General features: G+C 43.4%; 1 protein-coding gene and 1 long non-coding RNA gene across 2 annotated transcripts; one reads left to right on the top strand and one right to left on the bottom strand.

The window, feature by feature from the left end:
* The first annotated feature begins 46,187 nt into the window (after window positions 1-46,187).
* On the top strand, window positions 46,188-57,473 carry LOC124294486. The gene is made up of 3 exons (XR_006904363.1): window positions 46,188-46,253; window positions 52,718-52,722; window positions 57,462-57,473. It is a non-coding gene; the product is annotated as an uncharacterized LOC124294486 (long non-coding RNA).
* Window positions 57,474-58,020: 547 nt separating this feature from the next.
* Window positions 58,021-59,700, bottom strand: LOC124294768 (tigger transposable element-derived protein 6-like). The gene is made up of 2 exons (XM_046741739.1): window positions 58,648-59,700; window positions 58,021-58,509 (listed from the first exon to the last, which is right to left on the bottom strand). The coding sequence occupies exons 1-2, from the start codon at window positions 59,698-59,700 to the stop codon at window positions 58,021-58,023; spliced, it is 1,542 nt and encodes a 513-aa protein (XP_046597695.1).
* Window positions 59,701-72,089: the final 12,389 nt, after the last annotated feature.

Here is a 72,089-nt window from a genome sequence, read left to right as displayed (position 1 = left end):
AAACAGACTCCTTGCAGATCAGCATGACACCTCCCCCGTGTCTATTGCGATCTTTTCTATGGATTTTGTAGCCCACCATGTTTAGTTTAATTTTATCGCTCAGCTTTGTTTCGCAAATAGCCATGATGTCTATTGCGTGATCCGTCATGAAGTTTTTTAATTCATCCCATTTTCCTGGGATGCTATTTGCGTTCCAATGGGCAATTTTTAATTTATCCATTATTCTGTTGAGATGAATGCCATGAACGTTAAGCGTGCTTTTCAAATTTTGAGCCGCCGTTTTGCAGCGGCAATAACAACTGCAGGCAAGGATCCGCACGGGCTCAACACGGAAACGTGGCAGGCTAGCGCAGCTTTTGCTGAGCGTATGAATAAAGTCATCGATTCATGCAATGCCTATGAGCTTTTGTGCCGAAATCCTGATAAGCGTCCGCTTGCCGACAAGAATCCCGAGATCGAGGAAACGCTGACAGAGTTCGTGAAGTTTTCTTCGGAATGGACGATTGCTGACCCAAGGAGAAAGGGGACGGCTGAAAATACTTCGCAACCACCGGTAATGAAAAAGGTGCCTTGTCTGAGAGGTCTGCCTCTGACAGTAAGAGCTATTCTACTTACGTATACGACGATAAAAGAGAAGTATCCCGGATTCGAGTTGGCAGCCGGACTGTGCAACCAAGATTCCGTCGAACACCTCTTCTCGAAATTTCGCCAGCGAGGTGGTCACAACCCAAATCCCACGGCTCGGATGGTTCGCTTGTCTCTGAGACACATCCTTTCTACCGGACACATCGGCAGCGGCAGCAGAGGAAATGTACAATGTCCTGACGCCGTTGCTTTGATAGAACCCTGCACGATGGTAGCTCGAGCTTTCGATACGCCAGAGAGTATGCCTGCGGATCCCACCAAACACGAATTCGACGAGGATACGGCAGAAGTTGAAAATGCTGTGGAAGCTCTGAGGCAAGAGCAGGAAACAGAAATGGCGAACACGGAGACGTCGAAAGAAACGAAGTTACCGAGCTACGAACTTTGTGCAATCAATTATTTTGCTGGTTGCGTAGCTCAGCGCAACCTGCGCAAATTTCCGTGCGATCGATGTCGTTTTGAAACCGTTAAAATTCCGATGGAAGCGTCATCGACGAATGAGGTGTATACTGAACTTCGGGAATATGAACATGCTGACGCTGATGCGCCATTGGTGTCATATCTGAGCCGGCCCACAGACAAGTTCGAAAGCATCGTCAGATCGCAACTCGAAGCTTTTTATCGATTGTGGAAGACGCACTGGGCTTGCGAAGGTCTTTTGATCAATCTTATAGATGATATTATATTACAGATACTGCCAGATTGTATCCTGACTGGTTTCACGAAGGTGATGAATGCCTTCAGCATCGCATAGAGCTTCTACGCTTTATGGTCAAAGTGAAGGTTTTCGCTCAGACTACATTCAACAATCGGGCAGTACGACAGTCCGTATCAGCTCGTACTATACACAAGCCGAACAGTGAGTTACAAAAAATTAAAGGTATTTAAATTGAATCGAAAGCTCTCAATGCGAAGATGTACCCTGACGTCAACCGGAGGCTCCATAGCTGCGCTCCATGACACTTTCTGTTGTGAAGACGTACCCGGGGAGGCTCAGTGAGTTGCGCTTAAGTATTCTCTTATTGAAGTCGCACCTGGCGATTGCCAGAGGCTCTATGAGCTGCGCTTCATGTATTTCCTTTTTTTTTTGGTTTGAAGTCGTACCTGGCGATTGCCAGAGGCTCGATGAGCTGCACTTCATGTATTTCTTTTCTTTGGTTTGAAGGCATACCTGGCGATTGCCAGTTGCTCTATGAGCTGCGCTTCATGTATTTCCTTTTTTGAAGTCGTACCTGGCAATTGCCAGAGGCTCTATGAGCTGCGCTTCATGTATTTCCTTTTTTTTGGTTTGAAGTCGTTCCTGGCAATTATCAGAGGCTCGATGAGCTGCACTTCATGTATTTCCTTTTTTTGAAGTCGTACCTGGCGATTGCCAGAGGCTCTATGAGCTGCGCTTCATGTATTTCCTTTTTTTTTGGTTTGAAGTCGTACCTGCCGATTGCCAGAGGCTCTATGAGCTGCGCTTCATGTATTTCCTTTTTTTTTGGTTTGAAGTCGTACCTGGCAATTAACAGAGGCTCTGCGAGCTGCGCTTCAACCCGTATATAAATTTTTTGGATGAATATCGGAAAATGGCATATAGCCCTAATGGCTAGCTAGTTTACATGCTATAATGATTTAACTGGCGAATCACTGGCTCTATACATAATGTTTCTATATTTAACCCAAAAATTTAAATACGGGAACGGGGGGTGGTGTTGATTGCCTTCTCGTGGTGCCCCCCGAAAACGAGTGCATTAATTTTTCTTGCTGAATACCAAGTTAAATGTTCATGCTTATTATCCTGTTTCAAGAATAGTTTGGAATATTATTAATTTCATTCCAATTATAGTGCACTCGGCTAAACAATCAACAAAAGTATGATTCACAGAATTCTTTCAACACTTTTCTTATTGACGTTCTGTGAAATCCAGACGTTATTCAGTCACAAAAATTTTAATAGTATATGTTCATGAGTGCTTCAATAGTTGGAAAAAACAAACTCTTACGGACATTCATCTGACAATTCTACATGCCTTTACCTTCACTTTGTTTCCTCCCCAAATCCCATTACGCCTTCATTAATGAGATCATGCTGACCACGCGTGTATTGAACAACTGTAGTATATTTTGATCTTTGCGGATTGATGTGATAATCCCCTCAAAATGTGTAGATTAAAAAATTAATATAAATGATGAATTAGTTTATTGTAATTAGTTGTTGCATGAAAAAAAATATGGTTATGAGTATAAATTTGACTAGTTTACTTGTTAATTTAGCAACGTCAATTTGCCAGCTATCAAGTGCATAACCTCGCCTCGAGACCGGAAGTCATGAGTCGTCACGGTAATTAATTCATGATTTTGTCCTCGAAGTTGCGGCTAGCTAACATTTTTATAATACTCATAACAAGAATAATGTTCATCGGATGCGTAGGTAATTTCACTTTTTTCCCAGCATTTACGCCCTCTTCAATTGGTTTCGAAAGTCACTGTCCATTTGCTGCCATGAAAAAGTCTAATTTTGAATAATTATTTTCTTGTTTAAATGTTCGGGAACCCGCCTGATCTTTTTGTACAGTCATTTTTGAATATTTCTCCAAAAATCAGATTTTTCTACAGGTTTCGAAGTACTGTGCATGATCTCATTAAACAATGATTGGATTCAAGATTTTCGGTGGGGAAACGGCTGAATGGGGGTAATATTATTAAACAGCTGAAAGAGAGTTTTTATACAATCGACCCGGTCTCCATTTTTTTTCTTCAGATTTTTTCTCATCCGGGTTACCAAATAACGAAACGGAAAAAAAAATGGAAAAAAATCTACACACTCTCGGAATTGTTTTTTTTATTTTTTTTTCTTTTCTCAGTTATCAAAAACACAAAAAAGGAAGCGGGATTAAGCAAGAATATGAAATAAAAAAAATGTAAGGAAAAAAAAAGTCGGTCCACTCTCACTTTCATTTATTGACTCTCTTCTGACTTACCCGTAATAAAAAAGGGGCGAGGATTAAGTAAAAAAAAGAGGCACCAAAAACGGGGAACAAATCGATTCACTCTCGTTATTTTATTGTTTCAATTATTTGTTCTCTTCTAAAAGAAAAAAATAAGTAAATAAAAAATAAAATAAAAAAATAAAAAGCGACCCAGGATCGAACCCGTGTTCCGCAATACCCCACCCTAATGTGGTATCCACTCAGCTGCGCTACAGCTACGTCCGTGTACGTCTGTTTGCTTGATATGTTTACGGAGCTTGCTCGGAATTCGTTGATGATTCTTTGGAAGATTCAGTTCGAGAAAAAAATAATTTCCCCCAACCACTTGCCCATTGCACATTTTGCATAAATGTTATCGAGCTGGCTTCGTATAGTTTTACATAGACTGCGTGTACAAATATTGGAGAACACCAGGCGTCACATATTTTCACATCAATAAAAAAATAATATTTATTAAAAAAAAAAAATAAGTATTCGGGCTGGGAATGGTTAATTATTTTGGTTCAGCGTCCGCTAATTGAATCCAAAATTTATCAAATCTGTAGATACTTTTATTTACTGACATTCATAATTGAAACAAGAAAAATCCCAATTCTTGCATTCCTGGAAACATCTGTGCGAGCGGGGACAAGGATGCGATTGGCAACCACTTGCTCGAGCGACCGAGTATATCTATATATACACGATTGTGGGCCACCTTCGGTGCATGGCCGCCTAGGTGTCAGGTCGGAAATGGGCCACCTTCGGTGCGTGGCCGCCTAGGTGTCACGTCGACGCTCCAATCTAGCTGGTATCACGAAAAGCCGAGCGTTGGAGATCTCCCTACTCATCTCTGTTTGAAGAGTATCCCGGGGAAGGCGATTGTGATATGTTTTTATATTTTGACCTATTCTCTTTTCGTTGTAATTTTCTGAGTCTACCGCTTATGGAATTGTTATTGTCCTAGATATCCGCCGTGCCCATTTTGTTTATACAATTTATTTGTCATTTTCTTTTATATGTATACGCTTCTTTTAATCGGTTTTAAGTTTATAGATGCATGTCATTAGGTCATACCGAACATCCGAAATTCCGGTTTGAATAAAAAAAAAAAAAACAATAAAAAGTAAATTGATCGCGGATGATTTTGTTAATTGCGAGAGGCTCCTCAGTTGGAGTTGAATCCTGGCCGGAGCAAACCGCGATAACGAATAAGACCGTTGCAACATCAACTCGTACGATTTATCAGCTTTTTCAGTTTACTGTCCAGGTTGCCTATCATTGGGGGCTCTTTTGACAGAGGCATACGCAGGGTGCCTCTCGGTCAAAGTTACCGAGTGGAGAGTGACGCCTCATTGTTCACTTCCACCGGCTTTGTGTATAGGCAGTGGCCGGCTGCCTATAGTATCAAGGTGATCATGCAGTCACACGATGGCTTACCGCAACTCAAAACCGTGGACCATGACTCATATGATTAGTCCTTGCTGATAGGAAGGCTGCGTCGATCTTCAGAACGATGGCTTTAACAATCTGGACGAGTGGTTTGGAGAAGTCGGTAAGTCGGAAGATGGCAGGCTACGGTCTGCCCTGTATGCCATCCTTACGTCATCCGATAAAGCGGGCAGCTGGTTTCTCCTTGAGAAGTGGTGCCCTCGACTGTCGGCAGGACTTCACATCTCTGTACGCCGGTAGTCTAGGCGATACGAGAGGTTCGGATGGATGCTACCCCAAGTGTTTAGAAGTGCACCAAGGTAGCCTATGTAGTCTTATTGGACCGTCGGTAGGCGAATTCATCGAGAGCTGGAAACGGTAGTTATCGATAGCTGTTGATCCCGCGGTGTTCGGGATCGTTGTCGCTCAAGTACCTTGTTAGAGTGCGTCGGAGCGCGAAATACAGAATTTACAAAGAAAGAATCAGTTAAAAGTAGTAATTGCCTATTTTGTATCGAGTTCGGTTGGAGTACCCCGCTAGGGACGCGTTTCCTAGAGATTTCCTTCAGTTGTGTGCCCTTGTGACGGGTGGCTCTAAAACACCACGTCACAATATGGATCTTTGTGCGTGATGAGCGTGTGATGAGTATATTGCGTAATATAACATTGACGTAAGATCTGGCCTATACATACATGTACCGATTTCATCATCGTAAAATATTACAACTGATACACGAATGCTATCGAAGTAGCGTTTGAAAATTAAAGTCTGATGTTATGGGACGGGTTGCACCTGACTATTAATTGTACGAAAACTACAACTCATTCCATAGATTTATTAGAAAGAAAGCGATGTTTTAGACGGTTACTTGAGTTGAACGCTGAATATAAATAGAATGTCACTTACCTTACGATGGTTTTGGTGATTCGGGCTGTGGGCGGCTCTGTGTGCTCAGCGGGAAGTTGAAGGTGTCTTTTGTTTCTTAATTTATAAGATTGATTAAATGAATTTTAGTAAAGCCAGATTTATGGTAGCACAAAAAATGAAGAATATAATGTTTATATGAACGATAGCAAAAGGTCAAATTAAAGAATTTAGTTAATTTTAATTTTAAGATATACCAATAAGGGTTTAAATATGGACGAGAGATTTTATATAATTAAAATAGTCGAGCAAAACTGAACGAATTGAAAATGTGGTATGTACGCACAGAACTTGAAGTGTTTTCTTCAAACTCAAAAGCTGAAGTAGGAAAGTGTTGAACGTAAGACCCGAAGTTCTGAAGAGAAGTGAAGAAAAACTGTTGAACAGGGTTTTCTCCCAGAATTTGAAAATTAACCGGAAGAAACACCAATCAAAAGAATGAAATATATTTTGTAATTTCTGATTGACGAGAATATATAAACCGGAACAGCCCCTTGATTGGTTCTCAATCGGTTTCCAGAAGGTGGGACCACCAGCGAAAAGAAAAAATATTTCGTGCATTCTGATTTGTTAATATTTTGCGCGCCCCGGGGCCCAGGAGAGTGGGACAGCTTCGCCCACCATCGCTCCGCCCACGGGTGCAGGTAAAAACCCCTCATCCCTTGTCATGCTTACTAAATAATCTATGTCATATTGCAGTTTTTTATATACTTGCCACTTTTATAGATGGTTTATTGCTCTGCATGTGCGCCTCAGATGTCTAACCCTCGAAAATACCTTCCGGCATTTTCGGGCATTAATTTTAGCATTTAGAAAGTAATCAAAGGGATCCACATAGCATTCACATACAGGCGGCTTACTTACAATTAGTTTTAAGAAAAGGAAACTTAAAAATGAACCGTGCAAGCAGTTAATGAAAAATGGAATAAAATCATATGATGATTAATGTTTAGGGGCAGAGGGCATCGAGGATGAGACAGTCAACTTTTTCCAAATTGCCAAAGACATAAAGACGTGAGTTTACGTGGTAATTTATAAATCATTTCATCATGTATTGGGTTATTTGAACAATTACATCAGAATATATGAGTACTTGCATATCCAGCTGTTCTTCAACTTTTGAACTAATTCAATTTCCGGTATTCGAATATTTTATTTATTTATTTATTTTTACTGCCAGTTCCCGCCATACCCGTTAAAGTATGTCCCCAGAGGTCTGCGTAGATCTGTGTGGGGCTAGGGAAGAGATGGATTAGTGACCATCATTATGCGGCTGCGGCCCTCTTAAGATGTTCAGTAGAAACACCCGCCATCGCACAAGGGACAAGGGAAACTGCAGTAAACCTTGCCCAGATCTAGCCGGACCGAGTTCAAACCTCAACCCACCAATTCAGCGACTGAACGACGTGACCCGTCTTACAATTTTTACGATCTGCCGCTCAGGTCCTCATTGTTAGTCTGGGAATTTGAAGCCAGGTCCTCCCGTTCCGTAGTCTCGCATGCTACGCACTACGCTACTACGGTCGGAATAGGTATAATAAATCTTAAAAATAATTGAACATGGTAAGACTAGTTGTGTAAAGTTTCTTATAAACAATGGTATACTATTTTCTCAATAATATTCGTCTTAAGTTGCCTTAAAGATAAATATTATGTTAATCTTCATCAATTTTTATCATCACTTTTTGCAATTATTATTTCGATTCAGCTATTTGAGTGCGAGGATTCTTAAAATTAGTACCCTTTGGATATCTGATGCAAGAAGTCTTCAATAAGACAAATTTCTGAATTCCCGAAGATGTCTCAAACATGTTATCTTTCTGACATCACTTTGAAGAAGTCTTCAATTACGTCGTTTCATGACGCATTTGAGTTATTTCTAAGCTCTTTATTTGTTTTTTCATACATTACTTTGAGAAGTCGAACTCCCAACCGAGAATACGTTAAGATCTCTGCATGATACCTCACTGCCGTCTGGGAGAGAACAGGTCGTAAGACCTTCGGGAAATTCCAAGAGTATTCTACTTCCAACTATCCATTCATCTTTTCTGAGACAAGATTCTGACGTTAGCATATCATCAGCAATAGGTTGAAAATCGTTTGTTTCAATTTTTTGATTATTTTGCAGACCTTCGCCCATATTGGAGAATGATGTGGGAAACCGTCCGTCTCGAAAATCACAGCCTTTCTCTAGAAATTACTCGTTGATAAACTAATGTGGTTCGAAATTATGAGGAACTGCGAAACTTGCTTCGAAAAACCAAGTCCCCAGAAGATTTAAAATAAATGGGTACGATCTTGGGATCAAATGAAGCTATCAGACGAAGCAGAATATTTGAAAGAATGAAAGAAAAATGTACACCATCTAGTTCATTGAGATTTTAGTAAAAAGTACTGCGCGTGCAAAATACTTAACTCCTTCGGAGGATATGTTCATATTGAAAGAATAGCGAAAATCGATCCAGAAATAATCGAATAGGGCTGGTATATACCATAAAACAGTTACTTTATGTACACTCGGCCGCGCTCCCCGATCCGATACACGCGACCATCACTCGAGATGCGCCGCATAGAGAAGTGGGTAGGTTTCCATAGGATTCACTCACAAACAGTCTGGCCGCTGCCATGCAGTATTTTACTATTGTCGCCTTGAGGCTAGCTTTTTTGAGGCGTTTAGCAAATCACAGGCCCAGCCATGAGCGGCTACCTCACCCCACTCACTACACGTGGTCCGGCAAACGCACCGGCCTGCAGCCCGCTGCTTGCAGATTTATTACACAATTACGTAATACAATGTAACTGTATCGGGCTATTCTTCAGCTTCAAACTGAGAATTACGATTGACTGCATGAATTTTTAATTGCACTAATATGATTAACATTTTAAAAAAATTCCTTATTTTAGTTTTTGAATTAAAAAATTGAAAGTAATTGTAATTATGGGAATATGTTTACGACCAACTCGTGAATCCCGACTAACTTTGGCCCTGGCTCACGCGTGGGCCCGCAAACTCATGCGTCCGCCCCTGAGCTTAATTTCCAGCCACGCGCCGCCGCGAGCGTCAACCACTACGTCACGCGCGCCGCTAACGCCACCCAAGCAGCCAAGCGCGCGTCCAGCAATCGGCTCACCGAGTTTCCCGCTATCAAGTTTGAGCCGTGGCTGGGATATGAAACCAACGAAATCGTGCATCGGCATAACAGTTTCGGTCTCATTGAATCTTGAGATACCTACTACAGCCCATGTCTCACCGATTCTTGGACTATCTACTACAATCCAGTTCTGCAGCCACACAGTCACTTCAGTATGCCCTACTTCACCAGAAGCAAGTAGTTTTTGAACACTGCATGACTGGCACCTCCACTCAGATACCAGCCTTACTCAATCGAAGCGACCTGCTTCCACAACTCACCAGCTCCCTGGGTTACTCCATCCGGTGGAGATCTCGCCACGGCCCCTGACAAGGCCACCCCAGTGTTTTGCTATCACTGTGGGACGTAAGACGAGCAAGATTCCCCTTACCGAGATACAGCCGCGACATTCTACCTTTGCTGTCTCCATTGAAGGAGTCACCAGCCATATACAACACGGTGGCCACCCAAACAACCACACAGTCAGACAGCGAGTGAGCGTCCTCGCAGCCCATGAATCAACCAGAAAATTTTCGTCCTCCTACACTACCAAGTTCACCTGAGAGCCGCTACACGCCACCACCTGTCACTACACCGATTTGCAGCTACACGTCTTTGCTGCAGCCTCCACCACGCCCCCACAGGCGAACAACCATCGTTCCTTTCATTACTCGGAAGCCAAAACCTTAATTTTGTTGTATATATGTATATATAATGAATGAATAAACAAGCAAACGTCTAAATACAAAATTCTACAAGTCTCATCTTTGACTTCAGCAGCGACCAGCTCCCTTCATGCGGCTCGGTCGAAACGCTAGCCACATTCAGCACAGAATATGTTCATTAAAAAGGAAGAATTAATTCTAAATTAAATTTTTTTAATAACGCATCCAAATAAAGAACTGATTTTTTATTCAATGTTTGAAATCAACAGCTCACAATGAAAACAAGTTCCCATTAGAATTTTTCGAATTCAAAAATATAAAATAATTCCGAAAAATGGAAATAGTTCCTACTTCAATTTCTTGGTGTACAAAAAAAAAATCACTCATCAAATTTTTTGAATCAAGAAATAAAAAATAATTCAGAATTGATACTTTGCTTCTACATTCAGGAAGGCACTGGCTTGCCTATCAACACTAATCTGTAGTTCCTACACTTTGGAAAATTTGGTGTCAAAATCAACACCATTTTAACACCACGCGTAGTCCCGAAAAGTCCCCTTGGTGTGCATGCTTGGTGTTAACGAACGATGTTGAAAGTTTGGTGTTCCGAAGTAACTCCGATTGCAGTAATTCCCGAATCTTGACACCGTTAGAATAACACTAGAGTATTGACGCCCAGAAAATTATGACACCATGAAAATCAGCACCAACGAATTTGCACACTACGAAGTAACAACATCGAAATTGATACCACAAGAATTCACACCACTGAAGTAGCTCCTTGCGAATAAGCACCAGCGGATTAACACCCTGACAATAACACCAAAAAACTGACACCCAGTTGATAACACCAGAAAATTGAGATCCGCAATGTAACACCATAGAACTTACACCCTGAGAACAACTCCAGAAAGTTGACACCGAGGTAAGAACACCAGAAAATTGGCAAACCGATTATTTTTTCTTATATGAATATAATGAAGAGAGAAAAAAAATCTCATTGGTGTAGATGATCAATTATTTATTTGTGGTATGCTAACGTTTCAGTCCATGCAAAAGTCAATATTCATCAGAGCGTCTAAACAAAGAGACCTTTGCCTCGACCGAAACGTTCGCACATCACAAATAAATAATTGATCATCTACACCCATGAGGTTTTCTTTCTCCTTGCATTACATTCTATGATCAAAAAATATTACACATATGAATATAGGTAGATGCATACATAATATACACGAGGTAGGGTTTAAAAATAAATTACAGTGATTCATAAGATAATCCAAGTCCGTGTCAGGAATTCAGACGTTCCTTCCACCACTCGCCTTTCCCTTCACTATCTCACCTCCTCTCTTCGCCTCTTGTATACCTTGACAATTTTAACCTCGAACCCACGTATATACCCTGAGATCTTGACAGATTTAACCTCGAACCCACGTATTGTAACGGGTACGGTTTATCTTAGGCCAAAACCTATGAGATGAACCCGTTAATGTGTGTTCTTTGTCAAGTTTTAATCGATTTATAAGGAACCCCCTCTGATGGGTAAAAAGCAGGATCAGCTTATCAGACCCAAAAACCCTGAACAGTAGAAGTATACGGACTTAGGTATCACCAAAGCCGCCTTGATACGTGGACAGGCACCTCCGCCCGTTGCTCTCTTCAGTAATACAAGGGCTTGTAGGCCGTTGCTTCCAACTAGAGACAAGTGAGAGAGGCGTATGTCACCTCGTCGGAGATACGGGTTTCCCAGTACTCCCTTCTAATTGTGAACTCGGAATAAAAAGAGTCGCCTGCCTAATTTCTGTTATGGTTTACTGTCCCCAAACACCTTCAATCTTTCAGACCAGGAATTACCTTGGCTGGCTGTTGGTTTACTTCCCCTTTCCTCTTCAAGGTGAAATTTTGTGTTGAAGTAATATGTTTGACAGCGAGACAGACGAGAGCATGTTCTAGATAACATATGAGTTTTAATAGCGAAAATTCGAATACAATGATTATCGTCAGTAAACGATGGAATCGTTTTACAAAATTAACCGTAGAGAACAAAAATGAAATTGAAGAAATAATAATACAATCAGAATTCGTCGATTCTGCTCCTAAATTTCTCTACAGCTCAAACGTTGAATACGCGGCTCTTTTCAATATTTCCTCTAGAGGTCCCGGGCTATCGTGGACTCGAATTTTTATACTCTTTTCAAATCTCGGACTAAGCTCTATGCTAGAATTTCCTCTCCAAACCTAGTGAAGTTAAATTCTATAACGCTCTCTAGATGAGAAACGTTTCGTTACAATGTGATGCAGTTCGGCGCTTTGCTGGTCAACTGGTACCTGCTTTTCGTGGTCCTCCAATTTTATAATCTTCCAGGGCTGTGGTCAGGTTAGCTGGTCGACGTCATTTCCCTATTCGTGTGTCCTGTTATGGGTCATCGTCTCGGTATGCGTTGGTCAGCGTCCGTCGTCTTTGTTTATCATTTTGGATGCTAGCAAGTCACGGTCAATGTTGATGGTGATCTCGATCAGCTGTCCTGATCGAGCTGATCATTCGTTGCCATGATTTGTGTATGTCACGGGCATTGTTACCATTATGCGTTCTTGAACAGCTGTCCGTTATAGTAGATACCCTCAGATCTTCACAGATTTAGCCTTGAACCCGCGTATATGCCCTTATACCTTGACAGATTTAACCTCGAACTCATAGCCTTATATACCTAGTATACCTAGTATATATATGTAAGTTTGTGGCCTGTTTACCCAAACTTATCCATGAAAAACATCAAACACGCTGAACGGGTTACGGAAAGGATAACCAAGAGTGACCATCGCGAAGTCATCGCCTCGGGAGAGAGGGGAGTGATTGACAGGCGCTCGAGACATCCACTAGCGTCATAGTGAATGCTCTGTAAAACATATTGTAAATTATATTGTAAATTATTCTTTTCATCACTGTTAACTAAGCCTACAATCCCGATCGTCAAAACCGACATTGTTGTTGATTTAGGTGACTATAAGTGTTATAATTATTTTTGTTATTATTTATGTAATTATTTGTGATTGGTGTTAATATAATGTTTTAGTATCGTTTCTACATCAACCCAAGTCGTTGAGACTCAGGAATTATTATTTCCGCAACCCTTTTAAAAATCAACAACAAAATGGAGAAGATCAAGTTCAAATTCCAGTTCGCCGCAGAAGCCTGGGATGCCAAGACGACCGTCATCAAGGTTAAATCCATCCAAGTATTGGAACAGGAACAAATTTTTTCTTTCGAACAAAAAGATCAACCAATTTCGAACCATGCTGAGCTGGCCAAATTACCAGTGGTCAAAGGAATTATCAAAAGTCTGGATAAAAGAGGGAAGCAGAGAAAAGCTATCGTCTCACTGGACGCGCATCTGCAAAGGTTATACTTCGATGAGGAGGGTAATGTAGTGTTCAACGATTATTACCTGGAGGAAATAGAAACCCCCCAACCCACTCCAAACTCATCCAGCTTAACAGTTCCGGCACGTGAAACCCCGATCCAATTAATTTCAAAGGGCATTTTATTAGAAAAATTTTCAAACAGAAATCAGAACGCAAAATCATGGCTCACCTTATTTGTGCTTGAATGTGAAAGATTTAAAGTGGAAGAAAATCAATTCCCCGAGGTTCTGAAACTAGTTTTAGAAGGACCAGCCATAGACTGGTTTACATCAATTTTTAAAACTTATGGTATGACGAAACCTTGGAGCTTTTGGGAAAGTTCCTTTCTTGAAACATTCAGGGAAAAATCGTGGTCAGAGGTCGAATACGCTTACTCTTTTCGTTGGATAAGTGGACCATATTTATATTTTGCATTAAAAAAGAGAAACCTATTAATAGATGCAGATCCAGAATTAGGCGTCAGTTCACAAATAAATTTTATCGTTATTGCCCTGCCAAAATTTGTTCGATCACACCTTCATAAATGTGAATTGAAAACAATAGAAAATTTAATGTCTAGTCTGAGTCAACTTCAACCAATATCAAACAATAACAGCTCACGTATAGAAGTAAATAAGCAAAATCGAAAGTTCGATCCATGTCGTATTTGCGAGAAAGCCGGTTATAAGAATAGATTCCATCCAGAGGAAATTTGCAGAAATGCAAGATCAGCGATTATCAAATCTGCCGAATCAAAAAACTAGATAGCCTCCCACTCATAAGACTACATGTTACCGTAAATTGTAATGAAAAGGCAGTTGCTCTTTACGATTCAGCAGCCAATGTGTCCCTGATTAATTATACATTTTACAAAAAATTAAAAATGAATATCCCTATGAGTGGGGGCTCAACAATAAGAACAATGGGCGGCGTAGCAAGTACGAATGGAAGGGTATTTTTGAACTTAAAGATATTTGAAATAGAAAAAGTAGCGCCATTCCTAATAATGAAAAATGATTTATTTAAAGAAGATCTGTTGCTTGGCTTGGATTGTATAAAATCATTCCGATTGCGTCAAAACGAAAATCTTGAAATTTCTCAAAATATAAGTTCGAACCAAAGTTTTGATTGCGTTAAAATAAACTATGCTTCAAGCAATAACGATAATAACGAAGATAGTCTGAATGGTGTGTTAAATAAATTCGATTCAGTCTTCGCCAAGGAAAAGTTCGATATAGGTACAGTCAGAAACTTCGAAGCAAGAATAAAATTAACGGAAAATAAGTACATATCGAGAAAACCATATAAGTGCTCTATTCCCGATAAAATAGAAATAGAATTTCAAATAAAGAAATTATTGGAATTAGGATTGATCGAGGAGTCGTATAGTCCATATGCCTCACCAGTGACCTTAGTACACAAGAAAGATGAAGACAAAAAATCGCGACTATGTATTGATTATCGCAAACTAAATAAACTCATAGTACCAGAAGGTTACCCCTTTCCTAGAATTGATGATCTGACTGCTCGTGTTGGGAGGTGTGTTTACTTCTCGAAGTTAGATATCAACTCAGCCTTCTGGTCAATACCATTACGTGCGAAAGATAAATATAAAACGGCTTTCGTCACACACCACGGTCACTGGCAATGGGCGTGCCTTCCTTTTGGTTCACAATCGGCTCCAGGAATATTCCAACGAATACTTTCAACCATAATTAGAAACAACAATTGAGACACCTTTGCAATTAATTATATCGATGATATTCTGATATTTTCGAAAAATTACGATGAACACGTACAACATATTTAACAAACATTGGAAGTTTTACATGAGCAAGGCTTGAAATTAAACACGAATAAATGCAGTTTTGCTAAAAAAGAAGTTACGTATCTAGGACACACAATATCAAACAATAGTGTAAAACCGATTAATGACAATTTAATAGCGATCAAAAACTTTCCGATTCCGAAAACAAAAAAACAAGTTAGACAATTCCTGGGGAAAGTCAATTTTTATCTGAAATATATTCCTGGATCCTCAATTATCTTGGATCCATTGCACAATCTCTTGCGAAAAAATGTGCAGTTCGATTGGTCCGCTAGATGTCAAAACAATTTTGATAAGGTTAAGGGTTGTTTATGTGAAGCACCAATTCTTGCAATATTTGACCCCACTAAACCAATTTTCATATATACAGATGCTAGTATAGAAGGCGTGGGTGCAATACTAAAACAACCTCAAGAAGATAACACACTTAAACCGGTCTTCTATTTTTCGCGAAAGTTGTCAGAATCTCAAAAAATAAAAAGAGCTATATTTATTGAATGTTTAGCAATCAAAGAGGCGATTCTATATTGGCAATATCACTTAATAGGACAAAAATTTAAAATATTCACAGATCATGAACCTTCACGTAATTTCAACATAAAAAATTGCAAAGATACAGAACTTTTACAAATATTAAATTACATTTTACAATTTACATTTGATATCGAAAATAATCCCGGCATAAATAACTCAGAGGCTGATTGCTTATCAAGAAACCCGGTTCTATCAGAAAACAAAAATGATAAAGGTTCTAAAATACAAATCGTCAACTTCATAACTATGCAAAACATCTTACAGAACCAAAAAGAATTAAAGTGGGACAAACATTGTAGTAAAGAAAATGATATTATATACAAAACCTTGAACAAAAGGAAAAAGATCTGGTTAACTGAAGAATATGGTATTGCAGTCCTTGAAAACTTACATGGGTCACAAGGTCACATTGGAACTGAACAGATGACACTTACGATTACACCAATATTTTATTTTAAAAATATGCACAAACATATTAAAATGATCTGCAGATCATGCGAAACTTGTATCAAAAATAAAACAAGATTTGGAAACTTTAAGGCGCCATTGTCGCAGTTAGGTCCTGCGTCCAAGCCGTTAGAAATAGTTTCATTAGATACAGTAGGCGGTTTCACGGGAAATAAATCTCAAAAAAAGTACATGCACTTAATGGTAGAACAATTAACTCGATATGCATTTATGTCCACTTCAAAAACACAAATAGCAAAAGATTTTATAAACCTAGTCCAAATAATGTAAAAGAGAGGTAAAATTCAAACAGTTCTGACAGACCAATATCCTGGGATAAATTCCAAAGAATTCAAGAAATATTTGAAAGAAAAAAATATAACACTGATTTTCACAGCGGTAGATTGTCCGTTTTCCAATGGACAAAACGAGCGTACAAATCAAACATTAGTAAACAGAATTCGCTGTAAACTTTACGAAAACCAAAATAAATCATGGACAACAATTGCCGAACAATGCATAAGTGAATATAACAATACAGTACATAGCTCTACAGGTTTTTCACCAAACTATTTGCTCTCGGGAATGGACAGGTCAATAATTCCAAAGGAATTAAATGAAAACACAAAAGAAAATTTAGATGTCAATAGAGCAAAAGCACTAGAAAATTCCATAAATTTGCATAACAGGAATAAATTATACTACGACACTCACACAAATGCAATAGAATATAACGAAAATGACTTGGTGTATATACAAAATGGGAATAAATCAAATAAGAAAAAATTAGATCCCGTCCGAACTGGACCATTGAAAATTACAAAAAAAATATCTAAATCCATTTATGAAATTGATATCGGTACAAGAAATAAAGATGTAAATATTTTTCACAAAAGCAAAATGGTCCCATATTCACAACCCGTCCCAGATCCTAACCAATCCTCTCCGGGAAGGGGGGATGTAAGTTTGTGGCCTGTTTACCCAAACTTATCCATGAAAAACAACAAACACGCTGAACGGGTTACGGAAAGGATAACCAAGAGTGACCATCGCGGAGTCATCGCCTCGGGAGAGAGGGGAGTGATTGACAGGCGCTCGAGACATCCACTAGCGTCATAGTGAATGCTCTGTAAAATATTGTAACGTTTTAGGCGTTACGTTAATAAAATATGGATCCGCAAGTTTACTTAATAAGTCGAAGAAATCAAGAGCGTGAATAACAAGCCAAAATCAAAGGCGAAATTAAAATGTTGTGAAAAGCTTTTAATGCGTAATACGTGTTTCTCTTTTAAAGTCTGAAACAAGACTGTTTTTACAATAATATCGGTTGGCGCAGCAACCTTATTCTTTTTAAAGACATAAGAGGTTTATAAACGTCTTTTATCTATGCTGACTACTAGATCATTAAAGAGGGGGCAAAACGGGTGATTTCACCCTTTGTAACACTACTCCCCCCCAAGGAAAAGAGTCGTCCCGACTCGGGAAAGATAAAACAATTATAAAAGTATTCTAGTAGTCAGTGCTCAAAGGTGAGTTGGAGCTGTGGCTCTAAAAATTTAAGAACTCCCTTTTTTACTATCTGGCATTTGCCCACAGTCTCAAGGTAAACCACAGAAAACCTTGAGCAGATAGTTGAGCATTAAATAATCTCAAAAATTTATGTGCCATGTTTTATAAAGGTTAGTGTTATTAAGTGTTATGTGGTTTCATGAATTCAAAGTTATCCGCAACGGCCCAGATTGATGTCGGGAAGAAATTCAATCTTCTTCATGAAGGATCCCTTCGAAACAGGTTCGGATGAAAACATCGAACCGGGAACCGACAATTCCAGGACCAAATAAGACGAAAACAGACTTCTCTTCATATGAAATAAGGAAATCGTGGGGTGACTTCTTTAGGAATAGTTCACCCTAGAGTTTTGGAAGGACAAATGTGAGTGATGGTATAACAATTCAAATTCACTAAGTGAATTTGGGAGAATACTTGAATAAAAATAAATTGAATATGTATTCAAAAGAAAAGAAACGATCTTATCTGAATTATTTCTGCGTCCTTCTTCAAAATAAAACCACCAGTCATCCTCAGGAATCGGGGAAAAATTGGATGGGAAAAGGCTGTGTCAAGTAACCTGAAAAAGTACTCACAAAAACTGACACTTAAGATTAATAAAATGTGAAAATCAAGCAATCGCTCATCGACCTCGAAAAATAATCGTGGCTCTTTTCACTTTATTAAACCAAAGCCTATCCGACACAAAACTCGATTCTGAAGAAGAAATTTCTAGAAGGAAACAAAACCCTCAGGAAAACAAAAGATCTCTTGAAAACAAACAACCTCTCATTGAAAACATCGTTGTTGCTCTCCGGCCGGCACCGACGCCGACCGGGGCGTTTCCCCCACATTTCCTAAAATATTCCCTCCAAACTCCAATTTCCTAAAATATAAATTTGTCTGGCACTTGGTCGACAAAGTGCCAGCCAACTCCTGCACTCCTTCCCCCAGTACACTTCGTGCGAAGAGCGGCAGCCAACCGCAAGCCCGAAGAAGGTACTTGACCAGGACTCAACTCTAATCGACACGACAACGGTCCTTGGAGCTACGCTAAAATCCGGCTCGTTCTCAACGATAATAAATGTAAGCTCTTTGAAAAATTTATTAATCAAAAGAAATAATTCATTCTAATTTAAAAGATCCAAATGAAAAGAGCAAACCCATCTTAAAATCACTCTCTCCTATTTATAGAGCAACGCTTGAAGCAACATTGGATTCAACGTAGTAAAATCGAGCCGACCAAAACCCGATTTCGTCTAAGCGTCATCACGCCTTGAACCTACAAAATGGAGACCAGCCACGCAAAATATTGATTGCTAGAAAATGAATTTTAAAAACATAACCTTTCGCAATCTTCATATTTTTCAATAAAGAAAATCTATTTTATCATTTTTTATATCTTTTACTTAATTAAGTGTATCTCTTAATAAAGCAATTATAAGTTAACTATATACTATCCGCATGTTAAGGAAATACAAAAATCTTTAAAAACTTGATCGGCCGTAGCTTCTGCATTGATAACTAAAACAGGAGCCGATAAAGAAGAAAAGGTTTGCTTTACTAGCCAATCTTCATGAACCTCATGGATAGTTCTGAGTAGCTCTAAAGAAATACTCGATTCTTCCTCACGAGAACGGGAACTAACTCGAGCAAAAGAAGTTTCTGGGGAAACTCGCAAATAAACAATCAAATCTACCCTGAGCTCAGACGAGCGAATGAGAAGATCAAAATTTTTTGTCAATAAATGAGATTCGAAGTCGCGAAAATTACCTAACCTTCGACGAGCTTCTACAAAACAATTGCTACTGAATATCGATCTTTCCATCACCTTTACAGGCAATGAAGTCGTCTGCAGATGTCTACCTAACATAACCATTTGAGCGAAATGCTGAAAATAATAGCAATAACGATCTGGGTTCTGATACATTAAATCTAAAAGATTAATTCCAGCTACATTTCGATATTCTTCAAGAGGTTCTAAAAGTGTACAGACCTGGCGATCTGCTAAAAACCTCCTGGTGAAAGTTGTTTTTCCGCATCCGATATTTCCTTCTATAATAATCGTAAGCGGTCGAGTTTTACTCAAACGAATTCCGAAAGGTAAATTCTTCTCCCAATCGATGACCGACTGTAAAGAAGGCCAAATCGATCACAGTCGTCAAGGGTGTTCGTTTGAAGATCTAACCTCAAAGGATGTTCCTGGTCTTGGAGAGACTGTTCCGGGTTGATCCTCTTCAAAAGGAGCAAGACGATCCAAGTGAACCACTTTCTGACGCGAATGAAGAGATCTTCGGATTCTATAAACAACATCATTTATCCGGTTAACCACTAAGTAAGGGCCTTCCCAATTTTTTTGTAGTTTTGGACATCGTCCTTTCTGTCTTCGAGGTTGAAAAAGTCAAACAGAATCTCCAGGATTAAATTTTAAATCTCTGGCTCGAATATCATAACGAGTTTTTAATTTATCTGAAGCCATAGAAATTCTATTCCTAGCACAATGATGAATTTCTTCTAAACGTTGTTGTAATAAAAAGGCATAATCTGTTTGATGCTGTCTTTGCACAGGAACAGGGCCTTTCTCTAAATCTGACGGAAGTCGAAGATTTGTTCCAGTAAGCATGAGGGCTGGCGTCTGCTTCGTCGTCTCATGAATCGCAGATCTGTAAGATAAGAGGAAGAAAGGGATCCAGGAGTCCCAGTCTCTCTGATTCTGTTCTACGAAGGACGACAAATATTGTAGCAAAGTCCGATTCAGACGCTCTATCATGCCGTCAGATTGTGGATGCAAAGGAGTTGTACGAGTTTTTCTAACCCCTAAAATCTGAGTAACCTCTTTCATTAAGGTTGACTCAAAATTTCGGCCTTGATCAGTATGAAGTTCTAGAGGAACTCCGTGTCTACAAATAAATTCTTTAACGAATGCCTGTGCTACAGTAGAGGCTTCTTGATCAGCGAGAGGGACCACTTCAGGCCACTTAGTAAAATAATCAGCAATAACCAAAGCATATTTATTTCCAGAATGGGTTATCGGGAGAGGTCCAAAAATATCCATCGCTATTCTTTCAAATGGAGCTCCCACGTTTTAAATTTGAAGAGAGCTTTGTCCCTTCGCTCGAGGTCCTTTCTTTGCCGTGCAGATTCGACATCTTCGACACCAATCTTCAACGTCCATCCGGCAACGGGGCCAAAAGTAGAAGTTGCAAATTCTGCCCAGAGTTTTATTTGACGCGAAGTGTCCGCCTGCAGGAGAATCATGATAAAGAGCAAGAATCTCTGGAACTCGTGACCTGGAAACCAAAAGTTGCCACCTGATTTCTTTCAAGTCTGCAGATTCCCATTTTCGGTATAAAATTCCATCAATTAAAAGAATAGAGTCCCATTGAGCCCAATAAATTTTCAAATCTGGCTCGGCTAAAGATATATCCTGCCAGTCCGGGCGAGTTTCTGCTTCTTTCCAAGACTTCACTTGATTCAAAGTATCGTCCTCTTGTTGCGATTTTCTCCATTCCTCCTGGTTATTTTCGAAAGAAATCTTCCGTATTATAAGAGAGGGGTCACGATTTTTCTCTAATCGTGCACACTGTTCACACTCTGGCATTTCCTCGCAGGGTCTTCGAGAGAGAGCATCGGCGTTTCCATGATGAATTCCTGCTCGATGACGAATATCAAAATCGTACTGACCGAGCCTTTCTAACCATCTAGCTACCTGACCTTCGGGAGATTTAAACGAAAGTAGCCACCTGAGAGAAGCATGATCTGTACGTATCAAAAATCTCCTGCCGTACAAATAATGGTGAAAATGTACTACGGTCTTAACAACAGCTAAAAGCTCTCTACGAGTGACACAATAATTCCTCTTGGTTTTACTCAAAACTCTGCTGAAATAGCTTATCACTCTCTCTTGACCTCCCTGAATTTGTGACAGAACCCCGCCTATTCCTGAAATAGAGGCATCAGTATCTAAAATAAAAGGAATTTAGACCTCAGGATAAGCTAAAATCGGCGAAGAAATAAGATTTTCTTTTAATTTCTTGAAAGCCTCTTCGCATTCCGGGGTCCAGTCAAAAGGAATCTTGATTGCGGTCAAATGATGGAGAGGTTTAGCTATAATAGCGAAACCTTTTACAAATCTTCTGTAATACGTACAAAGGCCTAAAAAGCTTTGAACTTGTTCTTTATTCTTAGGTGTCGGCCAAGAAGAAACCTTCTCTATTTTGGATGGGTCGGTCTTCACACCTTGTGCTGAAACGATATGTCCAAGGAAGCCTACTTCTTTCTGGAACAGATGGCATTTTTTCGGGCTCATTTTCAGACCTGCTTGCTTCAGCCTAGCGAAAACTTGTCTGAGATTTTGAACTTCTTCTTCAAAGTTCTTGCCAAAAACGATTATATCGTCTAAATACACAAGGCATACTTTGCCAGTGAGCCCATGGAGAACAGCCTCCATCATCCGTTCAAAGGTAGCCGGGGCATTACTCAAACCAAGCGGCATAACCTTGAACTGCCATAATCCTCCTAAACCCGTAACAAAAGCTGTTTTTTCTTCATCTAGAGGATCCATTTCGACCTGCCAGTATCCGCTCTGAAGATCTATGGTGCTGAACCAAGTTGCACCAGCTATCAGGTCGAGTGTCTCGTCGATTCTGGGTAGAGGGTAAGAATCTTTCTTCGTTATATCGTTCAGCTTCCTGTAATCGATACAAAATCGTTTGGATCCGTCCTTTTTGTTAACAAGGACGATTGGTGAGGCCCAGGGACTAGACGATGGTTCAATAACATCTTTTTTTAGCATGTCTTCCACAAGCTTCTTAACCTCTTCTCGGGCGTTGAGAGCGAGTCTTCGAGGAGCTTGTTTAATTGGTGAACTCTCTCCGACGTCGATCTTGTGCTTGACAGAAGTACATCGGCCCTTATCACCACTATCTTTGGCAAAAGAATCTATAAATTCTAGCAAAAGAGATTTAAACGATTCTACCTGAGCTGAATTTAACGAAATCGAAGATTTCTCAACAAGGCTCTGTAAATGTGAAGGAAAATGTTGTTGCAAGTCTTCCTCCGAAAGTTCTATTTCTCGAATTCTAGGAGGGGTCCAATAAATTCCATTTCTATTTGTACAAAGAGTTATTTCGCGATTGTTTGAAACTAGTGAATTTCTCTTAGTCGAGATAACACAGTTATGAGCTGTAAGAAAGTCTATTCCCAAAATACCTTCATCCTCTGTATTTGCTATAAAAACCTTATGTGGAGAGTCAATACACCCAAAAAGGTTAATTTGGACAGTAACCTGTCTCAAAACCGGGGTCGTCTCTCCAGTGGCTGTTCGCAGAGAAAAAGAGGGAACAATCTGGTCATCGGATTTAAAGAGATCCGATCGAACTACGGTTACTTCCGCGCCCGTGTCTATTACCCACAGACAATCGACGCCATTAACAGTACCACGCGCGTAAAGACCAGACTGTCGTAGACTTCTGATTAAAAACTGTTCTCTAAGAGGGCTTTCACTACCAACAATCTGCGATGATTTTCGCCCTGACAAATCATCTGAAATTAGTTTTTTGGGTGAGTTCCTGTTGAAGAACTCAATTGAGGATTTGCTTCCCCTATTTCTATATTTCTCTTACGCCAATTATAAGAGTTTGGATTCGAGCCTTGCATCGGTTCTCTACTATTCTTTTTAAGTAAAAAGCAATGATCAGCATCATGTCCTATTTTATGACAAAATAAACAGGTCAAGCCGGTTTGACTCGTCATGACCGCGTTCTTATTTACACGCTTGTTTTGTTGGTTTTGAAAAGAACCTCGATTTCTTGGTTTAAAATTATTATTGTTATTTTTATTTCTATAATTCTGAGGTTTTGACTCCTCCGAGTGTTCAAAACTTCGTCTTTTTGAGGTGTTTTCGGATACCTCAATCCGACGAAGCTTGTTCGGCCCAAAATATTGTCTCCTCATTGCCTCCACCTCGAGAGCTTTGGCCGTTGCCTCCCGCAGAGAAGTGAGGCCCGACGTTCCAACGGCCATTTTAATCTCTGGATCATTAATCGCATTCAAGAAAGCTTGTGTTGCTAATAAATTACGAGACGGCTCGTGATCTGGCAAAGCTATACGAGAAAGCCGCTCTATATCTTGACTAAGAGACGCGAGGTCTTCGTCTCGTCCCTGTCTTCTTGTCTGTAATTGTGCCGTATACAGTTTCGTCAAGTGGTCATTTCCATATCTCAATTTGAGTGCAGAACTAAGTTTCTCATAATCGGAAATTTCTTCCTCAGACAATGCCGTTAAAACATTCAAAGCCGGCGTTCGAAAACAAGAGGCAAGACTGTGGGCCCTCATGGCGGAGTCCCACTGATTATGTTTAGCAATCGTATTAAACTGACGTTATAATCCGCCCATGGAATCTTTCCGTCAAAAATTGGCGGTTTTAAGGGATAAAGAGGTTTCTCATTAATCTGAGAAGCAACCTCAGGAAATCTCGAATTATTTAATTGATTAAAATGAGAACATTGAGGCCGAACCTGAGTCAACGACTCGGAAAAACCAGCCTCATTATTTACTCTCGTTCTACTAATTGGAGATTCATCTACTCTCCTAATAAAAGGCACAGACCTTGATTCAGGAACATCCTGGGTTCGACCTGGATATTGGACCTCCTGAACAGTAGGAACGGGAACAGGCAAGGGAACAGGAGAGGGAACAGGAGTAGCGACTCTAGAACCTTGTGGTGTAACAGCCGGTCCTCCAGCGCCACTCATTTGATGAACAGATTGAAGGGCCGCCACAGTCGTCCGAAGAAGGTCTTGGAGATTAGTTTCTGAACGCTCTCGAGCCTCCCCTTGCTCTTGAAGCAGCTGGATTAGTTGTTGCTGTTGTTGTCTTGCCGCTTCTTGTTGTTGTCTTGCCACTTCTTGCTGTTGTGTTAAGATCTTTAATAGATCAAGTTGCGAAACCGTCGAAGGAGTTAAAAGAAGGTCCATTGAAGGTGATGCAATTTCTTCTGGAACCCTCGGATTTTCTATGAGAGAAGATTCTTCTCCACTTTCTCTTCGACGTGAGCGCGTCATACGTCCGCTACTCATTGTTTATTACACGCACTGAATCGACTTAATTAACAAGAACTCAAGATCCCGCTTCTGACACCAAATGTAACGTTTTAGGCGTTACGTTAATAAAATATGGATCCGCGAGTTTACTTAATAAGTCGAAGAAATCAAGAGCGTGAATAACAAGCCAAAATCAAAGGCGAAATTGAAATGTTGTGAAAAGCTTTTAATGCGCAATACGTGTTTCTCTTTTAAAGTCTGAAACAAGACTGTTTTTACAATAATATCGGTTGGCGCAGCAACCTTATTCTTTTTAAAGACATAAGAGGTTTATAAACGTCTTTTATCTATGCTGACTACTAGATCATTAAAGAGGGGGCAAAACGGGTGATTTCACCCTTTGTAACAATATATTGTAAATTATATTGTAAATTATTCTTTTCATCACTGTTAACTAAGCCTACAATCCCGATCGTCAAAACCGACATTGTTGTTGATTTAGGTGACTATAAGTGTTATAATTATTTTTGTTATTATTTATGTAATTATTTGTGATTGGTGTTAATATAATGTTTTAGTATCGTTTCTACATCAACCCAAGTCGTTGAGACTCAGGAATTATTATTCCCGCAACCCTTTTAAGTTATAAGAGTCACGCTTATAACTTAAATATATTGCAACACTTGTGACTGTTAGAATAATAGGAGTAGTATAACAAGGCCCGTTCTGAATAGCAACACCTTCTTTACCGACCAAGCCGACCAATTCGTCTATCCGTGCATCCCAGACGCAAACCCTTAAAGGTTACCCCCACTCTCGTAAGATATAATGTGCTCTGCCGACCGCTCGTCGGTGAGAAAATATCCCAAATGACCATGACCGTTGGTGAAAAATCTTCCAAATGACCGTGATTGTAGGTGAACAATCCTCCAAATGACCATGATTGTCGGTAAGAAATGCCTGAAATTGCCGCGGTATTACCCCTTGTGGGATAAATTGTGCTCTTTGTTAGTAAAGAAAATCATGCCATCGAGCGGGATCGATAACTTCATTACCGAGCGCACTCCGTGAATCCTCAGGCGTTCAAGCGGACCCCGTGGATCCTCGAACGTTTGACCGAGAATCCTGGCATGTGTCAGGTTTTGAGAGCTTCCAGAAGGTTCTAGAAGATTCTCACGGCCTTGAACGAATCTAGACTGACAAACAATTCGTCCGACGTGTTTCGATTCGACGGTGAGCGGCATGCGGTCAAAGGATTTCGGTGCGACGTTAAATTCTGGAAGGTTCTGAAATTTGTATGCGGATGCTTCGACCCTGAACGAATGTAGGCTGACAAACAATGCGTTCGACAAGTCTCGACTTGACGGCGAGCGGTCCGGGACCATGAGAAAGAGCTTCTTGGACCCTGGAAGATTCTCGGAATCGTCCGACGAGTTTCGACTTGACGGCGAGCGGCCTGCGGATGGCGGATTGCGGTGCGACATTGAGTTCGTGAACTCTGTGAAGAAGCCGCCTCGATGTGTGAGTCACGACGTTGTTTACCCATAAAAGGGACTGTGTCAGCGAGAGCGGTCATTCTGGAGCAAGCCTTGCAACTTTATCTTTGTCAAGTGCGTGATAGAATGAAGAAGAAACATGGATTCCGCAAAGTATTTGAAATTAATAAAAATCATGGAAACGGCGTTTCAGATTTTATCTGAAAAATCGTCACCGGCAGAGATTGCAAAATGGATTCGATTCGGAACCCGAAATACCAGGCTTTTGAATAAAATCTTACGCAACAACGCCTCAACGATCGGGGAGAAGACATGAATTTTGACTACAATTGGAATTCTGAGATCGTTGACAGTCAAATTTCAACAATTTCAAAAAGTGGGTGACGGATTACGAAGCCGACGAAGAAGCTATCGAGTACGGTGGGAAGATTTGGAGACAGCTTTCGAGGGCCGAATTTGAACGGGAGCCATTATCAATCTGCGGCATAAAGATTTGAACAGGTTTTTAGAACATGCGAAACACCTCGTCGTTGCAAGACTGACGGAAATGCTACGAAAAGTGGGAAGTTTAAAAGCGAACTCTGTCTTGTGTTGTGAATTCAATATAACGAAAAACGCTGAACTTGTTGAAAAAATGAAATATTTTAACGCCAGAAACCAGATCATCCTACAACCAGCTGACATACACGGATGGTTCGAAGAGAACGTAAAGCAAAAAGTGTTGACCAAGATGGAAGATCTTCAAGAGAAAGACTCTGGTTGATCGCTGACTAAAATAATCAATTTGACTGTGAATATCAACAAACACGTGCCACTGCGAGGCGGTGTGTTCACATACACACTACTACCCAAAGATATTCAAGATGAGAAGGCTGTCGTCAACATCCGTAACAGCGACTCATATTGCTTTCTATGGTCGGTCACTGCAGCCCTCTTTCCAGCCAACAACAATCCCAGCGAAATCACTTCATATCCACATTTCAGCTCAGTGCTACAATACGGAGGTTTGCATTTTCCAATGTCTTTAGACCAGATTCCAAAATTTAAGAAACTTAACAAACTTTCAATTGACGTTTATGGTATAGATAGTACGGAAAAACAAAAGCGCAGTGAAATTTTACCCATTTATTTAAGACGAAACAAGTCCGATAAACCTACAATCCATTTTTTAGTAATAGAGACTGAGAACGACGATGACGATGATGATAATGGTATGGAAAATATTGAAAAGAATGTAACACATCATTTTGCATGGATTCGAAATTTATCGCGGTTGACAAGTTTTCAAATTTCTAAACATACACGTCGTACTAGGTTCTGCGATGGATGTTTGACTCACTTTCAATCTCAAAGGTATTTGTTCAAGCACAATGTAGATTGCATGAATTTGAACAAAACCAAAGTTATCTTACCAGCAGAAGAGGACAAGATTCTCAAATTTACAAATTTCCAACACAAAGAAACCGTTCCGTTCTGCGTTGACGCAGATCTAGAATGTTTACTGCAGTCCACTCATGAAAGTTTTGAGGAAAATAGAACAATTTATCAGAAGCATCTTCCGTATAGTATAGCTTACTATCTGCATTGTACGTTTGACGATTCGCTTTCGAAACGAATCGCGGGGAAACTTGCATCCAATGGTTTGTGAACGAGTTAAAGGAATTGGCACATTCGTTAGAGGGATACTACAGGTATTTTTTACTTTCGGTTCTCGAGGCACAATATTTTCCACCGATCGGACTTGCTCGTGATAAAAGTTATGCTCTTGGCTTGGTAGAATTGTTAAACTTTGATTCGATTCCCAACGTTGATGTTGGTCACAATAAAATTTTCGTAGCTGATAAAGTGATCACCATACCTACCGGCAGCTACGAGATCAAGGACATAGAGAAGTATCTTCAAAACGTGCTAAGGAATACAGATATCAGGCTCGCCATCAAACCCAACAATAATACATTACGCAGCGAAATCACATGCAACCACACGATTAACTTTGAGCCGAATGATTCCATTGCTCAACTTTTGGGATTCACAACACGTGTATTGGAGGTTGATAAAACTCACGAATCGGACGTGCCTGGAACTATACTCAAGGTCAACGCGTTGCGAGTCGAGTGTAGCATTACAACAGGCGCCTACGTCAATGGACACAAAGTACACACTATTCGCGAGTTTTTCCCGACCGTCCCACCAGGATATAAGATCGTGGAAGTACCGTCGCACGTCATTTACCTTCCGATCACCGTCAAGACCATAGATCACGTTCAGCTCCGGTTAGTGGATCAAGACGGAGACCTGGTTAATTTTCGTGGAGAAGTTATTACTATGAGACTACACATCAAATCGCAATAAACGATGGGAATTGTATATAACAGACTGTCAAAGAGTAGGTATATCAGTAAGTCGACATGCCCCGATCAAGTCAGTCGTCGATCGATTCCCGAACCGCTAACACCTCGAAACGTGGAGTTCCTGATAGCTCTGGGTCTGAAACTGACACCTTTTGGAAGAGGAATTTCCGACAAATAAAAATCCGATTTTGCTTTTTTATCATCTGCTACGTGCCATGGAGGAGGAAATCTTGAGCATTCAAACACCAGTCGTCTTTGACGAATCCGCTGCGCATTACGAGATTCACGCTCACAAACCTTACGCCTCGTCAACTTTCAACAACAGCGATGAAATTCGAATCACCGTTCAGCATCAGGATTTATGCATATTACCCAGCAAAAGTTCGGTACATATCCACGGACGACTCCTCAAACCTGATGGTACAGCTACTGTGAACACACAGCTCGTAAACAACGCCATCTGTCATCTGTTTGAAGAAATTCGCTACGAAATTAACGCAGTTGAGGTTGATAGAAGCAAGAACGTTGGCTTGACAAGTCTCATGAAGGGTTACGCTTCCCTGCACCCTGGTCAGACTTGGCTGATGGAGAACGCTGGATAGCTCGATGTAGAAGAGAGGAAAAAATTAACCGATGCCGATGGTAACTTTAACGTACTGATACCGCTCAGCATGATATTGGGTTTCGCCGAAGACTACCGCAAGATCGTTGTCAACGCTAAACATGAGTTAATTTTGACGAGATCAAAAACTGACGTCAACGCAATCATGCAGACTCAGGAGGAGGAATTCAAAATCACGATCAATGCAGTGGAATGGCTAATACCGTATTTGAAACTCGCGGATCAGAAAAAAGTTGATCTACTAAATTTCATTCAGAGAGCTCCGCCTGTTTCGATGAGCTTCCGCAGTTGGGAATTGTACGAATATCCCTTACTTCCCACAACATCGAAACACGTTTGGACTGTGAAAACTTCCACTCAGCTTGAAAAACCTCGGTACGTCATTTTGAGTTTCCAAACAAGTAGAAAGAACAAGACCGGCAAGAACGCAAGTCATTTCGATCATTGCAATATCACGGACGTCATGCTATTTTTAAACTCTCAATCTTATCCGTACGGTAACCTGAACCTCAACATGAGTCGTAATCTCTACGCGCTCCTGTACGAGATGTACGCAAACTTCCAAGCTACCTACTACGACAAGAACCCCGAGCCGTTGCTGACAAAGAGTGAATTCCTTCGAGACGTCCCCTTATTCGTTATCGACTGTTCAAAACAAAACGAATCTTTGAAGTACGGACCTGTCGACATCCGTCTTGAATTTGAAGCTGAAGCCAACTTTCCCGCTGAAACATCGGCGTACTGATTGTTGATTGTTCACGATCGTATTGTCGAATACAACCCGCTCAGTGGTGGGGTGAAAAAGTTGGTATAAAAGCTGACTCGTTCCCACCATCTCGCACAGTTCAAAGATGGAGCTTATCGTTGACATACAAGGCTTCCGTAGACGTTTCAACAATACCTTCACATTGATAGAATTGACTTTAATTTCAGTGTACTCGGAAGCATCTCCATCAAGGTTTTTCTTCAAGCCACCTTACGAATGCGATTGTCTGGACGTCAAATACAAAAGCCAAAATTCTTGGTCAGAACACGATTTTCACGGTTAACCTTGGAGCTGTGGAACCATACCATTTGAGGAAATTGAGTGGACCATTGAAGACAGGTTGTGCAAAGCTGAAATCGTGTACGTGAAAGGAGAACTAAAACGAGAGTGGTTGCTCAAAATTGTCCCCAAAGTTCAAATCATCGATATGCTGGACTTTGACTGTCCGTCGCTTCAAACCTCGCAAAAAACTTTAGCTGTGTCTCTAAGATGTGACGTGCATACAATACCCAACGCAATCTGTGCAGCACAAAACGTTTTGATACTTCAAAATTGGCTACAAAATCATCATACTGTTCGAATGGCGAGGGTGTACGATTTGTGTTACTGCGCAGAAGCGTCTACAAGAACGGTCCCGCATTCTCGGCAAATATATCATCCTGGTTATGATACTATTGAATAAAATAATTGTACTATCGTTGTGAAGTAATTGTCAACTGTACCCTAAAAATTGTACTCAATAAAACTGTTTTCTCAAGGATATTCATGAATTAATTTTACACCTTTACCTTAGCTCTTAAGAGATAATTTTTTTCAATACAAAGCTTATGTAACATTCAACCTTGCTCTCCAGAGAATTCAACGTCGCACCGCAATCCGTTGTCCGCAGGCCGCTCACCGTCAAGTCGAAACTCGTCGGACGATTCCGAGTATCGTTTTCGTTAAACGATTCCGAGAATCTTTCAGGGTCAAAGAAGCTCTTTCTCACGGTCCCGGACCGCTCGCCGTCAAGTCGAAACTTATCGAACGCATTGTTTGTCAGCCTACATTCGTTCAGGGCCGTGAGAATCTTCTTGAACCTTCTGGAAGCTGTCAAAACCTGACACATGCCAGGATTCTCGGTCGAACGTTCGAGGATCGATGGGGTCCGCTTGAACGCCTGAGGATTCATGGAGTGCGCTCGGTAATGTAGTTATCGATCCCGCTCGATGGCATGATTTTCTTCACCGACAAAGAGCACAATTTATCCCACAAGGGGTGATATCACTGCATTTTCAGGCATTTTTCACCAACGATCATGGTCATTTGGAGGATTTCTTACCGACAATCATGGTGATTTGGAGGATTTTTCACCGACGATCATGGTCATTTTGGAGATTTTCTTACAGACGAGCGGTCGGCAGAGCACATTTTATCTCACAAGAGTGGGGGTAACCTACAAGGGTTTGCGTCGGGGATGCACGGATAGACGAATTGCTCGGCTTGGTCGGTAAAGAAGGTGTTTCTATCCAGAACCGGCCTTGTTATACTATGTGACGGATTTTGAGTCCGCACGAATAATATGGGTGGGGAAGACAATTAGAGACGGGGCGGATATGATCGGTAAAACTTAGGGTGTGTATTTTTTTTTCTTTTGCACCAGGGCTCGACTTAAATTAAGATTTACAAAAGGGTTGTAGACGTAAGCGGTGGCTGATCACGCCTCAGCCCTTAGCGTTGCTTAATACTAACTTACAGATACGCGCGCGGGGGGGGGGGGGGGGGAGTGGGTGAGGTGCCGGGGAATGTGAAGTCGGGAGGGTTGGTATTGCGAGGGGATGGGGTGGTGTAGCGTGACGTGGAGTGTGAGGTAGAGAGGGTCGGTATTGCGAGGGGAGGAGCAGATCGGCCGTAGGATGCAGGCTAACCTGGTGTCGTCGGCGTGTGTGTGTGGGTGTCTCGAGGTGTGGTGGAGTGTGGTTGGGTCTCGTCGGTTCCTGGAGTCGTCGGCGGGTGTGTAGCGGGGTGTGTCGGTGTGAGTGTGGTGGTTTCTCTCGTTCTTTCTTTCTCTCTCTCCTTCGCTCGTAGCCTAGGCTGTTTTTGGTCTCGATTCTGTCACGGCCGTGATCGTACTGAATCTGGCGCTCGGCTCTGCCGAGCGTCGGGGGGGCTTCGGTGATGTTCGGGTCTTTCCCGACGGGACAGGGCTCACCCGTTCGGCTCTTCCCCGCGGGTTTGGGGTTTGTTGTGACTTGCACTCTAGGTGCAACGTCACAACTCCCCCCTCCCCACGCGGGGCGAGGCCTATAGGGTGAGCCGGTTTCGGTGACGGATTTTGTGGTCCTTTCGTCTGTGTATTTTCCTTTTGTTATTTTTGTTGTTTCTGTGTTGTCTGCTCCGATCTGTCGGGGTTAAGGGATGGAGGTTGGGTTGTATTTGCGGGGTGTGTGTTTGGTGTGGGTTGTGGGTCGTCTTATATCTACTTATTCTACTTAGTCTCGTGTGTCTTAATCAGAATCATGTTTTTTTTTTTTTTTTTTTTTTTTTTTTCCTCTTATATAAACTTATTCTATTCTTATATTATTTTGTACTTGAATTTTTGGTTTTGCCATTGGTCATTGCCTTGGTCCGGAGGGTGTACTTGTGTGTGTGGTCATCGTTGTGTGTGTTTGTGAGTGTCTCTGTGTGGCTGTGGGTGCAGTGGTTGTTAAGTGTGTTGTCGTCGTGGTGGTCTGTATTACCTTTCTGTATGTGGGGGGTGTCGGTAGTAGGGTTCGTCGGGTCTCCGTCTGGTGTGTGCCGTCGCGTCCGTATTTGTGTGGGTGTGGGGCCTGTCCTGGTGTTTGTAATAGTGGTGTTTTTTTTGTTTGTGTCGTCGTTGTCGTCGGTCTCGTCAGTCGCAGGGTCATCAGGGCCGGTATTTTTGTTTGCTGATTTTCCATGTTGTGTTTCTGTGGAGTGAATACACATGTTAGTTTATTTTTGGGGTGTGTTGTTTGATTATGTATATAATTTTAGGTCTTCTATATGACATTTTCCTATATTTCTACCGCTCTCTGTTGTTAATTCGTATATTGTGGGTGAGACTTTTCTAGTGATTATGTATGGGCCTATGAATTTTTTATTTAACTTAGCTGTCGTTCGTTCTGGTCCGGATGAGAGTGTGTGGTTCTTTTTTAGTACTCTGTCTCCTTCCTTGAATTGAATGTCTCGTCTTCGTAGGTTGTAGTAGTGCGCTTGTTTTTCGTTTGCTTCTATCAAGTGCCTCTGTACTTCGTCTCTAAGTATTTGTAGTCGTCTCAAGTGGTCTGTCCATCTGTCTGTGTCTTGTAATTCTACTTCGTCGTGGTTCTCTAACTGATTTCTTAGACATTGTGTGGGATTTAATTCCCTTCCTAGGTTTAAAAAGGCTGGTGTGTGTTTAGTTGATGTGTGTGTACATGTATTGATTGCAAATTGTAAGTCTTGTAAGTGTATGTCCCATTCTGTGTGGTCGTTGTTTACGTAGGCTTGGATCATTGTTTTAGCGGTTCTGTTGACTCGCTCTACGGGGTTGGCTTGTGCGTGGTATGGGGGGATTGTTGCGTGTCTTATGTTGAATTTTTGTGTTAGTTCGCGTATGAGTTTGTTTATGTATGGTGTGCCGTTGTCTGTCAGTAGTATGCGTGGTGTACCCCATCGTGATACTACGTGTGAGTGGAATGTCTGTTCTACTGTTTTGGCGTTTGCTTTGCGTGTGGGTATGATTTCCACCCATTTAGTGTATAGGTCTTCGAACACTATGATGTATTGGTTTCCTTTTTTTGATCGTGGGAGTGGGCCCATGATGTCGGAGGCTACTACTGTCCATGGTTCTTCGATAATTCTCATGCCCATTAGTCCTGCCGGTCGCGCTTGTATTGTTTTTGTTCTTTGGCATGTGTCACATTTTTTTATGTAGTTTACTGTGTTTCTGTACATCCCTGGCCAATAATATGTTTTTGCTACTCGTTGGTATGTTTTTTCGATCCCTAAGTGTCCTGCTTGTGTTACGTCGTGGTTTTCGTGTAGTATGTGTGTTATTTTGTCTTTGGGTATGACTAGTTTCCATGGGTTTGTGTCTGGTAGGAGGTTTGAGTGTAGGGGGTTAGGGCGGTGGAAGTATAGTTGATTGTTTCTGATTCGCCACGACTCGTTTTTCTCTGGGCGTGTTTGTACTTGTGTTTTTTTGTATGTGTACCACTTGTCTGTCGTGTCTTCTATTGTGTCTATGTGTTCTTCGTCTTCGTGTCGTCTTGAAAGTGCGTCTGGCACGTCGTGCATTGTACCTTTTCTGTGTGTAATGTCAAAGTCGTATTCTAATAGTTCTAGTGCCCATCGTGCAAGTCGGCCTGTGGGGTTTTTTAATTGTCTAAGCCACTTCAGTGCGTGGTGATCTGTAATGACTTTGAAGTGGTAACCTTCCACGTAGGGTCTGAATTTTTTGATGGACCAGAGTACCGCCAAACACTCTCTCTCAGTTGTTGAGTATTTACGTTCTGCCTCGCTTAGCGCACGGCTAGCGTAGGCTATGACATGCTCTTCGTCATCGAGAGATTGTGTTAGTACGGCACCTATCCCTGTTCCGCTATCGTCTGTTTGTAGTGTGAATGTTTGTGTGTAGTCTGGGCATGCGAGTGTGGGTGGTGATGTGAGTGCGTGTTTGATTGTGTTCATTGCGTTTTCTTGTTCTTCCCCCCAGTGCCATTTCTGGTCTTTTTTCAGTAGTCGTGTTAGTGGTTCTGTAATGTGTGCGAAGTTAGGTATGAAGCGTCTGTACCATGATGCCATCCCAATTAGTCTCCGTAATTGTTTTATTGTTTTTGGGCTTGGGTAGTTTTCTATGGGTTGTGTTTTGTCGGGGTCTACGTGTAGTCCGTGTCTGTCTACTATGTATCCGAGATATTTTACTTGTGCGCATCCGAACTCGCACTTCTCTGGGTTTATTGTCAGTCCTGCGTCTGTAATTCTTTTTAGTATTTGCTCTAGTCTTTGTAAGTGTTCGTCGAATGTTTGTGTTACTATTATTATGTCGTCTAGGTATGCGAATGCATATGGTTCGCATTCTGGGCCTATGAGTCTGTCTAGTAGTCTTTGGAATGTCGCCGGTGCGCCTGTCAGTCCGTATGGCATTCTTTTAAATTGAAATAAGCCCATTCCCGGGACTGTAAAGGCTGTTATGTGTTTACTGTCTTCGTCGAGTGGTATTTGGAAGTATGCTTGGCTTAAGTCGATTTTTGATATGTACTGTGCTGTCCGTAGTTTGTCTAATATTGCTGTCATGTATGGTAGTGGGTATGCGTCTTTTTTTGATACTGCGTTAACCTTCCTAAAGTCTAGGCAGAAGCGATATGTGTTATTTGGTTTTTTTATCATAACAATTGGGCTCGACCATTCGCTTTCTGATGGTTCTATCACGTCTTCTCTTAGCATTTTGCCTATTTCTGTGTGGATGGCTTCTCTAATTTTTGGTGATACCATATAGTATCTTTGTTTTATGGGTGTGTGTCCTTGTGTGTCTATTTTGTGTTTAATTAGGTGTGTTAGCCCGAGTTGGCCTGGTAGTGTTGAGATTTTCTGCTGTATTGTCGTCTGTAGTTGTGTGTGTTGTGATTGTGTGAGTTCTTGTATTCCTGCGCATATCTGTGGTTCGGTTTCTTTGTCGGTTTGTGTGTCGTCTGTTGTTTGTGCGTTTGTGGGTATGATTTTTTGCTTTGTGATTTGTGTGTTCTGTGGGTTGTCTTTTTGGGGGGTGTTTTCCGGTGGTGTCTTTGTGCTGGGTAGTGTTGGTGTTAGTGGTTTTTGTTTCATGGTTGTTTTTTTTGTGTTTTCGTGTCTTTCTGTTGTTTTCGGGTTCGTTTGTTGTTTCGTTGCTTCTAATTTTTCTGCTGCTTTTGCTTGTTTTGTGTGTGTTTGTGTTGATTGGTGCCGTGTTTCTCGTGTTTGATGTGTTTGTATGTATTCTTTGAGTGGTGTTGGTAGTTTTTGTGGTCTAGCTTGCATGTGGTAGTGTGTCTGTGGGTCGTCTATCAGCGACCATGTGTTTTTTCCATAATTTATTAGTATTCCAAATCTTATTAAGTCGCTGTTCCCAATGATACCTTGTGAGCCTAAGTTTGGTATTAATCCGAAATTAATTTTCTTTGTTATGTTGCCGAGGCGTATTGGGAGTGTTACTGCTCCTTCTATCGTCACCTGTGTTCCGTTTCCCATTGTAGCTGTTCTGTCGGGTGTGTTGTTTATTTGTGTGTCTGTGTTGTGTAGTATTTGTATTACTTCTGCGCCTAGGTATGAGTGTGTTGCGCCTGTGTCTATTAGTGCGTTAAATTCGTGACCGTGTATTTCGATTCTGATGTGAAACCTACTTTCCGTTCTGTTGTTATCTGTTGTGGGTGCTACTGTCTCGGGTGTGTTTGTGTTGTTTTTGGGGTTGCCCTCCACCCTTGCTGGGTCAACCCTTACTCGTTTCCCTGGTTCTGTGTTTGTGTGCATTGCCATCTGAGGTGTCCGGGTTGGTTGCAGTTAAAGCATCTGCGTGGTGTTGTGCCTGTGTTTGGATTCGTTTGTGTTTGTTGCTGAGTGTAGTGTGGTGAGTTATACGTGATTGCGGGGTATCGAGTCTGTTGCGTGTTTTGGTTTGTTTGGTTTCGTCGTATGTTGTATGTGAGTGCCGGTGGTATATTTGGTGTTGGGAGTATTGCTGGGCGGGGTTGTGTTTGTGTGTACTTGTATGGGATGTATTGTGTGTGGTGTGTTTGGTGTGTGTAGGTTTCTCGCGGTTGTGTGTAGTTGTTTAATATTGTTTGTCTCGTGTTTTCCCATTCGATATTTGCTTCCCATTCTTTTGCGGCCATTTCCAGTTGGTCGAAGTTCGCGAAATCGTATGGTTTTATGTATGCCTTGTATTCTATTTTCATGTTTCTGTATGCCAGGTCTAATTGTGTTCGTGGGTGGTATGGTGGTTTTAGTTGTGATAGTAGTGTTCTAAATTGTATTAGGAATTGTGTGATTTTTTGTGTTGGTCCTTGTACGTAGTTTCTGATTTTTTGTTCCAGTCTGTCCCTATGTTGTATGTCTTGAAATGCATGTGTAATATCTCTCTCGAATTCTTCCAGTGTTCGCCATTTGCCTCTGTTTAATCTGTACCAGTTTTTTGCGTCACCTTCGAGTATCGGGCTGAGGTTGTTGATTAATTGTGTATCGTGTATTTCATAACCCGTTTGGTAGTCGCGGAGATTTTGTAAAAATTCGTCTATGTCTTCGTTTGTGTCTCCTGAGTATTTTATGTTCCATGTTTGTATTGTTTTCATTGCCATTGCTGGCTGATTCCAGTATGTACTGTTTGGGTTTGATGTGTGGTTTGTGTTTGTGGGATGTATTGACTGTGTGCTGTATATGTGTGGATCTTCGTATACGTTTCTGTCGCTTGGTGATGCTCCGAAGTCTATTAGGTTTTGTATAAGTCGTGTGTTACGTGTGTTGGTGGCTAAAAATGTGTCTGTTCCTGTGAAGTGTCGGTTCGTTTGATTGGTTGTTACCGTGTTAGTTTGCGTGTGTGTAGGTGTGGGGATTGTATTGTATGTTTGTGTGTGATTTGTTGGTTCTGGGCTTTCTTGGTGTTGAATTTGTGTACTGTGTAAATTGTGTGTATTCTCTATGATAGCTGCATCGATTCTATTTATTGTGTTTGGTGAATTTATCGTGCCTCGTCTATTTATTTCCTGCGGTTGGGTCGGCGTTTGTTGATCTCGTGTCGCGCGCGGCCCGCTCTGTGTCGAGTTGTTTTGGTTGCGTTCGGGTGTGTGTATGTCCATGTGTTCGCGCGCTAGGCCTTGCGGTTCCCTGTGTCCTTGGTCTGCCATTGTGTGTATCGTGTTTGGTAGTGTGTGTGTTCAACTGTCGTTATTTGAATTTTCGTGACTGTGTAGTTTTGTTTCGTGAGTCTATGTGTATTTTGTTAGCGTTTATTCCTGTGTTTTGTCTCTTAATTGTTTGGATTTGGGGTAAAAATGTGGGTAATTTACGTTGGGCGCCAATTTGTGACGGATTTTGAGTCCGCACGAATAATATGGGTGGGGAAGACAATTAGAGACGGGGCGGATATGATCGGTAAAACTTAGGGTGTGTATTTTTTTTTCTTTTGCACCAGGGCTCGACTTAAATTAAGATTTACAAAAGGGTTGTAGACGTAAGCGGTGGCTGATCACGCCTCAGCCCTTAGCGTTGCTTAATACTAACTTACAGATACGCGCGCGGGGGGGGGGGGGGGGAGTGGGTGAGGTGCCGGGGAATGTGAAGTCGGGAGGGTTGGTATTGCGAGGGGATGGGGTGGTGTAGCGTGACGTGGAGTGTGAGGTAGAGAGGGTCGGTATTGCGAGGGGAGGAGCAGATCGGCCGTAGGATGCAGGCTAACCTGGTGTCGTCGGCGTGTGTGTGTGGGTGTCTCGAGGTGTGGTGGAGTGTGGTTGGGTCTCGTCGGTTCCTGGAGTCGTCGGCGGGTGTGTAGCGGGGTGTGTCGGTGTGAGTGTGGTGGTTTCTCTCGTTCTTTCTTTCTCTCTCTCCTTCGCTCGTAGCCTAGGCTGTTTTTGGTCTCGATTCTGTCACGGCCGTGATCGTACTGAATCTGGCGCTCGGCTCTGCCGAGCGTCGGGGGGGCTTCGGTGATGTTCGGGTCTTTCCCGACGGGACAGGGCTCACCCGTTCGGCTCTTCCCCGCGGGTTTGGGGTTTGTTGTGACTTGCACTCTAGGTGCAACGTCACAACTACTAAACGGGTTCCAGAGTAGTGGAAACTCGTGAGGAAATCTTGGTAAAATAGTGTATTTAAGAGAAATACGTCGATTCAGATCTGTGACCAGCACAGCACTGTTTTTACAATAACAACGGTTGACGCAGCAACCAAGTAATTTATTCATTTATAATATTCTCTTGTTCGCTCCTAAAGGATGGAAAGGTTCCTTTGAAACACTACCCTCCTCCCTGAATTTGAGTCATCTCGACTCAAAAATAATAATTTTTTTTTTTTCACATGTTTTATAATTAGTGACATGAGAATAGCATAACATGTTTTGATAAGTCAAGTTTTTAATATTGGCGTTGGATACTCTTTTCCCTCGAGGAGATTGAGCTGTGGCTCGAAAATGATTAAATACCCCCGATTCTGTCCGACATTTGCCTTCCCTCTCAAGGAAAAGACCACAGAAAAACCTTGAAAAGACAGTACGAGTACCAATTTCCGTCTTCTCCTCGGGGAATGTAAAATATGCTTCACCAAATTCAGTGACCAATCCATCGTACAAAATCGAAGAAAATGATGCCATCTGTTTCTCAGCAACAGGTTCAACTTTGGCTAATTTTGAAACAAGATTTCCAACGGAGAAATTCCACAAAAAACGGCTCGGTAGAATGGGTATAGATGAAAAGACCAAAAGAGATCCAGACGAGGGAAACCACAGTTGGTAGAACCATGAAACTAATAATTTGGACCAAAACGAGAAGACCAAGAGATAGGGTTGGCAGAATTCGAAAAAAATCCATTAAGAACTGCACATCCGAAATTGGAAGGACAAGAATGAATTTCAAAATAATAAACAAAATAATTAATTCAAATAATAATAATAATGATAATAATAATAATAATAATAATAGTAATGGTAACGGTAACGGTAACGGTAACGGTAACGGTCCCCTACGTCGGCTGTCACCTTGTCGCGGTGTAGGGGCTTGATGGCCGCGATGAATCTTGAGGATCCGACGCCCCGGGGCTTCAAAACCCCGTGGCGGAAGTGATTCTAGATGAGTGTCCACTAAGAACAGTCGGCTCATCCTCTTGGGGCTGGGTGTATGAATGGTGGTTTGAATGGGCGATGTGTACATGGGATGCGGTTGGGGCCCCTGAGGCGATTTCTCAGAGACTAACCAAGGTAGGAGTAGTTGCCGACCGACCGGGGCTGCGGGTGAAGTCAGTACCTTTACCGGACCTCTATGGCGTACTACGGGTAAACGTTAGTCCACGGAACCTCGGTTCCCTGGCGAAGGTCACAGGAAACCAAATGTCCAACGTGGGAGAACCGCTCCCCGCAGCTGACTGGAGCCAATCTGGGAGTCAAACCTGGGATCCCGGGTGCATGTGTGGAGGATTACCCGGTCAGTATTTCCTCATACCCGACGTCCGGTAGGTCATATCCGGCAACGTCTTACTGCGTCGGGGCCTACCCTGTTTCGGGTTGACAGGGGAATCCCCGGCCTGACGACTTTAAAGATGTAGGGACGGGGGATTTGAGCGGATAGAGCAGACCATCCGACAAACCGACAGCGGCTTCCATGCGAGGGGGTAGGGATCTTACCGGCGGGGAGAGATGCCATACTGCGGTGTGGCTGCCATGATGACCGAACCGTCGATATACATTATTTGTTTTAGCATGGATTTCACAACACCATCCAAATCAAAACAAGGAGTTGAGGACAGGGAGACACGGGGACGTCCCATCGTAAGGGGAATCAGCAGGCCCCCCCTTAGGGCAAGGACGGGAACGGACCCAGCGGCAGAGGCACCTGTGACACGTCTCTTAAGCTGGAATAACCACTTCATCAAAATCGAAAATGACCTATATGGGTATTTAGTGCTCTTTAGTTGCTAATTTGTTCCCCAAATTTTGATTTTGTTGCTCCAGTGATTTCGCCGAAATTGAGGGCGATGTCAAGTTTAAAAAAAGTTGGCAAAGCCAGGCAAACGGATGACGGAATATTAACGAAAAAATTATGAGAATTGGTTGCTAATTAGTTGCTCAAACAATACACTCATTTCGAACTGAAAGAATCAACCCCTGCTCCGGAAACCACCCCCAAGTCGTCACGTACAAACAATACGCTTGAAATGTAATTGAATGTACTGTACATTTCGTTTCCAACTAATAAATCACGGAATCACGTGAATTTGTCGTATCACCGATTTTGTTGCTCAACCCCCAACGACCGAAACTCACCCCCATGCCAACGACGCTACACAGAAATGACAGAACGCGCGGATATAAAAATTCGTTGAAAATTGATTTCAGATCCGCGAATTAGTTGCTCTCGATGTACCGTATCACCGATTTTGTTGCTCAACCCCCAACACCCGAAACTCACCCCCATGCCAACGACGCTACACAGAAATGACAGAACGCGCGGATATAAAAATTCGTTGAAAATTGATTTCAGATCCGCAAATTAGTTGCTCTCGATGTACCGTATCACCGATTTTGTTGCTCAACCCCCAACACCCGAAACTCACCCTCATGCCAACGACGCTACACAGAAATGACAGAACGCGCGGATATAAAAATTCGTTGAAAATTGATTTCAGATCCGCAAATTAGTTGCTCTCGATGTACCGTATCACCGATTTTGTTGCTCAACCCCCAACACCCGAAACTCACCCCCATGCCAACGACGCTACACAGAAATGACAGAACGCGCGGATATAAAAATTCGTTGAAAATTGATTTCAGATCCGCGAATTAGTTGCTCTCGATGTACCGTATCACCGATTTTGTTGCTCAACCCCCAACACCCGAAACTCACCCTCATGCCAACGACGCTACACAGAAATGACAGAACGCGCGGATATAAAAATTCGTTGAAAATTGATTTCAGATCCGCAAATTAGTTGCTCTCGATGTACCGTATCACCGATTTTGTTGCTCAACCCCCAACACCCGAAACTCACCCCCATGCCAACGACGCTACACAGAAATGACAGAACGCGCGGATATAACAATTCGCTAAAAATTGATTTCAGATCCGCGAATTAGTTGCTCTCGATGTACCGTATCACCGATTTTGTTGCTCAACCCCCAACACCCGAAACTCACCCCCATGCCAACGACGCTACACAGAAATGACAGAACGCGCGGATATAAAAATTCGTTGAAAATTGATTTCAGATCCGCGAATTAGTTGCTCTCGATTTACCGTATCACCGATTTTTTTTGTAGAAGAATCTGTAATTCATTGCAAAATCACGACAAGTATGTGGTTCAAGTAGCATGCTGATCTATAAAATTAGAATTTCACGCTTGTATGTTCATAGTGCTCCTGTTAATTTTTAGAACTACTGTTACTTATTACACGGGCACGGTTGCTTACACTATCACATTCAATTGTTCATAGGGCTATTCCGCGTCAACCGGATCAGTCATCTCTCAGATATTTTTTTAATTTGGCATGTGGATTGTGTAAGGGGAGTTAGATTTTTGTGCCAAAGCGCGAATCTCATAATGCAAAATTCGATTTTTTATTAACAATAACAAATTAGACTCCCATTTTTTTCAAAAATTCATAACTTCGGCAACAAATTAGATACAATTTTTTTTTTTTTTTCAAATTACGCGGAAAGCTCCATAGAATTTAAAAAAAAATACGAAATGGTAAAAAAAAGTTGTTATCAATTGTTTATTTAACAATTAATTTTTCAAAGATTTTTAAAACAGTGACCGACACGATCAAAAAATTTTTTTAAAATTCTGACATGTTCCTTGAACTGTACTACAACCTGTGAATTAATTCCAGAGGGGTGTTTTTCTTCGTTTTCGAGTAAAAAATCATTAAAGGTGTCGATGCGCATGAAATTGCGGCGCGTCGAGTCTCTACGTAATGGCGGGCGGCCGGTTGCCGTCCACCGCTACCCCGCGGCGGCGTCGCGGCGTTATTTTAGAGTCATTTTCACGATGTAGGACATGATTGAAAAATCTGAAAAAAATACTGTACCTTCACAAGGCCTGCTCAAAGCGATAAGTGAAGTTTCAAGAATGTGTTTTTCACCGTTTTTTTATTACAGAGATTCAAAATAACAGTTACGCACCATGAGAGTGCACATAAATGATAATAATTACATAACTTGCTACTTATTTTAGTACTTATAATCACCCCCGAAGATATGTGGAAGCTGCGAAATGAACGCACTTACAATTATATATTTCATACAAATAAATCGCTTATTCTATGGATACAATCTATTAATCTTTGATCAAACTGGGCATTAAACTTAGAAATGTGAGCAAAGGTTTTCGTCATAACTTACATGGCTATCTTAGCGCATAGATTTACGGGTAAATGACTCATCAGAGGAAGAGTAAACCCTACATTCTACAGTTTTTATAGATAGAGGTAAAAATGAATGGAATCGTCGAGTGCCTTCAACCGTTATTGCTTGGTTCAATCGCGGCTTCAATAATTTTTCATGTTCTTCGTGTTCGCTGTTGCTGCAGAAGTCAAATGCGATATTTTTTAATGCACTCACACTCCATTCGAATAATTGCCTTGGAGTCAAAATAAGATTTTCATTGGGCCGCTGTAGGCTTGCACGTGCAGCAAATCTTTTCACAGTTCCACCAATGCCATCACATGGACTTTTTCCATGTGACGTTGCAAAGAAATGCCATTCAGCCTCGACATTGAAGTCGTCAAAATGATGAGTCAAATTAATGAAGTTGCTTTTATTTTTATATTGTGCACTAGCACCGTCAGTAAAATAAATCATTTTCTTGATAACTTCACTACCGAAGAACTCAAAAAGCTTACCGATTAGTTTCTTCTGAAACAGATGGACCGCGACTGTATTATGTTGTAGATTTTCTGATATGATAACGAAGCTTTTATGCTTTAAGTCCTCATTTTCAACATAATACACAACAAAAGGATGGATGGTAGCTTGATTGTTATTCCAGTGGAAGCTTTGAATTTCATCTTGAACAACAAATGCATAGTTTTCAGCAAAGTCACCCAAAACTAAGAACTCCCCTGGTTGTAGACGATGTTTTCTGTCTTTCAAATATGCACTTTGCTGTTTAGCAATGAAATCATGTTTCTTGAGGGCTATCGTCTGTTCCTTTAGCGTCTCGAGGAACGTTTCCGTTTCTTGCGTGATCGTTTCTAAAACAGATCGATCCGTATGAGTCCACCGTTTGTAGCTAATACTTTCTACGAAATTATCGTCGAATAAACTTTCCATTTCGTGTGTAACCATATCAAAACTTGGACAACTACTACAATCACCGAGATAGCACAAAGGATTTGGAGAGTCACACGATATCTGTTTTATCAAATCGTGGTACGTTCTTTTGAATGTCTGACAAATTGAGCTAATCGCCACCAACATAAGTTTCACATTCTGGTGAATTTTGCAAACACAAACTGTATGTGTTCCTGTTGGTCCAGCTAAAATACACTGCTTTGGGCGGAGTTCCGCGAATTTTGTAAATCCAATTTTATCATTCGGATGCTGTTGCTTGAACGCGGCGTAAGCTTCCTTCAGATCACACAAAACAAGTCGTTTTTGGACTTGATGTTTTGAACCATCCACATCGCGAAGAGTGACAAAATCTTTCTGACCAGGCATGATCCGACTTATTTCATCAGAACAGTAAAATTCCACTACATGAGAGACAACATCATCACAAAGAGTGCGAGATGGTCTTGGATCTGGGGAGGATCCAAATCCACGCTCACTTTGCAATATTTTAGCTTTACGAGCCATTCTATATGAACAATCAAATTGTAACTCCAATTCTCTGATGGACCAACTACGAGGAGTCATTGTGAGATATTTAATTTTGTCCGCGACACACTTCGCGTTGATAAACAATTCTTTCACATCACACAACAATTCTTGCCCGATATCATTCTCAAGAAACATTTCCACACTGCTCTGTTCACTAATTGGTGAAGGTGAAACAAGATCGTCACCACTCGCATAATTATGATTCATATCACTTACCTCGTTTTTATCAGATGGAGTAATTGTGTTGCATTTGTACAATTTTATTCGACAATCCATGCACACATATTCTCCTAGGTCCGGAAACTTTTTCCGTAATGCTGGTGTCACTGGCTTTACCAAATTTCGCACCCAATTATGGCCAACTCTTTGGAAAGGATTACAGCACCGTTTCACATCTGTTGTAGACATTGCTTTCAGAAATGAATTACTTGTGTGAAGAATGAGACGATGTATTGCACTGATCGCTACACTGGTATTCGATTGAATGTTATGCATTTTGAAATGCTCGAAATTTATACTCGTTCAGAATAGTGCTTCACCCACCCAACAACTCTTCTGATTGGTTGAATTCCACCAATGGGGCTAACATAATGAAGGTGCATTTCAATGTACCTGACTTTAGCCAAATGACCCCTTCGCGGAATCGAGGTGGTGACCCGGACTACCTGGATAATGAAGGATTTAGGTGACGCATGCACAGGTGGACGTATTCCATATCCTGGAATATAGTGCTTCACCCACCCAACGACTCTTCTAATTGCTTGAATTCCACCAATGGGGCTAACATAATGCAGGTGCAATTCAATGTACCTGACTTTAGCCAAATGACCCCTTCGCGGAATCGAGGTGGTGACCCTACCTGGACTACCTGGATAGTGAAGGATTTAGGTGACGCATGCACAGGTGCAGGTATTCCATATCCTGGAACAACACTTGACCTGTGTTCGTAATTCATGTTTGAATCATAATGCGTCATAACAAATTTCGAATCTCTGTAATAAAAAAACGGTGAAAAACACATTCTTGAAACTTCACTTATCGCTTTGAGCAGGCCTTGTGAAGGTACAGTATTTTTTTCAGATTTTTCAATCATGTCCTACATCGTGAAAATGACTCTAAAATAACGCCGCGACGCCGCCGCGGGGTAGCGGTGGACGGCAACCGGCCGCCCGCCATTACGTAGAGACTCGACGCGCCGCAATTTCATGCGCATCGACACCTTTAATGATTTTTTACTCGAAAACGAAGAAAAACACCCCTCTGGAATTAATTCACAGGTTGTAGTACAGTTCAAGGAACATGTCAGAATTTTAAAAAAATTTTTTGATCGTGTCGGTCACTGTTTTAAAAATCTTTGAAAAATTAATTGTTAAATAAACAATTGATAACAACTTTTTTTTACCATTTCGTATTTTTTTTTAAATTCTATGGAGCTTTCCGCGTAATTTGAAAAAAAAAAAAAAATTGTATCTAATTTGTTGCCGAAGTTATGAATTTTTGAAAAAAATGGGAGTCTAATTTGTTATTGTTAATAAAAAATCGAATTTTGCATTATGAGATTCGCGCTTTGGCACAAAAATCTAACTCCCCTTACACAATCCACATGCCAAATTAAAAAAATATCTGAGAGATGACTGATCCGGTTGACGCGGAATAGCCCCATAACGAATTTATCAGGAAAGGAAAGATATTGTATCCAGAAAATGTATTCAAAACAATTTGCCCATTTTACTAGCACTCTGAGATGCCCTGAATGATCAAATGCGTGAAGATCTAAACGAGAAATTTTTTTTTTATCTGCAACACGGGTTTTATTTATTACTTTGTCGCACAAAAACTAAAATTTTTGGATTAACACTGAATATGTCTTTTAATCGGAGATCCTTTTCACGGGTATCGTCGTATTCTACCCAAGATTCTCCTCGACGTCTTGAAACTGCCGTGTAATGGCCTAAGAGCCTGCTATTCTCTCCGTCATCGGACGTAGGGGAGAGTGGCCTAAAGCGGGTAGGTTAACGGAAAACATCCGAAAATAGTGATTTTTGGGGTGATATCATTAATATTATCGATTCACTTTTTAGGGAGGATTATAAACTTCAAAATAAAAAATGAATATTGCATGATTTTATTCAAAATAATTTTTTATTATCAAAAATTAAAAACACTTAAAAAACTCGCTTTGCCCTACAGGGGGGCCTAAAGTGAGTAAGCCGTTCGGGCAAAGCGGGTAAGTACAATAACCTCTACAAATCTGAGCACATGTTAATTTCCTTAAAGATTACTATTGCAACTTTAATTGAACTTATAATTATACTTATCTTATTAATATTTGAAGTCACATTTGGTATTGTTAGTAGTAAAATAAAAAAATAAGAAATGACTAAATCATCAGACTAGCTGAATGTTCTTATAGAAAAATAAACTATGATTTTCCTATTTAAATTTTAAATCTCATTTGACATATTTGCCAACAAAGTATACGAATAAAAAAATGATTAAGTCTTTAGACTATTATCTTCCATAAGAAATAACTTCTTAAATTTTAATTTTCTCATGAAAATTCTTAATTTCAATTGGCATATTTGTCAACAAAGGACACAAATAAAAAATAATTAAAACATAGACTATTATCTGTCATTATAAAATATAACTTTGGAAGTTTTACTTAACGAATTAAAATTTTTAACTTATTTTTAATCAGTCTCCAATTATAGTCTTATTCATGGCATAAATCACAAAAATAGGATCCTCTACCTGAGTAATTAGTACAATTTTCATGAGCCCACTCTTGACAGTCTCCACACTGGATCCATTCCTCTTTCGGTGGATCTTCATAAGCTTCAGCACAGACAAGACAGAAAAATGCGTTCTCATTCTTTTTTTTCGATGCTCTTTGTTTTCTAGTTTTATTTGTTAGACTTGTAGAAGGATGTTTTTTCAACGTTTTTTTAGCAGCAGCGGCAGCTTTTGTACTAACACATTTCTTCTTCGATTCCTTCTCAGCTTGCATACTTAGGATTGGAGAACTAGTTAAAACTTCAGCTCTCTGACATTTGCGCTTACGATTAGTTTTATTCGGACTAGGTTTAGGTAACGGTCGAATTTCAAAAGGTTTTATATGAGTCGGCAATCCTTCATTTTCTGATTGAAGTGAATCTTCTGTTGAACATGAGGCTTTTGTTCCTAATGCTGATGTTTCGGATGTTTCCATCGATACGTTGATGCTTGTATTAATTGTTTGTATGTTTCTGCGACGTGTATTCATACGAGAAGTTTGAGAATAATTTTGTTCTACATTTTGAGTAGAGGAAGAGTTAGTAGCATCTGAATCATTAGAATCAAGACGATTCGTATCATACTGGCTCATTGATGCATCATCGTCGGTACTATCAACTTGAGGTCTATCTGTCAAACTAGATGGCAAGAAGTCGACATCAGTAAATACATGCCGATCTGTGGGCCATATTCCTGACGATTTGAATCCTTGAACAGCGTTTTGCGCAGTAGCTGCTTTTAAGTACGCTCTTCCAACAAGTGAAGCAACATCGTATTGAGAAATTATTCTACCCACATGATTACGTTGGAAAGTAGAAATCTCTTGCTCAAAATATGTTTTAAATGGTCCGTAAACGCAACGGTCCAAAGGTTGCATACGATGAGTTGTATGAGGAGGCAGCGACACAAAAATTATGTTATTTTCTCGGGCATATTCCAAAGCTTCAACATACTTATGAGATTCATGGTTATCTAAAATTAAAATTACTTTCTTGTCAGGAGTTGGACGGGTGTTTTCAACAAAATGATGGAGCCACTCTAAGAATTTCGGCCCATTTATCCATCCGTTATCTGTACAAGTAGCCACGGAACCAGGTGGTGATCCATCTAACAATCGAGCAACCATTCTTTTGCGACCAAAAATAAAATATGGAGGTATAAAAGATCCAGCAGCGCTGCAACAACAAATGACTGTTGTTAATTTGCCTCTTTCTGCACTCGAAATAACCCCTACTTGCTTTTTTCCTGATCTTGAAAGAATTTTTGGAGGCTTGCTGCTTGATGCATGTACGCCAGTTTCGTCCATATTATATATTCTAGTGGCATCAATGCCATGCTTCTCAATTTCACGTTCCAGCAAATCATAAAATCTGTATACTTGAGGTTTATTAAAACCTCGCGCTCTTGCAATTGATGTTGGCTCTGGCTGCCTCACAGTTAAAGTCGGATGTCGTTTTTTGAAACCTAAGTACCAGTCATTACCGGCGCAGCCATCTTTAAAAGAATGATTGATCTTATTCTTTTCAGCATATTGAAAGACAAGTTTCAAAAATTCATTTTTAGTCAAGCCATAAAAAAGATCATCAACTTGAAAAACGTATTCAAGTAACTCTGCTTCTTGAGCATCATTGAAAACTCTCCGATGTCTCCCTAGATTTTTACTACAACTTCATTTTTTCAGATGCCTTTGAAGCGTTGCAAGGGGAATGCCGTACTTCTTTGCGGCAGCTGAAACTGATGTTGTTTCGGATTCTTTCATCGCACTTCTCATTGCTTCTTCGGACCAAGCTGCTTGAGTCGTCTTCCTTTTATATTTATTAACCATCTATAATAATATGTAGAAAAATTAGAATTTAAAATGTATCAGGGCAAAGCGGGTATCTGCCCAGCTGATACTCGCTTTGCCCTACCCGCTTTGCCCGGAAGCACATTTTTATTAGAAAAATAATAACCTCAAATAAGAAACTAAAAAAACCCAGAATGAGCATGGAATCTTACAGGTGGATAGTGTTAAAATAATTTAGTAATATTGGCAATATAAATATTAAGCTGGTTTTTGACTAGTCACGAATTACATACCTTTAGTTTTTTTTAATAAATTCGTCAATTATTTTGTTATTTATCTGGTTACGCCATGTTGCACCGCCAGTGGACCGTTGGGACTAAATGAAACTCGGGAGGGTTCGAGTACTCACGGCACACGTCGATATAAGCGCATGCGCACGATGCGGCAGCAAACGAAGGCCTACCCGCTTTAGGCGACCTACCCGTTTTGGGCCACTCTCCCCTACGCGTTCGGATTGCTGGGCCCTTGTAATGAACAAGACCTACCAGTTCGTAAGTCTCCGATCGAGATGGTACAGGGTTTAGAAACCGTTTGGGTATTTGGCCAAGCTTTATTGGCCAATCGTCATTTTCGAAATCGAATACTTCGAATAGCACAAGCTCACCTACAATTGGACATAACGTTTAACATCAATATAGGAATGGTTCAGAAAAAATTGATTGAATCAATCCACATAAATCCCACAACATAAAACATATTTCAGAATATGTACACCAGTATATCAAGCATTCATAGACACGAAATTAGACTAGGTTAAAATGAGTATTAATAATGTTTAATCACGTGTTCATAGATACCAGACAATTCTTACATCGTGAAATAACGATTTATTTTTCGAGGTTGAAGTTATAAACGTTAGAGTAATTTAACCTCAGGGAAAAAATCATCATGGCCTTTGAAAATATGACATATAACACTGTTCGTTGAATCCCATTTTTCGTGTACTTAGAGCAAAAAAATTGTCTGCATTACGAGCGTGACGATTTACAACCTTGTGCGATCATGCCGAGCGCTCGTGCCGGCTCCGCTGAACTATTATGCGGCTGATTGCACCCGGGTGTAAATCTTCACACTCTTAATGCAAAACACACTATCATTCCTTCTAGTAGTAGAAAATCAAAGTGAAGGGGGTACACTAGTTGATTTCGACGTTCTCGTACCGTACATCTCTCAACATCCAAATCCACGTGTCTCAAACGCGAAAAATGGCCCAACAGTCCCATTGTATACGCAATTCTCAAGAAAAAATCATTCCAATACATTTTTATTTCACACAGAAATAAAGAAATACCATGGATTCGAGAAGCGGCGGAACTTATATTTCTGAGGTGTGGAACTGAGTGTAGGTGTGTGTGCGCCGAGGGGAGGCGAGGAAGAGGTTATTTTGGACTAGTATGAAATTACACCGTCAAACTTTTCAATCTTTCCTATATAAACTACTTTAATTTCACTTCGATGTACTTAAAGTTACTCTTCTGCATCGATCTTGCAGCATCGTTGATTTTCAAGTAATTGAAAACAATTAAATTTTTTGCAACTGCTGATATCTGAGGTGTAGAATTCCACGCCTACTAAATTTCGAGGTATGGAGTTCTCCATACCTACCGTAGTGGTTTCGCCGCCCCTGATGGATTCTACGAAATAGTATATTACGAAATAGTATATTACGAAATAGTAAATTCGTAGAATTCATGCAATTTTTTTATTGCTGCGGCAAATGAAAATGCATTGAACTGTTTTTTGTTTAAATTTGCGTATAGAATAGGTCTGTTCAGCCCATTGTTCCGTTTGCGATACGTAAACTTTGATATTTGGAGATGTATACATCAATGTCGAAATCTAACAGGCCACCTTCTAGAATGGGTATCCTTACAACAACTGTTTAGGTATTGTGGGAATCGCAAAAAAATAATATAACATGAGTAACTATTCTGCGCGATTTGAGTTGTCAGTTATACTTCTCACTGCGTTTTCTGGCAATTGAAACGCAAAATCAGTTTGCTTGGTTCATTGTATTTTTCTAATTAAATAAGGCCTTGGCACTAATTGTTGTTGAGACGATCATATTATCGTCATAGTTACAAGAAAGTATAGGAAGAGTAAGCATAATCGAAAAGAGCAATAACAGATTCTAAATTTTCCGGCCACAGTTGGACAAAACTCATTAGCATTTTCTTTCCTCTAACGTATATTTTTTGTAATGGCACAAAATAAAAATTTTAAAACTGGTATCGTTATCTTGGAGTACGTTTATGTTCCGAACTTCAACTCCATAAATAAATAAAATTGTATTACGTCATTCCTTGAGTTGCTAATAACATTTTTTACTTTGCCGTAACGATATTTTTACGACATTCGCAAGATCAATTTGTCTCGATGACTTGTTTAAAGTAGGTAATTATGTATGCAAAATTTCACCTAATGCCAATATTTTTGTTGTTTCCCATCCGGAGCATGATCTTAAAGAACATCTCTTTTGACCAGTGAGCCCAACCTGGTCCAGAATAACATTTTCAAATTCTTCTCCATTACATAGAGTTGCTCGTTGAATTGTTATAATGGGCAACGTTTTCTCCCGAGTTGGGCATCCATGATCACATTGTGACCTTTCTCTATAGCTGGGTATACTTCTAAATAGTACACCAGCCAAGTAACCAACATTTGTGGCGCAGTCAATTAGGCGGCATCCACCGCGTATGACGTCACTGTCCTTCTTAAAAAGATCAAGCAATATCGCGGCTCGTGATTTGTAAGAGTAAGCTCTTAGCCCTTTGTCAAAAATATCGAAGCACATCTTGATGAAAGGGTTCCCTTCCTTCGATTCTGTCATCTGTGATAACCGTTACACATTATGTTTAAACAACGAAATATCGAGAATTGCGTATGAGAATTTTCGTGAAACTAGATATCCAATATATTCAGCCAATGAGGCATTTTCCCTCAGACTTTTTTTTCGTTGCAAATATTTAGTGATAGTGATTCATTGCCTTTTCTCTTTCTTGGTTCAACCGCGTATAACTATTTACACTTTATAACACAGGGTGCTGACCGACCGACAAAACTGGGCAAACTGAGAATGGTTAGGGAATTTTGTCTATCGGAAAAAGTCAGGGAAAGACGTATTTTTTTTTTTTAAATGTGTTTTCAAACGTCAACTATGCTTCGTAAATTTAGCAAATATAACTTTCGGAAATGGCATTTTACAGTTTCTGATTATTTGTGTAGATCGAAGCAATACAATGTGTTTTTGAATTGAAATTCATATATCAAAGGTGCACAATTTCGGGAGGTTTTAGTCGTAACAGCTGCCCAACATTACCGAAGTTTCGTGAAAAAAGGTCAGGGACTTCTAAATTTGTCGACGGAAAAAGTCATGAAAAATTCACGGAACTTTAACTGATTGTGAGCGAAATTATCACCAAAACAAAAAGCTATGTTTTACTTACTGCTTCTCTCAACAATGGCCAATCACAGATCGCAGACAACATTATTTGGAGGAGACTATCGAAAGCACACGTATTATAGAGGCATATGTTTTCGTTTCCGATTTTAACTGACTGTAGCGTGCCTGAATTGCCGTTTTTCATAATTGGTAACGTGATGTGTTTTTCGAACAACAACTTGTCCCTGACTTCATCTGCTCTCATGCCCAAATATCGCGCCTTTCGTGACTTCATTTCCGATGCTTTACCATGGCCCCGCCAATCTTCTACCTCACGTGTTGCAAGTATTTGCGGCACGCTTCGCGTACGGCTGCAGGCAACGCAAAGTCGACGTTATCCATATCCTTCTTCGCTGTTTTCCACAGGGATAGAACATTGGCGTAGAGCATGTACTGATGTTTCGCATATGACACAGAAGTGTGCACCTGATGGCTTTCCATGAGTGGTACATGCAGGACATGAATCTAATTCAACAACATCGGGACTATTTGTTTTTTCTAAAGCCTTAGACGCTGTCGATGGTATATCCTCAATTTTGTTAGATTTCTCCTTCACGCCTGAATCGATGTTGAAAAAATTTTAATTAAAAAAATAAAATTACTCATTACTTTTATGATTTGTCATTAAAAATAACCCAATCACCAATGACGTTTCTGCAGTATACTTGAAAAAACTTTAATTTCAACTCACTTTTGTAATGTGTCAATGATTTCAATGAGGAATAACGTTTATGATGGCAAATTAAAAAAAATTACGGATTACTCTTGGATTGGGTAATTGAATTTGTTTAAACTATCTTTGTGATTTATACATATATTTGGAGGAAATTCAATTGAATTTATCATTCTAATGTTATTAAACTCACAATATTAATATATTCCAACAAACGGATTGAAATTTGATTGAATTTTTTGAAACATACGTTAATCACAGAACTAACTAGTCGACCGTGTAGTTAAATTAAAAATGTAATTAAAAACTCACGACATTGATCGGAATATATTTTGGATTGTGTTTCTCTGTCCCTGATTATGTCCTCTATTTGATGTCTAGGTACTGACGAATCATCTTTACGAGCTAATTTAGAACTAGCTATCTTAATACGGTCATTTATATAGTCTACGTGCTTCTGCAAAAAGACATCTGCCCGCATTGGCGTTGCACAATATTTTAAGAGGTGGGTCTTGATTTTATTAAACTCTCCCTCTACTGCAGCACTGGAAGCCGGTACACGGCCGTAGCCAAACTTATCACGAAAAATGTTTGACCAGAGCGGGATCAATTTAACGTCTTTCAAAAGACGGTCTGCTAATCGCGGAAGATAGTGAGCATTTTCACGATCACCAACCTCTTTTAGAGCGTCATTCACTTCCACTTCAATTTCTGCCGCCCACGTAAACCAATAGCTGTTCGCCGAGTTATCACTCATGACAATTTCATCTACAGCAGCAGCGTCATGATAAAAATCATTGCACTATGAACCAACAAAACGTGGAAAATTAATGGAATTGTACGAATAAGTTTTAAACCAACACATATGTCGGTGATTAGTAAAATTAAAGCTAATTAAATTTTTAATGTGAATAAGAAGCTACTCTGCGTGACGGTAATTATTTTGATAAAAAAAAAATCTACGCACTTCGACTGTTACACCCTCGACCAAATTACTTAACCTCATTTTGGTCTCATTCGATCTTCCAAGCACAGTCTCTTGTCCAATATCTATAGTCACTTCAGTGATCAATGTTTTCAAAGCCGATTTTGCTTCCTCGCATTGCGACCTCCGTCCACAAGTTAAACCACCGTCTGTCTCAGAGCGCGAAACCAGGATTATATTCTTCACAATGCTTCGAGCTTCCCAGATATCTCGTTCAACTACTAACTTCCCGATTGCAGCAAGATAAAAGATTTTAATGCGTTGAGGAATATCTTTTAGGAATGAGGAATAAGTTTTTATAAAATGAGCGACGTCAATGCGTACGTAACACGGTGGCAGCTCATCAAATCTGCATGCATCGGCATAATTTTCAATTGTGCTGCATGCTGTAAACGCACGTATTACTGCAGTTAACAGAGCTCTACTGGCATCTGTTACTACCTCACGAGGAATCGGAGCCCCAGACCGGATCCACTCCATAAGCCAGAACTGAATCGCATTGGTATGGTGACTCTCGGATATCATCTGACACACTGAAAACTGCTCTCCATCACAGTTAATTACACACTGGTATAAAAATATGTGTTTACAGTGTGCTTTTTCCGGCTTCTCAATTTTTCTTATAATACTTCCAGTGGCATCAATTGCAACGGAACAATTACAATTCGCTCTGAAGCTCTGCGTTTGATAATTCGTCCAGTAATGAACATGGAATGGGTCGTATCCGATGTTGTGGACCACATTCCTCAGATGAGTAGCCTTCATAACCGCAATTGCCTTCAATGGGTCCCGATCCAAATATTTGTTGGCGATATATTCATATTTTGCAACACCAAGAACTGTTGCCGAATAAAGGTGCGGTGGTTCTGGATCCCCTTCTGACATCAAGTCGTTTGCTTTTTCCGCCCGATAAACGTGTACGGCTTTGTGCATCAAATCTTTGGCTACTACTTCTCTGATTGGTGCTCGAAGGTACCTTTTACCACACGTACCAAACCCTTTTGTCACGGTACAATTGAAATAAATATTATTGTCATTTTCATCGACATCTCGTATGACACAGCGAAGTTTACTTCCGCAATTGCACATACCTGTACATCCAAAGAAAACGATTCCAAAACATACAATGGATAATACACTTGATTACGTAATTCATGTTTCTTTTGATAAATTTGAGAAAAAATTTTCGGTTTCGTTGTACGGGAAAATTTCTCATCCAGTAGAAACAAATTTTAATGTCGGAAATACGATAATGGAGCACAATCGATTTTTATAATTCTCAAGAATAATAAAAAATACAAAAATCTACTAGCAAATAAACCATACTGAATTATCTCCTTACAGAGAAAAAAAAATAAGTTGAAATAAGAAGTCGAGTTGAATTAAAACAAATATACATATTTTGAATCACAGGAAATACAAAAGAATGAATTTAAATTCTTTCAAATTCACTTAAATGGAAGTGAATTATCGAGAAAAAATTAAAACTCCTGAATTGAAGTGAATTAAGATGAATTAAGGAAATTAAGTTGAATGAAAGAAAGTAAGAAACAATGCAAATGAACAGGAAATACAAGAGAATAATTTAAAATTTTCTTAAACTCACTTGAATTAGAATAGATTATTATCGAGAAAAGGTTGATATTCATGAATTGAAATAAACTAGGTTGAATTAAAAAAAAAAAAAATTAAATGAACAAAATTAAGTTGAATTACATGGATTTACTTAAATTAATTCAACTCGGAAAATTATTGTCTCACTGAAATCTCAAGTTATTTCTCCTTCGGTTTAGCAGCTCGAAATATGTGGGAAAAACTTTGGTGGACGAGTAGATGTATGTACAAGACGCACGGTGCACGTAGCTACCTCAGAGACTAATTGTCCTCATTCGGTTCTGGCCTGCGGCGTTCGGTTGCTAACTTAACAATTCTGATGGAATGAAGATAGGTACGTTTCTACTGTAGGAATTATATCGCTCGAATAATAATTATAACATGATTCAACACATTTTTTCCGAAATATTAGCATATCAATCTCGGTACTTCCGTATTTCTATTGGTAGGTGAACATAATTTGTTGTAATAATAAAGAAATAATACGTACCGTTTATGGAGCCAGACTTCGCATCACCAGACAGAAAGTGATTTTGGAAATTAAAACCACATTTAATGCGAGTTGCATCCCAAATTCTGTGGGTAATCATTTCTTGCCATTTACCCGGTTTCAGCACCTTTTGCTGGCGATAACCTCTATTTTTTTTGTCTGTACGTTTGTACAATCGATCAGTAACTAAGTCTTCGAAATTGGATCGCAAAACCGGAATTGTGAAACTTAGACACTGAGGATCTTGTTCTTCCAAAGATGCCTCGCAAATAGATGAGGAATCAAAAACAATATCGCTGTGGACGCTATCGCTCGCCGGTACGTCAATATTCGAATCCTTCGAATATCTCTGTAAAAGTTTGTCTCTGACTCCATATCTGTTGCACGTAACAAATACATACAACGACCTTGAGGTTATATTATTATCAAGTTTACATGATATTAAATCCCATATTGGTTTAGATTTTCCAACCACTTTTTTATTCGGCAACAATATTTCGTCCCCGTGCTCCAGTATTATATCAACGATTATTGTCTGATTGACTTTTGAGGGTCGACCACGCGCTGGATTCATTGTTAAATCAAAGCTGATGCATTCACGACAAGAGATTCAAAGATACTGGAGCTGATGCGGAGGAGAATATGGAAAAAATCAGCAGTTAAGGGGAAATGCTAATTTAGTTCGGCGGGGATAAGAAACGCCGAAAGAACGCCGGTTTCATTGACTAAGACTGGGCGGCAAAGATCAGTAAGGAGACGCTGGAATACATTGTAACACCGCCACACTTGAATCTATCCAACCTCCTGTATTAAATATCACAGTCAAAACAAAGCAGGCATGAAACGAGAGGCGAGTGCGAGATGTTATATTTTGCATACATCGAATTTAATATCACGGTACGACATGTCGACGGTATTCCTTGTGGTATCGATCAAAATTATTGGATTATTGAATTACTAGTACCTAGAATCATGTCCCCCTTCGGATCATGGGTTCAAAAACGAATCGACGTGGAAAGTGCCGGAGAGGAAATATAAACATAAACAGAGAACTCTTTACGCGATGTATGGGTTATTTGCACTTTCTCAAGTATCACGCTGCTTTTGCGGCCGAAAAATGAGGCCCGCGGGCCCCTCAAGGCGCTAAGGGGTCTAGAATAGCCCTCAGTCTTCTAGCGATATTAGTCAAGTAAAGCCGGTCTTTCCTCGTACATTTAGAATAAAAGCGAAAGTAAAGATTCAATTTGCTGCGTTTAATATTATTTTTAATTCCATTTCTAATGGAAATCAAAATAGTCCAGTCCAGATAGGTCTCAAAATCGGTCGACTTGGACATAATTCCAAGTCATCAATATAAATTACAAGTTCTGAGATTTTCAGAAATATGTGTGTTATTCCGTTATTGCATAAAAAAAAAAAAAAAAACATTACAGGGTTACCTGAGACTGAATTACAATACGTGACCCATTTTTACTCGGCCTTGAATGATATTTGGATTTTCTTGTTTTTCATGACATAAACAGTTACAGTGAAACCCCACTTATACGTATTTCAAGGGGTACGCTAAAAATTACGTATAAGTGAGAATATCGTACAAGTGAAATTTCGAATTTTGGAATATACATATAACCCAATTTTGTATGTTCCGAAGAAAATCAAGGTACATTTCGAGGTTAGAATCATACACCCACACACATTATTGAATGAACGAAACTCGCCGCAATTAATCAGTAATATGTATTTGTATTGTACATATTGCACATTTCTTACATTTGTCTATGTATCATATATATTATTTAGTCTTAAGTACGGATTAAAAACAATCACAGTAAAATAGGAACAAAAGTCAGATAAGGAAAGCTGATTCAGTTATTGAGGTTTGAAGAAGCTGTCAATGGTGGCTTGTTTCTTTTCTGCCAACGAGCAATCGTACATGAAACGTTCGTAGTCACTGACGAGTTGCATGCCTTTACCATCGATAACCTTGGACATTATATATCGCTTTGTAATTTCCAGTGCCGACAAAGCTTCACAAAATTTCACCGGGACTTCTTTGACAGTTTCGTCTATTTCGTCCGAATCCCCGTCTGAGTCTTGCGCAAGAATTTCAGTTACAATGTCATCGTCATCCTGTACCGCGCATGTACTCAAGTCTTCATCGTAATGAACGAAATCCTCGAACTGAAGCCCAGCACACACTTGTGCCCAATCTCCGGGCTCTTCGAAACCCTCAAGCTCATTCTCTTCGTTAGAAGAGGCATCGAGATCATTCGCCTTTACGACTCCTGCATTTTGAAAGCACTTGGCAATGGTGTCAGACTGTACTTGGTTCCATGCAATACCGGTCAGTTGCATTGCCTATAGACAAGAAACAAATTCCAAGATTTAAACACTGCCTAAACATCACGTGTCGGAAACATTCTTATTTGAATGCATAATACCGATTTTATAGGCCTATGTGCTTATGTTGAAAATTTCCAAACATCACGAACTCACCTGCAGAACATGCAAGTTCGGCATCGTTTCTCCCGCGTCGAGTGCCGCGACTGCCCGCTGTACCAGCATCTTGCGGTATTTGGCCTTCAAAGCAGCGATGATTCCTAAATCCAGGGGCTGCAGATGGCTTGTACAGTTGGCCGGAAAAAAAGCCAGTTCAATGTTGCTAAAACGGAGTGCCGGGGGGTGAGCGGCACAGTTGTCAAGCAACAACAAGACTTTCCTCTTCTCACGACGCATTCTGTTATTCAGCTTATCTAACTGCGACTCAAATAATGCTCCAGTCATCCATGCTTTTTTGTTTGCTGCGTACTCTGTAGGAAAGCTTTTTACGCCTTTAAAACAACGCGGCTTCTGTGATTTCCCGATGACCAAGGGACGAAGTTTATCGGAGCCATCTGCATTCGCTGTTAGAAGCACCGTCAGTCTCTGTTCACTCTGTTTCCCTCCGTGACAGGGGTCTCCTTTTTCAGCCAATGTTTTAGATGGTAGGAGATTGAAAAACAGACCTGTCTCATCGGTGTTGTAAATATCTCGGAGATCGTAGTTCTTTATGATTCGAGGCAAATCGATGTTCTTCCACTGCTCTACAGTAGCCTCGTCGACACTGTTAGCTTCCCCGCAAACACTTCTGCCGGTTATGCCGCAACGTTTTTTAAATTTGAACACCCAGCCAGCCGATGCTTTGAAGTCAGCAGTTACATTTAATTTTTTTGCAAAAATTAAAGCTTGCTCTTGCAGCATTGGACCACTAACGGGTATGTTCGCGGCCCGTTTTTGTTGGAACCATGTGAGCAATGCTTTGTCCAAGTCTGAAAATCGGCCCTCTTGAGTTCGTGTTCTTTTCTCGCCTAAAGGTCCTGCCTTAGACGTACTTGACCTAATGTCTGCCGAATTGGCGATAATTGTCATCAGTGTTGAATATGGAAGACCGAGCCGCTTTGCAACACTGATCTTCGGTTCTTGTGGGTTATCATGTACTTCCTCTAAAATTTCCAGCTTCTTCTGCAGCGATATTGCTTTTCTTTTCCTCCCCCCTGCTGGATTTGCCATGACGTACCACGATATTGGGTGACACTACACACCAGAACACGCCAGAACTTGTTCGAGACAACTTATACGCGAATACGCATAAATTGTAAGCCGCGGCATCTAGCGGTTGCGAAGCGAAACATTAGGCTCAGCCATCTAGCGGTAGGATAATGAAATACAGTAACGCGAGTATCCATCAGAAAATCAGCTGTCATAATGACGTATAAGTGAATAGAAAATACCGTTCGGGAACCGAATAAGTATTCGTATAAGTGTGAAAAACGTATAAACGAGAAACGTAGAAATGAAATCTTTCTACATGGTTTATATGCGGAAACCGCCGGGGCCAAATGAATGTTACGTATAAACGAGAAAAACGTACAAGTGCGAATCGTATAAACGAGGTTTCACTATATACAAATCTCATCTTTATCCAAGTTTCAGTTTATATTAATTATTTATTGTTAAAAAATCTTTTGTTTTGAGTGAAAATGATGCAAGGATATGTATACCTGCAATAAGTGGTAATTAAATCACAGGAATACATCTTCTGGCATTCTTGTTGCGTAAAATGAGACTTTTTTCAGATATTTGTATACGACATATTATATCAGTACCTCTTTGGGAAATTGATACGAGAGCGGAGGTAATAAGTTTAGAGGACAGGGATTTCGGATTCTTGGTCTCCTTTAGAAAATGCATAAAAAAGGTATCTTATATGTTGAAACTGTTATGGGTAAAGTGTCGATTATGCGTTGCCCCCGTATATGGGTGTTACCGTCCTCTAAAGGTGTAGAAAGACTACAAAATCCTCTACAAATGAACAAATGAGACGAGAGGTGAAATGAAATGCTGTTGAAATAATCGCGGAACAACCGACACATGTCATTAACATACCATAGACATGAACGCCTGTCAAGCCACGAGGAATCACATTGGGAGAATAAAATAATATTGGGCGTTCTACAGGCACTGAAAACTATTTAACTCGACACATTATCACAGCACGAATAGTTGGATTGGAAAGCCGAGTTGAAACGTGGATAAGACTCGTGGGCGAGCTCATTCTCCGATCATGGCAATCTCATCAGCAGCGTTAACTTTGGACATTGGATATAGAGTCCAGCAACTTTGACACGTAAAACACTAATTTTTATCAAGATAAGTTGACAAAGGGGTGATTTTAATGAATAAGGGGTGGAACGGCAGAATCCTAATAACAGCATATCAATGGAAAACGTGCGTTCCATCACTTTTCTGTACGTAGTTGGCATGGGGGTGCGTTTCGGGTGTTGGGGGTTGAGCAACAAAATCAGTGATACGGTACATCGAGAGCAACTAATTCGCGGATCTGAAATCAATTTTCAACGAATTTTTATATCCGCGCGTTCTGTCATTTCTGTGTAGCGTCGTTGGCATGGGGGTGAGTTTCGGGTGTTGGGGGTTGAGCAACAAAATCGGTGATACGGTACATCGAGAGCAACTAATTTGCGGATCTGAAATCAATTTTCAACGAATTTTTATATCCGCGCGTTCTGTCATTTCTGTGTAGCGTCGTTGGCATGGGGGTGAGTTTCGGGTGTTGGGGGTTGAGCAACAAAATCGGTGATACGGTACATCGAGAGCAACTAATTCGCGGATCTGAAATCAATTTTCAACGAATTTTTATATCCGCGCGTTCTGTCATTTCTGTGTAGCGTCGTTGGCATGGGGGTGAGTTTCGGGTGTTGGGGGTTGAGCAACAAAATCGGTGATACGGTACATCGAGAGCAACTAATTCGCGGATCTGAAATCAATTTTCAACGAATTTTTATATCCGCGCGTTCTGTCATTTCTGTGTAGCGTCGTTGGCATGGGGGTGAGTTTCGGTCGTTGGGGGTTGAGCAACAAAATCGGTGATACGACAAATTCACGTGATTCCGTGATTTATTAGTTGGAAACGAAATGTACAGTACATTCAATTACATTTCAAGCGTATTGTTTGTACGTGACGACTTGGGGGTGGTTTCCGGAGCAGGGGTTGATTCTTTCAGTTCGAAATGAGTGTATTGTTTGAGCAACTAATTAGCAACCAATTCTCATAATTTTTTCGTTAATATTCCGTCATCCGTTTGCCTGGCTTTGCCAACTTTTTTTAAACTTGACATCGCCCTCAATTTCGGCGAAATCACTGGAGCAACAAAATCAAAATTTGGGGAACAAATTAGCAACTAAAGAGCACTAAATACCTATATAGGTCATTTTCGATTTTGATGAAGTGGTTATTCCAGCTTAAGAGACGTACCTGTGACTAAGGCCACCGGGAAGGACGAGAAGGAGGAGATAACGCCAATGGCACGTGCTGATAAGCAACTCCCGCAGCCGCAGTGCCAGCAGGGGAGCAAGAGAAAGGGAAGTGAGCTCACCCCACCAGGAGCCGCGAGTCCCTTGGACGAAGAGGAGCCGACCCTGCCGCACAGGCCGGGAAGTACGCGGGGGGGCAGAACGGGAGCCACAAAAAGCGGGACTGGAGAGGCGAGAGCCATGCTTCCAGCCAAAGAGAGTGGAGAGGGCCAGCAGAAGAAGAACACAGGTACACGCCCTAAAGACAAGAAGAGGCGCGTTGTCCTCAATAAAGGGGCCTACGCAGTAAGGGACTCAGATACCGATGACACGGGATCCGAGGAAAGTACCCAAAGCCAGCGTCCGGGAATGGCAAAAGCCCTCCCTACTACCATGAAGGCCAGGAAAAAGGCCACCGGTGTGGTGACGAGCTCCCCAAAAGATGTTCCGAAGGAGATAGGCCCCGTCGAGTACAGGTACATGACCGCGGCAGATCTGGGAGCCCATATCAGGGAGTGGATGGAAGAAATTGACGGCATCAGGATGAAATGCAAGTCAATGAACGGCAGACTGAGCAGCGAAATAAAAAAGAGAGTGGGCTGGGCGAAAGAAGCTCTGCTCACCCTTACCGGCAGAGCAGAAATGGCAGCCCGTCCCGCAGAGCTACGGGAGGAGAAAAGGAAGCTGGAGACCCAGGTCCGGGATGGACTAAGGGAGAGGGAGAAGCTCCAGAAGAGGCTCGAGGAGTACCGGGCAGCCCTAGGGAGAGCCTGGGCAGGGGCCAAAACCCCGCAGTGGACACCTACGCGAGGGTCACCAGGGGGATACCCCCAACAGCGCTGTCGCTCGACATCCAGGCGGCGGCGGTAAACACGGCGGGGGAAACCAGCGAGGGTCAGCCGACAGCGACGTCGACCGGCACCTCGGAACTCGGATTCCGACTCACTGAATCCGAACTATACCTGGTCCCGGAAGAGGACAGGGCCAGGAATGAAGAGCTGGCCAGGCAAACCGCGGCCCTCAGGCAAGTGCGAGAGGAGGTCAGCCGGATCTCCCGCATGCTGCGCAGCACAAGAGACGGGGGAAATCCAAGCCACACCGCGGCCACCCCGGATGCCGTAAGGGAAAGAGGTGTGGGCCTCGGACCGCCCAACAGGGCGCACGCGGTACCTAGCGCGGCCCGAGATACCGCAGAACCCATAGAAAAAGCCCCAGGCGCGGCAAGCTCCCCAATGGAGGTAGGCGACGACGCCTGGGTCGAAGTGGGAAGAAGCGGCGCGGCGGCGAAGGGAAAGAAGAAGAAGGAGGAGAGATTGACTAAGGGGAACCCCCCAGGAGGGGCAAATTACAGCAGGTTGGCAACGAAGGCTAGGCCAAGGGTCCTACCGTCGACCTAGGCGCAACCAGGTGCGAACAAACCGCCCGGAGCCACCCGCAAGGCTCCGAGAACCGCGGCGGTCGCGATCAAATGCAGAGGGGAGAGCGCCCCCTACGCAGAAATCCTGCAATTTGCCCGCGGCAAGATCTAGCTGGAAGAGCTGGACATAGGGGGGACCAGGGTTCGGCGAGCAGCCAATGGCGGGGTGCTCATAGAAATACCCGGACCCGAGAACGCGAAGAAGGCGGACGCCCTGGCGGAGCGACTCTCCGATGTAATCGGGGAAAAATACGGCGACGCGGTCCAGGTGACGCGACCGTCAACCAAGGGTGAGCTGAGGGTACAAGGGCTGGACGACTCGGTGACGACAGAGGAGCTGGCCCGCACCCTAGCGAAGCAGGGAGGATGCGGTTCACAGGAGATCCGAGTAGGCCCTCCTCGGAGAACGGCTAGCGGGCTCTTCAGCGCTTGGGTGCAGTGCCCTCTAAGGGCAGCCACAACCGTGGCGGCAAAGGGTAGGATTAAAATAGGCTGGACCATAGCCAGGGTCGAGCTACTGGAGGCGCGGCCCCGTCAATGCTACAGGTGCTGGGGTTTTGGACACATAGGCACCGCGTGCAACGCACCGGCAGCGCGCGGGCGTGCGTGTTTCAGGTTTCGCAGCGAGGGACACCAGACGAGAGGCTGCACATCCACCCCGAAATGCACGGTGCGCGACAGCAAAGGGAAGAACAGCGCCCACAGGATGGGATCAGGACGCTGCGCATCGGTCAGTGAACGGGGTCGGGGGCCCGCAGCCAGGGACATCGTAGATGGCCAGGCTCTTCCTGCAGAGCAACCTGAACCATAGCCGGGGGGCTCAGGACCTGCTGAGCCAGTTTGCGTTAGAAGAGGGGGTGGATGTGTGTCTCATATCCGAGCCACACTCCATCCCGGGCGCAGACAACTGGCTGGGCAGCGAGGACGGCCTGGCGGCCATATGCTGGAAGACGGAGGGCGATGCACCACGGTGCTCCCTACTGGAGAGGGGAAGGGGGTATGTAGCGGCCAGATGCGGAAACATAGCAGTCGTATCTGGCTACATATCCCCCAACGTCCCCATGCAAGCATTCGAGGGATTTATGGACGACCTAGTGCGGGTGGTCCGGTCAGCAGGCGACGGCGGCAGGGGGGTACTGGTGGGTGGCGACTTCAATGCCCGCTCACCGACATGGGACCCAGCGGGGAGCAACCGCAGGGGGGAGCTCTTGGAGAGATGGGCGGCGTCGTGTGAAGTAAGCCTGCACAACGATGGGAGTACGGCAACGTGTGTCAGGGCGCAGGGATCATCAGTCGTTGACCTGACGTGGTCGACGCCGAGCCTGACGCCGACGGTGCAGCAATGGCGAGTCCTCACGGAGAGGGAGACGCTCTCGGACCACCTTTATATAACGTATGAGATACAGGGCCTTCGGCACGTAAAATCTGGGGACGGGTCTGGACACGCACGGTGGAACTGGCGCAGATTCAATGTAGAACGCTTCGGGGAATCCCTAGGCACTTGTCTGGCATAGGGACCAACGGGCGAGGACCAGACTACGTCGGCCGGCCTCGCTGCATGGGTGGAGAGGACCATGATGCAGGCCCGCGACGCGGCCGCTCCCAGAGCTCGAACCAAGGGCTATAGGAGGACCACGTACTGGTGGAGCGAGGACCTGGCCGAACAGCGTAGGCGCTGCGTGGCAGCAAGGAGGCGCCTCACCAGGGACAGGAGAGCAGCCAGCGGCCCCCACGACGACAGAGAGGCTGAGTAGCGGACCAGTAAGCGGAGGCTGCGGGACAGCATAAGAGCAGCGAAGGCCAAGGCCTGGGAAGACCTCGTGGGCTCCGTGGAATCGGACCCATGGGGCCTACCCTACAAGCTGGTGCTGGGCAGGCTCCGCACCGCCTCGAGGGGGCTGACGGAAACCCTCGACAGCGAGACCCTGGGGAGGCTCCTCACAGCAATATTCCCAAGAGGAGAGGGCAGCGAGCCAGAGAGCCAGGTAGACCGAAGCTGAAACGAGGGATGGGCGGTCACGGTCGACGAAGTACGGTCCGCGATCAAGAAGGGGAGCGGGCGAAACACCGCCCCGGGACCAGACGGCATTAGAGGAGCCGCGTGGGCAGGAGTCCCCGAGGGGATGACTACGCTGCTCGCACGGACATTCACGGCGCGTCTACGGGAGGGGCACGTCCCACGATCCTGGACGAGGGCCCGCCTAGTGCTGATCCCCAAAGGAGGCACGTCCGGCGGATCTCTTCAAAAGGTCAGGCCTATATGCCTTTTGGGCGAACTCGGGAAGGCCTTCGAGAGGGTTCTGGTTTCTCGACTGGGGAACTGGATGGAAGAGAACCCCCGGGCCCGGCTGTCGGACGAGCAATATGGCTTCCGGAAAGGGCGGTCAACAATCGATACGCTAGTCAGGGTGCGCGAGTTCGTCGAGGGCGCTACAAGGACGGGAGGCTGCGCGGTGGCTGTATCTTTGGATATAGCCAACGCGTTCAGTAGCCTCCCATGGTCTGTTATCAGAAACGCGCTCGCGACAAGGGGGGTACCCGCGTACATGCGGCAAATTATTAACGATTATCTCTCCCACAGGTACGTCGAGTACACAACGGAGGGCGGGGGACTGAGAAGCCTGGCGGTGAGAGCCGGAGTTCCACAAGGGTCTGTCCTAGGTCCTCTGCTGTGGATCCTGTCGTTCGACGAGGTCTTGCGGGTTGGAGCGGAGCCAGACACCGCAGTGGTATACTACGCAGACGACACCCTGGTCTTGAGCTCCGCGGCGGACCCAGCATCAGCGGCGGCCCTGGCCAACGTAATGGTGGCGAGGGTATGCCGTTGCATATCGGGCCTTGGGCTCAAGATATCGGCCAACAAGACGGAGGCGGTCCTCTTCGGCCGCGCAGGAAAAGGGACGGTAGAACACATCCCGGACTTGAGGGTGGGTTCGGAGAGGATCCCACTGGCGGAGTCCATGAAATATCTTGGGATATGGCTGGACTCCGGTCTCACATTCCGGGAGCATTTCGCGGCCATGGAAGTGAAGATCGGGGGCATCACGAGGGCCCTATCGCGACTGATGCCGAACCTCAGGGGGCCGTCGGAGGCGAAGCGGCGACTGTACGCCGGGACCCTGTTCGCGGCCATTCTGTACGGGGCCCTGGTATGGGGGGACGTGGCGCAAACGTCAAAGCCCATACAACGTGCCATGGAAAAGCACCAGAGAAGGATCTGCACGAGGGTGGTCGCGACATACCGGACGGCGTCCTTTGTGTCTGTCACAATGCTGGCCCGAACGACGCCGCTACACCTGGTGGCTGGTGCCTATCACCGAGCATACGGCTGGATGCGGGAGACGCTAGCGACGACGGGATCCTGCTCTACTGACGAAGCAAGGACTGTCAGGGCGAGAGAACTCCTGGCTGCCCGCGAACGTTGGAGGAGGTCCCTGGAGGGTCCCGACCTTCCCAGCGGGAGGTTAAGAGCGGCGATCGCGGATAACTGGGATGGGTGGCACGGCAAGGGTCACGGAATGCTGACCTTCCGATTAACTCAGATACTGACGGGCCACGGTTGTTTCGCCGACTTCCTGCACAGGATAGGGGGGGCGGAACGGCCGGACTGCCAGCACTGTGGAGGGGCCGCGGACACGTCTAGCTACACGGTGGAAACGTGCTCAGTGTGGGCGGTGGACTGACCCTGGCCGGGTTGATGCGGGCAATGACGAGCTCAGGGGAGGGATATGCGGCGGTGGCCCGCTTCGCGGAACGGGTGATCGCCGCGAAAGAACTTGAGGAGAGAGCGCGGCAACAGGCCCCGCAGCGCGAAGGGAATGGGACCCGGTAGCGCAGGCTACACGGGCCGAACGGGTAGCTCGGACATGTGAGGACCCGAACGGGTTGGCGGGGTCGGGTGCTGGCCGGGCTCCGCTCCGTCCCTCGGGGCGGGCCGGGGGAGGCGCATAGGTGGTGCCAGAGTAGGACAGAGTAGGATGTAGTAGGCTCTCAGTTAGGGCTAGGACCTCTCCGCTCAATACCTTCTCTTCATCATCGGCCCCAACCCCCTGGGACGGTGACTGGAGCGCGACGCCGCGCCGTCTTGCCCCGACCTCCGCGAGAGTAGTCCTGGTCCTAGAGGACGCAGAGTGGGAATCGCCCTCGGCACTGGGCGGCTTCGCCTCACGAAGCGCCAGCCACAGCGCTGTTAGGAGGAGGTAACCCACAAGGAAGAGAGCCATAACAGCTAGTGGGAAGGGGGAAGGGGAAGCGCAAGCCCCAACAGGCAGGACACGCAGCCGCGTATTAGTGCCCGGGGGCTCCCTGAAGATATGCCCCGAGCTGTTCCGGGGAGTCCCTTACCCGCACCAGGGTGGCCGCTGGTTTTTTAGTGAGTGCGAGTCCCACACTACCCCGAGGGTCTTTGCGCGGAGCCTCGGGGTGTGCATAGGGCATTTTTCCAGCGATAATAAAAAAAAAAAATCGGTAACGGTAACTGTAACGGTGACGGTGACGGTGACGGTGACGGTAATGATAATGATAATGATAATGATAATGATAATGATAACGATAATATTAATGATTACCGCAGGTGGCGGGGGGGTTAAATCCTCGTCCGGGACGTGACGACCCCGCGTACATCGAGTAAGTCAAGGGGGACTGAAGTTGGCACAGGCCCAACAAATGGCCCCCGAGGCGGCCTCAGGAGGCGGATTGGGCGTAAAAACCTGGTTTGCTCGGGAAGTGACGACTCCGGGGTTTCCTCGTAAGTCGGAGGGGACGGAAGTCGGCACAAGCCCGACGGAAGGGCCCCGAGGCGACCTCAGGGGCCGTGCTATGTTCCGGCGCGGTACGGGGAGTCGCGCCCCCGAGAGACCCGTAGCATGGAGGTACGTTTATGGAGATGCACGAGGGTAACAACGTTATACCTCAGGTGATAGCCCCAGCACAGGGGAAATCCACCCTGGGTTCCGATCGGGTGAAAGCCCCGGTGGCCCATGGCAGCGGCATGGATTCTGAGGGCCGCAAATTGTGCAAAGACTAGGTGACAAAGACGGCAACAAAGACAGCGGACACGAAATCTGGGACAGCGGACAGGACGACACTGGGACACCAACGACGAGACAAGACGGACAGCGTGTCGAGCACGGGCAGCGGAGCGAGTTGCCGCTTCCGCTGTATCCACGATCGGCACGAAGACACGAATCACGGACGATATGGACCTGACGGACGTATTGTTACTGATTCACAGTACAGCGACAAGGATGGCCGAGGCAGCGGCCATCCAAAAAAACATGAATATGTCCGTTAAACTAGGCATAAAGACCATCCTCGAGGCTGCCGACGTTGCGCTTAACAGGCGCGCTAAAGCAGCCACGAAGGACCACAAGACGGACAACGAGACGACGGAGACGGACGTTGAGACTGAACAACGGACACGAAACACTCCGCGGACTGAACGGAAACGGGAGGCGACTGGAACCACTCCGGAATCCTCTCAGAAGAGGGCAACGGTTGCGGAACCGGTCGCTGACTGGCAGACAGTGACCAGAAAAAGAAAGGAAAGAAAGAAACGGAAGACGCGGACGGACGGGACGAACGCGACAACGGACACGACGGCCAGGGCTGAGGGGCGCAGAGCGGCTCCCAAACACTGGGGGACGGCGGTGCTTGTCAAACCTGGGAACGACATGACGTACTCCGACATCGTGAGGAGGATACGGACCACGGTCGACCCTGCGAAGAGTCACGTTAAAAGTGACGACTTTCAGGAGGACGAAGAATGGTCTGTGTCTTCTGAAGATGAAGACAGACGACAACGGACGAGACGACTTCCGACGCGTCCTGCAGGACGCAGTCGGCGACGCAGGCAACGTCAGGACCGGGACCTCCAGGCTGCAACTAGAGATCATGGATCTTGACTGTGTCACGACCAGAAATGGCGTGATACAGGCATTGCGACGAGAGACGGGACGAGACGCGGACTTTGGGGTCCACATCTTCGGCCCGAACCGGGCGGAGCAGTTTATGGCCGTATGCGACCTTGAGTCGCAGGAAGCCAGAGTGCTGCTCGGCCGGGGACGGATCGGGATTGGATGGGTGGGGTGCCGCGTCTGACCACGAATGACGGTGACGAAATGCCACAAGTGCCCGGGATACGGGCACACGAAGGCAAAATGTGAAAATACAGACCGGATGAAGTGCTGCAGGAAAAGTGGCGAGACAGGACATTACGCCACGGACTGTAAGAACAGACCGGCCTGCCCACTGTGCGCCGAGGCGGGACACGGCGATGCGGCGCATCTTGCGGGCTCTGGGAGGTGCGCGGTGTACCGGGTTGCGCTGGAGGAGTGCAAGAAGCAGGCCGGAAGACGGACAGGATAGTTCAGGGCAACCTGAACCGCAGTAGGACAGCAGACATGCTACCACCACAGACAGCAGACGAACGCGACGCCGACATTCTGATCCTGTGCGAGCCGTACAGGGTGCGACAAACGCAGGATTGGATTACGAACGCGACCAAGACAGCAGCTATCTGGGTGAGGGGCGCTGCCCGAGCCCGGATAACCGCTCGGGGATGACTACGTCTGGGCTAGGGTGAGCGCTGTCACTTACGTCAGCGTCTACCTGACCCCAAACTGCGCCGCGGCGGAGTTCCGGGAAAGGTTGCGCTCCTTGAGGACGGACTCAGGGACCTGTCCGGGGACCTCGTGGTCGCGGGGGACCTCAACGCGAGGGCGGTCGAGTGGAGCATGACGGTAACGAACAGACGCGGACGGCTGCTGCTGGAGATGGCCGCAAGGCTGGACCTAGTGGTGGCAAACACAGGAGACGTGCCAACGTACAGACGGCCGGGATTTGGAGACTCCATCCCGGACGTAACAATGACGACGGACAGAATCCTGCCACGGATAGGGCGGTGGCGGGTGTTCGAGGGCTACACGGTCAGCGATCATCAGTATATCGCCTTCGAAGTGGCAGGAGAGACAAGGACGACACGGATGAGGATCCAGCACCCCCCGTGGTGGAACGTAGACAAACTCGACGTACCGAAGTTCTCAGCGGAGCTGGCTGCAGCGCCGGCCCCGATTACCGACGTCCCCCAAGAGCTGACTGGCCGGCAAAGGGCGGAAAGACTAGTAGACGAGACGGCCAAACTGACGACGTGGCTGTGCGACAGCACAATGCCAAAACGACAGTACGGACGCAACAGACCACCACAATACTGGTGGACAAACGAGATAGCCGAGCTGCGGAAGAGTTGCCTGGCAAAACGACGACGGGTTACGAGGGCTGGAGGGAGACCCGACAGGGAAACCCTTCAGGCCGAGTACAAGACGGAGCGAAAACGACTGACGTACGCCATCAGAGACAGCAAGACGCGTTGCTGGAAGAAGCTCTGCAAGGAGCTGGACTGCGACCCCTGGGGTGCCGGTTACAAGATTGTGACCGGTGGGCTGGGGGCCCGGATCCCGCCAGAACTCAAGGATGCTGAAACCGCACGACGGGTCTTCGACGGACTGTTCCCGACGCACCCGACGCGTACGGACGCGACGAACGACGACAAGACTGCGGTGCCCCCCGTCTTCACCGCCGAGGAGCTCGTCAGAGCGACCAGAGCAATGAAAAGGGGTAAGGCGCCAGGACCGGACGGGATACCGGCGGAGGTTCTTCGGCTGATGGCGAGTTTGAGGCCGGAGATATATCTCGACCTCTACAACACGTATCTCACGACAGGGACATTCAGCGACCGGTGGAAGGTAGCGAATCTGGTCCTTATCCCAAAGGGTAAGGGTGACCCCAGCACGCCGTCGGCCTACCGGCCGCTGAGCTTACTGGACACGACAGGGAAACTGTCGAGCAGCTTCTACGATCAGAACTCACGGACGCGATACAGGACGGCGGAGGCCTCTCGGACCAGCAGTACGGCTTCCGGAGGGGTCGATCAACGATTGGAGCGATTCAAGAGGTCGTTGACTCGTTCCGGTCAACAGACAGACATAGCCAGGCTGCGCGACCCGTTGCGCTGCTGGTGACACTTGACGTTAAGAACGCCTTCAACTCGGCCAGGTGAGTGGATATCCTAGGGTCGCTGAGAGGCGACTTCGGGGTCCCGCCTTACTTGCTCCGGATTGTTGAAGACTACCTTCGGAACAGACGGCTGACGTACGAAACGACCGAAGGACAAGTGACGCGACAGATCACCGCGGGGGTCGCTCAAGGTTCCATATTAGGACCTGACTTCTGGAACGGGATGTATGATAGCCTGCTCAGACTGGAGCTCCCACTCGGCGTTCGCCTGGTCGCTTACGCTGACGACGTGGCGGTAGTGATAGTCGAGCGAACTCCAGATCTGGCACAATACGCACTAAATCAGACAATGAGACGAGTCGGACGGTGGACGATTGACCACGGACTGCAACTCGCGACGGAAAAGACAGAACTGGTGCTCCTCACCAGAAGACGAATACCGACCACATTACGCATGACGGTCGGGACGGACGAGATCGAGACCAGAGGGGAAGTCAAGTACCTGGGGGTGACCCTGGATACGAAGATGACCTTCTGGCCTCACATACGACAAACGGCTCAGAAGGCGGCTGAAAGGATAACATCCCTAAGCCGCCTGATGGCAAACACGAACGGACCGAGACCAGGGAAACGGAGACTTTTGATGTCGACGGTGAAC

The sequence above is a fragment of the Neodiprion lecontei genome, chromosome 5 (genome assembly GCF_021901455.1).
Source record: "Neodiprion lecontei isolate iyNeoLeco1 chromosome 5, iyNeoLeco1.1, whole genome shotgun sequence".
Lineage (NCBI taxonomy): Eukaryota > Metazoa > Arthropoda > Insecta > Hymenoptera > Diprionidae > Neodiprion > Neodiprion lecontei.
Note: the sequence above shows the minus strand (reverse complement) of the source record. Positions and strands in the feature narration are given on the sequence as shown.

Excerpts from the sequence above, each read along its gene's own strand:
- LOC124294768 (XM_046741739.1), bottom strand. The coding sequence starts at position 59,700 with ATGGCAAATCCAGCAGGGGGGAGGAAAAGAAAAGCAATATCGCTGCAG. Across the intron at positions 58,510-58,647 it reads CGAACTTGCATGTTCTGCAG|GCAATGCAACTGACCGGTAT; the intron begins GTGAGTTCGTGA and ends TCTTGTCTATAG.